Raw genomic sequence first — 72,089 nt, 5'->3', positions numbered from 1 at the left:
TTACTTATCTGCGATTTATAAAGAAACGACTTGGCCGATCGTTGCACAATCTGACAAACAATAGTCCTCATCGAGATACATTGAATGGCTTTTAAATTTTTGAAATCGGTTCAGCCGTTTTTGAGAAAACGTCGATTTACGGCAAAAAATCTGTTCACACACACACACATACTTTTTTCCAAATTTGGTCTCATTCGATTCAGAATGGCTTGAAACGTCGAGAAAACATAAAATTAGCGATTCGGATTTTTTGATGAAAAGATAAACTTCTCCTTCGGGAAGTTAACAAAGGTTTTTGTTACGGAAAGTTACAGCACTTAGATTTAAGGCACATTGCCATGCACCACTAGTTTTTTTTTGATAATAATTACTATTGTCATCTTTTTAAAATATTGAAAATAATGTTGATTTAAAATACAGACACATGGAATAAATTTTATTAAAATACACCTATTACCAGCTTTACACGGAAGATAGTTTTGACAGAAAAACATGTAATTCGAAATAAACGAAAATTTCTATTAAAACCGTTTTATGCCAGTTTTTAATATGACAAACGCATTGAACAAAAAATAAATATTAATATATTTAATTTGAAACAGATTTATTAAATTACAAGAATATTAATTTCAATAATAAACTAATGGGGTGCATGGCATCGTGCCTGGAGGCAAATTGCTAGAACTTCCCGTACCGTAATGAAAAATCTTGGTACTGAACCCAAAAAAAGTTACACAAAATATGTACACATTATATGTACACATTATATGTACATATGTCCAATAAACATTTATGACCGCCAAATGACGTTTTTTTAACTTATTTTTATTGAGAGTCCATAACCACTGGACCTGCTTTTCCAAAAATTTAATCAGTTCTTTCTCTTGTCAATACAAGTAAAATGTTTTTTGAATTATTGAAATTCGATGCTCCGTTCTCTTAAAAACTGAGTAACCGTTTTTGTCATTTTTTGTCCGGTATTTTCGGAACGGCTAGACCTGCCTTCGCCAAAAACTGATCAGCACGTCTCCTTATCAATACGAGTTGAATGTTTTTTAATTATTCAAATCGGTTGATCGGTGTTCTTAAAATCGTCGACGAAAATTTGTATCCGTACACACACACACAATAAACAATGAAGATGTTATTGCAGATATAAGCAATTTATAGTTTAGTCTTTGTAATTTTTTGTAAATGCAAAATTGATAAACTTCGCTTAAAAAAATATTTTCAAAAACCGCGTAATATCGAAAACGTGTAGAACGAATACCGTGTAGGTACGCGGTTCCCACACTATGTGGAGCTAAAAATCCAACATCTCTCCGATTACACGGACTTCCTATTACACGGTTTTTGTTCAACAACCCATAAGTTGTTGTGATTATAGAAACTTGATATCAAAAGGGTATTAATATTAGTTTTGTTATCGACTTTTGTCTTTTAGACATGCCAGATTTTATAATAGCTGCCTAGGAACACGTTTGAGCTGACTACTGCGTCGCGTCAATTTTTGAATAAAGTGCCAATGTCCTACATGTCATTGCGTCCGTATTAATCCTACTACAAGTTGTATTTTTTGGTTCCAATATAGCACTAGAAAAATGGAGCGATTTGTACCAATTCTGAGTCACTCACAGGACGGTATGATACTGCACTATGTGAGGTTCCATAGAACGCACTACGAATTAGCCTGAATTGTATGTTAAATACGAGTTTTTTATACCACGGTCCCCATACTGCACGGTACGCACTTGCCGCTTAAAGCGAGGATTTACTGTATTGTAATTGATCTTTAATATTTTGGTTTTCCTTGCGCCTACGTTTGGTTACGTTAAATGTACAGTTAAAACCTCGGTTAACGCGTCAAGTCCGTACCGTACAGTATGGGGGCGTGCTATAAAAAACTTGTATTTAACATACAATTCAGACTAATTCGTAGTGGGTTCTATGGAAACTTATATAGTTTATATACTATGACAGACTCAGAGTTGGTACAAATCGCACAATTTTTATCGTGCTGTATAATCATGTCTAAAACATAAAAGTCGATAAAAAAACTTACATTAATACCCTTTTGATATCAAGTTCCTAGAATCACTCATATGTTGCGCAAGGAACTGATGGGCTGTTGAACAAAAACCGTGTAATAGAAAGTCCGTGTAGTCAGAAGGATGTCGGATTTTTAGCTTCGCGTAGTATGGGAACCGTGTACCCAGAGTGCCGTGTTAACCGAGGGTTTACTGCACCCAGTATTCAATACTGAGTACTGTCAATATTTTTTTAGAATCGATACTTTGCTTTGATTCTTTTTTGAACCTTTGCCAAAAACTAATCAGCACATCTTCTTCTTACCAATAGAAATCGAATATTTTTTTGAACCATTCAAATTGGTTGATCCATGCGCCTGAAAACTTGGACAACCAATTTTTTCCATACACACATACATACACATACACATCCATTTTTTCTGAGGTATACCAAAATATTCAGAAACCTTCAAAACGTGAAGAAATGTACAAATTTTCAATTTTGATTTTTGAATGATTACAATAGCTTACTCTACGGGAAGTTAAACATATACATTAAAATAATATTATGACTATAAATAATACGTCATCCTAATTTAATAATTTTTATTAACTTTCCGAAGGAGAAGTTTGTTTTTGCCCAAAAATCCGATTTGCTAATTTTATAATATGTTTTTCGACATTTCAAGCCATTCTGAATCAAAACATTTTCTGCTGGTGCTGATAACACGATTTCTTTTGGAAATTATTTTCAATTTTTTTTTTTTTAATTTCAAAAAAAAAATTTTTTTGAATATCGAAAATAATTCAAATTTTGATATTTTTTCTAGCTGAAGTTTTAATGCTCACTTATATACTTTAAATAAATAATTTTAACAAGTTTTGTTTATTCACTTGCAAACATATATAAGCTGACAGTATTTATAATAATCTATTTGAAAACCTTTAATATATCTCGATAACGATACGAGAAGTTTCACATAAATCAAAAACTCAGTGCTGGTATCGTTGGTACTATTTAACTTCCCGAAAAAAAAGTTTATGTTATCATAAAAAAATCCGACTTGCTAATTTTATGTTTTCTCAACGTTTCAAGGCAAACTGAATCGAATGAGACCAAATTTGGAAAAAATATATGTGTGTGTGTGTCAGATTTTTTGCCGTAAATCGACGTTTTCTCCAAAACGGATGGACCGATTTCAAAAATTTAAAAGCCGATCGATGTATCTCGATGAGGACTACCGTTTCTGAATTTTGTGCGACGATCGGCCAGGCCGTTTCTTTGTAAATTGCAAAAAAGTGAAAAAAATTTCGTCTACGTTTTAGCCCGCAATTCTGAATCGATTTTGAAAATTCGATAGATATTGGTTGGGAATCGTGCTGATTAGTTTTTGGTAAAGATCGGCCGGACCGTTTTCTTATAATATAGTTTAAAAAAAAAATCGACGATTGCAATTATTACTTTTTGACGGTAGATACCATATAGTCCTGTAGATCATACTAAAAACTACGACCCTACGACAAGCCATTTAATTTTGAAAATTCTTTAAAGTTTGCAAAAATTAGTATCGTTTTTTTGGCATTTGTCAAAATTAGACATTTGATCAACGTTTTCTCAAAAACGCCTGAACCGATTTCAGAAATTTGTAAGCCATTTGATGTATCTCAATGAGGACTATCGTTTGTCAGTTTTGTGAGACGATCTGCCAAACCGTTTCTTTGTAATTTGAAAAAAAGTGTTAAACTTTTCGTCCATATTTAACCTCAAACTACCGAACCGATTTTAAAAAATTAAAAACGGTTCGAAAGATATTAGTTGGGAATGATACTGATTAGTTTTAGGTAAAAATCTACCGAGCCATTTTCTTGTAATTAACTGTTGAAAAAAAAATTAAGCCGATATTTATGAAACTTTTTTTTGGCGATATATATTATGGTCTATAGAACTTACTAAAATATTACGGCCTTACGACAAGTAGTTTAATTTTAAAAATTCATCAAAGTTTGAGAAAATGAGTAGTTTTTTTGACGTTTGTTAAAATTAAAATTAGACAATTTACTTGGTATAACAATACAGAACTTGGTCTTAATAAAAAAAGTAAATCATTAAAGTCCTATGGAAACTGGTTCAATTATAAAAATCATTGATTTTTGAAAATTTGCTTTTAGAAAATACTCCAAGTTAACGAGTTTGTTCGTTTTCAATTATGTGTTATAAATCCACTCGGAATACTTTTAATCACTCATAAATTAATTGTTTTTTATTAAGTCGATTATTTACACATATCGGGAAGTTCATGTAACTTGTTATATTTCCGTTTTTTATGAATCATATACTAGTAAGTTTCGTTCTATTGTTTCTTCGACATGCTAACCAACCGATTTCTACAAACATTATTTTCACGCTGGAATACAATGAACTTCTACACAATAATATAATACTTAATACACACATGGTCTGGTATGTTGTTTGTGTATGGGTTTGTATATGATTCAACGTGAAATTGCAAAAAAACAGAGTAAATTAATATTACTGCGAATAAATTTCTCTTCGAAACTTATATTGTTTAAGAAAGCGTTTACCGTTGTAGTTTCTAATACTAGCTTGCATACATTATTATATATGTTTATCTAGCAAATTTAGAAGACAGTTGAGCAATCAGAAGTTAAAAGGAAAAAAAGCTATGAATGTTCATTTATGAACACTGTCGTTGAAACCATTCATTTGTTCCTTTATTTAGCAAATTTCAAGTTTATAAGTATCAAATGACTAAACTTTGATGGGTAGTTTCTTATACAGGTAAATAAGTAGGCTGTTAAACAAGCCGATCGATTATTCACGCATATAGAAAGTTTATGCAATTTGCCCTAATGCAAAATGTCCCTTAAACCCAGTTATTCGTAAGATCATTAGATTATCACAATACCTATGGACTTACAGCAACATGTTCTTATAAATCGAGTATCTTATAATTCTTATAATTCGACGATACTAAAGAAAAAACAAGTGGGGCGCATGGCATCGTGCCTTAAGGCAAATTGCTGGAACTTCCCGTACCAAAAATTATTATTTTTTTAAAAACAATGAAATGTAAACAAAATTTATACTTATTGTTAAAATCTCTATAAAATATCTGATAATTTGATATGTATATGTCTAATGATCATGGCCAAATGGCATTTTTTTTTACTTTTTTTATTAGATCTCCGAAACCGATAGACCTGCCTTCGCGATCAATTCTTCATCTTGTCAATACAAGTAAAATGTTTCTTGAATTATTAAAATCGGACGCTCCGTTCTCTTAAAAATTGAATTACCGTTTTTGGCACTTTTTCCCCGTATCTTTGGAACGGCTAGACTTGCTTTCGCAAAAAACTAATCAGCAAGTCTCCTTATCAATACGAATCGAATGTATTTTGAATTATTCAAATCGGTTGATCGGTGTTCCCGAAATCGTCGACGAAAATTTGTATCCGCACACACACACACACACACATACATCCATTTTTTCACAACTTCCCGTAGGGTGAGTTATAGTAATCGCAAAAAAATCGAAAATGAAAATTTGTAGTTATCTTTCCGTTTCAGAGGTTTCTGATCATTTTGGCATACCTTAGAAAAAATGGATGTATGTGTGTGTGTGTGTGTGTGCGGATACAAATTTTCGTCGACGATTTCGGGAGAAAGGTTCAACCGATTTCGATTATTCAAAAACCATTCGATTGCTGTTGATAAAGTAACGTGCTTATTAGTTTTTGGCATAAGCAGGTCTAGCCGTTTCGAAGATACGGGGAAAAAGGTGCCACAAACGGTAACTTAGTTTTTAAAAGAACGGAGTGTCTGATTTTAATCATTCAAAAAACATTTAACTTGTATTGACAAGATGAAGAACTAATTCAATTTTCATGAAAGCAGGTTTAGTGGTTTCGGAGATCTAGCGAAAAAGTAAAAAAAATGCCTTCTGGCGGTCAAAAATGATAATTAGACATATGCACATCAAATTATCAGATATTTTATAGACATTTTAACAATAAGTATAATTTTTTTTTGCATTCCTATAGGTTTTGTACCAATTTTTATCCGTTTGACGGCGACGCGGCGCTTACGCGCTTCGACAATTCGTCTCTCTGCAGTTAAAGTAATACGATTGCTTTAAAATAAAATTCAGAATTCACAAAACATTTCAAAATAAAGATAATATTTTTTTTCAAAGTTTTTTTTTTTAAAAAAGTAAATTTTTGTCAAAAATTTATAGTTTCTCAAAAATCTAATATTTTCAAAGTAAATATTTTCAAAAATGATTATCTTTTAAAAAAAATAATTTTTTGGTACAGGAAGTTCCAGCAATTTGCCTTAAGGCACGATGCCATGCGCCACACTAGTTGATAAATCAATTCCATCACGAAGTCTCATCTGTGATTTTTAACGTGTGTTCTCCGGCTGAATCAGCCCGAGCGTATGACGCTAATCGTCATACCATTGTTCTTTATATGATTATTATTATTTTTAAATTACTTTTATTGTTTTATTACATTTTATGTTTGTGATTTTATGTTCTGTTTGTTGTATTTTTAATTAATTTTCTCTTTTGCTTTCACTGCTCTATTATATATAATAGGACTATTTCAGTTTCGACGAATAAAAATAATTTTGTAATTGTCAAGCAAGCAATTATGATTAGAAGAATGAGTGAATATTTTTCTGTTGTATAAATTTCGTGAATTATGTATCATATTCATCTAATAACCTAAAAATATTAAAAAACAGTTAATTGATTTTTAACTTCCCGTAGTGTAAGTTATTGTAATCGTCCAAAAATCGAAATTGAAAATTTTTGCATTTCTTCACGTTTTGAAGATTTCTCAACATTTTGGCATACCTCACAAAAAGTAGATGTGTGTGTGCGTGTAAGTATGCATGGATATAGTTATTCGTCTACGTTTTCGGGCGCACGGATCAACCAATTTGAGTGGTTATAAATCATTCGATTCTTATTGATAGGGAAATGTGATGATTAGTTTTTAGCAAAGGTAGGTTTAGCTATTTTAGTCATACGGAAGAAAAAATGCACATAGTAGAGAACGTTTGATAGTTTTTGATAGAACAGAGCATCCGATTTGAATGATTCAAAAAACATTCAATTCGTAATGACAGGGAAAAATGGTGATTGGTTTTTGGCGAAGGCAGGTTCAGCCGTTTCGGAGATTCAGCAGTTTTTGACAGAACTAAGCATCCGATTTGAATGGTTCAAACATCTTTCTGCTTGTGTTAACGAAGCGACGAATTGCTTTTGGATTTTTTTTTTAAATATTACTTTTTTGTTTTTAATTTTTGAATGATTTTTTTTTTAATATAAAAAAAAATCGAATTTTAATTTTAATTTTAGCTAAAGTTATAAAGCTCACTTAAATAGTTCCAATAAATAATTTCAACCATGCTATTCAGTTTATATAATTCTTATAAATATTAGACAATGTCCTTCATTGTAAACTCGATTGATTAAATTTTGTTTATTTACATTTCTGTAAAGATATATAAGTTATAGTATTTATATAATATATTTTTTAGTCATCACTATTACAACAATTGTAATAATAAAAATTCAGCACATAGAGATGAGACAACTGTTTGGGTTGCCATCTATAATAAAAACAAACGTAGTTTGTAAGAGATTCATCACAACAGCTCATAGAACCCATAAGTTCCGATCGCTGTTCATATAAATTTTATATATATATATATATATATATATATATATATATTCATTTTTAATTATTTTTGAACAGCAATCAGAACCTTACGTCCTATGAGCTGTTGGGCTGAAACTTCTCCTTCCTTATATTTTTTTAGATGGTAACCCAATGGTTAATACATCCATATTTGATGATTTTGTTATTAGAATTAATCTAATAGGGATCACATTTTATTGGTGCAGCAATGCCCGGCAAGGGCTATTTTCACTTGCAAACATATTGCTATCTATATTTTCAAGTGAAAATCGTTGTCACTGCTGCCTGACAACAGGCTGCTCGAAGTGGGTATCGAACCCGGGACTTCTGAAACATGTCCCGTCGCTCTTAACCGCTTACCTACGGACGAGCCCTAATAATATATTTGAAAACATTTAATGTTCCTCGCATATTTCGAAAAATTAGGTAAAGTTCCAGCAATTTACCTTAAGGCAAGATGCCATACACCACTAGTTAACTTCCCGTAGAGTATATTATAGTAATGGGCCGAAAATCGAAAATGAAAATTTTTGCATATCTTCACCTTCGAACATTTTGGCATACTTCAGAAAAAATGGATGGATGTGTGTATGTTTTGTTTGTCCCCAATTTTTCGTCCACATTTTCGGGCGCACGGATCAACCAATTTGAATGGTTCAATAAATATTCGATTCCTTTTTATAGGGAGATGTGCTGATCAGTTTTTGGCAAAGGCAGGTCCAGCCGTTACGGAAATACGGAGCAAAGGGTGTAGAAAATAGAAATCGAGTTTTTAAGAGAACGGAATATCCGATTTGAATGATCCGAAAAACACTCAATTTTTAATGATTGCGAGAAGTGGTGATTATTTTTGGCGGTTTCGGAGATACAGAGCTAAATATGCAAAAAAATGGTAGTTTTTGAGAAAACTAAGCGTCCGATTTAGATGATTTAAAGAACTTTCTGCTTATTTTAACAAAATAATTGTTTTTCGAAAACAAAATCTGTTTTAATTTTTTTTGTTTTAATTTTATTTAGGCCTATCGAAAATAATTCAGATTTTAATTGTAATTCTAACTAAAGTTCTAATATACTTTTTTCAACATATTTTTTACAAATAATTTCAACTTTGCAATTCAGTAAATATGTTTCTTACAAATATAAGACAATGTTACAGTATTTATTCATAATAATCTATTTGTGAACATTTAATATTAAAGTGGATGTATATGTGTGTGTGTGTGTTTGGATAAATTTTTATCAACCGATTTGAATGATTCAAAAAACACTTGATTCCTATTGATAAAAAGCCGTGTTGATTAGTATTTGCAAATTTTCGAAGATACGGGGTAAAAAATATAAAAAATGGTAGAACAGTTTTTGAGAGAACGGAGCGTCTGATTTAATTAATTCGGAAAACATTTTACACGTATTGACAGAATTAAGAACTTATTAGATTTTTGGGAAGCCAGGACTAGCGGTTTCGGAGATCGACTGAGAGAAGTAACAAAATGCTACTTGGTAGTCACAAATTATCATTAGACATGTGCACATAAATTTATGAGATATTTAATACAATTTCAATGATGAAGATAAATTTTGTTCACATTTCTATGGATTCGGTGCCATAATGTCGTCTATAAAACAGCCGCGTAGCGCGTTTGCTTTCAAAAAATTTCAAAATTAAAAAAAAAAATCTTTTAAAAAAGATTATTTTTTGGATAAATTTCAAAAGTCTAATTTGTAACGTTTTCAAAAAATAAAAGGTTTTCAGAATATTTATTTTTCTCTCTTGGAAGTTTCAGCAATTTGCCTTAAAGCACGATGCCATGCACCTCTAGTTGAATCATTAAAATCGACCGTTCCGTTCTAATACTTTAAAATGATTACTGAAAAAAATGAAAGTACACTTAGGCTTGTAGTAAACATGTTTGAGACCAAATAATAAACGTTCACGAAGACTCTCTAGAACTTCCCGTACAAGAATTAAATATTCGAGGAACAAATCAGTAACTAGTGGGCCGCATGGCATCGTGCCTTAAGGCAAATTGCTGGAACTTCCCGTACCAAGAACTTTTTTTTTTTAAAGATTAACACTTTTGAAGAAATTTTACTTTGAAAAAATTAGATTTTTAAGAAACTATAAACTTTCGACAAAAAAATACTTTTTTTGAAAAAAAAAAGACTGAAAAAATTCGGACGGAACCCATAGTAATGTAAACAAAATTTATACTTATTGTTAAAATCTCAGTAAAATATCGGATAGTTTGATGTGCATATGTCTAAAGATAATTTTTGACCGCCAATTGGCTTTTTTTTACTTTTTTCACTAGATCTCCGAAACCGCTAGACCTGCCTCATAAAAATTTGATCAATTTTTCATCTTCTAGAACAATGTTTTTTGAGTTATTAAAATTGAACGCTCTGTTCTCTTAAAAACTTAGTTACCGTTTGTGGCACTTTTTGCCCTGTATTTCGAAACGGCTAGACCTGCTTATGCCAAAATCTAATCAGCACGTCTCCTTGTCAACGGCAATCGAATGTTTTTTGAATAATTAAAATCGTGTTCCCGAAATCGTCGACGAAAATTTGTATCAGCATACACATACATAAACAAACACACACACATACGTCAGTTTTTTTCTAAGTTATGCCAAAATGGTCAGAAACTCTGATATATAAAATTTTCATTTTCGATTTTTTGCGATTACTATAGCATACCATACGGGAAGTTAATCAATAAATATTTATCAATGATTAATTACAGTTGTTTTAAATATTTTCAAAAAGGTAATTATAAATACTATATATTTTATAGTTCATATTTTATATAGTTACGACCTTATCGCACAAAACAATTATATATAAGAACACTCAAGATTAGAATAACGCATATATATATATGAAATGTATACATTTTTGAACTGAATTGTAAATTTAAAATTTATATTTGAAATATATGTTTCAAAATTTTGAAAAAAAAACTTTTTTCTGAAAATTTAGAAATTTGTGTGAACCGTATAAGTGAACATTGAAAATTAAAATTATTGGTGACGAAAAATAATGTAACAAAATTTTCACTCATTTTCAAAATCTCTATGAAATATCTGGTATTTTGCGAACAAATGAATAAGTTTTATTGAAAATTCGACGCTCTACAAAACAAATTATAAACTAGTGGGGCGTATGGCATTGTGCCTTAAGGCAAATTGCTGAAACTTCCCGTACCGTAACGAAATGTTCAAGGAATACTGAATGTTTTCAAATAGATTATTATAAATATTGTAACATTGTCTAATATTTATAAGAATTATATAAACTGAATTGCAAAGTTGAAATTATTTTTTTAAAGTATACTAGAACTTTAGTCAGAATTAAAAATAAAATCTGAATTATTTTCGATATACAAAAAAAACTAAAAAAAAAAAAATGATACAATTTTTTTCCAAAATCAATTATTTTGTTAAAACAAGCTGAAAGTTCTTTGAATCATTTAAATTAGACGCTTAGTTCTCTCAAAAACTGCCATTTTTTGCACATTTAGCTCTGTATCTCCGAAATGGCTAGCCATTGCCAAAAACTAATAATCACTTCTCCCAATCATTACTAATTGAATGTTTTTTAGATCATTCAAATCGGATGCTCCGTTCACTGAAAAACTCGATTTCTATTGTCTGCACTCTTTGCGCCGTATCTCTGTAACGGCTGGACCTGCCTTTGCCAAAAACTAATCAGCACGTCTCCCTATCAATAGGAATCGAATGTTTTTTTAACCATTCAAATCGGTTGATCCGTGCGCCCGAAAACGTGGACGAAAAATTGTTTCCATTTTATTTCCATACGGATTTTTATTGAAATGCGCGCTATGTAAAAGTTAATATTAAGACCTAAAACTTTTAGAGATTTTTTTTATCGAAGCGTTTGAGCAAAGAAATTCAAATATATTCATATTAAGGACTTAATTAATATATATGTATATATATATATATATATATATATATATATATATATAATGCTTTCAGTTGAGATCCGATCGGTTGTTAATAAAACGAAATTATGTACATTCCTCGCACTACATATAAATATATTAAATGCTTACATACCTGACTAGAATACATCTTCCTTGAATTAATATGCACCACAATAAGTTTAATTAATGTATGTCATTAATAAAACACGCATATTATTCAATTATTAGAAGAATAATTATATTTTAATGTTATTATTTTAATATTAAATACCATAGCATTATTGGAAAATATAGATATTCACAATATTTTTTTTCATTACTGATAGAATAGTTTTAATAATATTTAGTATTTTGTATTAATTAGTGTTGGATTTTTATCAATATTTAAAGTTACAACTTATTCTTGATTTCAAATATTTGAAAAACTTCTAATGATTTTATGAATGATATCCGTCTCTAAAGAATTCGTTGCCCATGTGCTCTCATGCAGACGTTCGAAAGTAAACTGTGGAATCAAGACTCTCTTCACCTGAGAAGAAAGTTTTACACTTTTTATTCGCAGATAATAGTGTTTGTAGATGCCTGTTTATGTGTATTATTGAATACACATACGTACATCTACATTATATTTGATTAATAAATTTGTGTGTAGTATTTAAAACATTTTATAATAAATATATTACTTTTTTCAGGTAATTTAAGACTTTAATAGAACCAATTTGGCTAACTAGTGGGGCTCATGGCATCGTGCCTTAAGGCAAATTGCTGAAATTTCCCGTACTAATTTTTTTTTAAAGATAAACATTTTTGAAAAAAAAAAATACTTTAAAAAAATTAGATTTTTGAGAAACAATACATTTTTGACAGAAATTCACTTTTTCAGAAAAAAGACTTTTTGAAAATGAAATATTTTGGAAATTCTGAACATTTTTTTGAAGCAGTCATACTGCTTTAACTGCATTGAACGTCGCCGTCTAACACATAAACATTGGTACGGAACTCATAGGAATGTAAACAAAATTTATACTAATTATTAAAATTTCTATAAAATATCTGATTATTTGATATGCATATGTCTAATGATCTTTTTTGACCGCCAAAGGCCTATGCCTAATTGAATTTTTTTTAGATCATTCAAATCGGATTCTCCGTTCACTCAAAAACTCGATTTCTATTTTTTGCACTCTTTGCTCCGTATCTCCGTAACGGCTGGACCTGCCTATGCCAAAAACTAATCAGCACGTCTCCTTATCAACAGCAATCGAATGTTTTTTGAATAATTGAAATCGGTTGAACCGTGTTCCCGAAATCGTCGACGAAAATTTGTATCCGCACACACACATACATCCATTAATTCTAATTTATGCCAAAATGTTCAGAAACCCTTGAAACGTAAAGATATATAAAAAATTTTGTTTTCGATTTTTTTGCGATTACTATAACTTGCCCTACGGAAAGTTAATAACATTAATTTGTGGTCAAATTGCTGAAACGTCCCGTACCGTTATTTGGAATGCTTAAAAATTAAATTTTTGGAAAATTTGAAAAATAGATTTTTGACTATTTTGAATTTTTTGAAAATCTTGACTTGTTTAACATTTTTTAAAAAGTATAAAAACATTTGTATTTTTTGTAACTTCCTGCAGGGCAAGTTATTGTAACCGATTCGAATGATCTAAAAAACATTCGATTTATAATGATGAATATCGAAAAATCTCAGATTTTAATTTTATTTCTAGCCTAAATTCTAAAGCTCCCTTATATATTTAAAATATTACTCATAATAATATATTTGAAAACCTTCAATACTCTTCGAATACACCACTAATTTAACAGTTTTTTATTGGTTTTTTATATAACTGAATTGACATTCTTTACTCACATTCATTCATTGATTTGTGCGCCCGAAATGGTGGACCAAAAATTGTATCCAAACATAAACACACGCAATTATGAATTTTCAAAATGGATTCAGAATTATTGTGATTTTAACTTACCCTATGAAAAGTTAAAAGTTTTTTATATAGATTTCATAAAATTTTTTCTGAGTTATGTCAAAATGTTCAGAAATCTCTGAATCGTGAAGATATATAAAAAAAAAATTCGATTTTTGAGCCATTACCATAACTTACCCTTCCGCGTTTTATCTCACAATCCTGAATCTATTTTGAAAATTCATAAACCATATTTTGATAAAGATTCGCTGGCACAATTTCTTGAAATTAACTGTTCCTGAATCAATTTAAAAAAATCGAAAATATTAAAAAAATATTGGTAGTTAATGATACTGTTTATTATAATGAAAGTAGATCTTTCGTCGATGTTTACTCAAACAGTCCAGAACTGAATAGAAAATTAAAAACCATTCTAAGTAACTTGATTAGGACTATCGTTTTTCGCTTTTGAGCGACTATTGACCAAACCGTTTTTCGTAATTAGCTGAAAAGTGGAAAATTTTCCGTCCACGTTATAACCAATAATTCTAAATTGTTTAAAAATTCAAAAACTATTTGATAGACTTTATTTGGGAGTTGTGCTGATTAATTGCGGACAAAGTCATAGGCCGAAAAATGTTCAGAAACCTTTCGATTTTTCGCGATTACTATGACTTACTCTACTTTTGCATCCTGTTTTATACCCTCACAGATATCACATTTTAAGAAAATAGCAAAAAAAACTAGTGATGCATGGCATCGTATCTTAAGGCAAATTGCTAGAACTTCCCGTACCAGAATTAAATATTCGAGGGAAAAAATCCGTGATTAATAAATAAAATATTGATCAATGATTAATAATAATGGTTTTGAATATTTTCAAATAGATAACTATAAATACCTGCTATATATTTCATTGCTTTTTGCTTTTATATTATAGCGACAGTCTTATCGCATAAAACACTTAAGAATGTTTACATTAACAAGAGATGCCGAACGAAATTATCTGAAAAAAATATATATTTTTTACGATTAGAACAACGCATATGTAATAAATACATTTTCAAACTGAATTTTATCCAAAATTTATATTTATAAGCATTTATAGTCTTTCGAACAGTTTTTGATTTTTTAAAATCGATTCGATAGTATGAGCTTAAATGTGGACGAAAAGTTTAACACTTTTTCCCAAATTACAAGGAAATTGCTCGGCAGATCGTCGCACAAAACAGACAAACAAAAGTCCTCATTGAGATACATCAAATGGCTTTTAAATTTCTGAAATCGGTTCAGATATTTTTGAGCAAACGTCGATAAAAGTTATAATTTTGACAAACGCCAAAAAAACGATACTAATTTTTGCAAACTTTGACGAATATTTAAAATTAAACAACTTGTCGAAGGGCTGTAATATTTTAGTATGATCTATAAGACTATGGTATCTACCGTCAAAAATCGTAGGATTTTTTTTAACACTTTATTACAAGAAAACGGCCCGGTTGATTCAACCAATATCTATCAAAAGGTTTTTGAATTTGCAAAATCGATTCAGAATTGCAGGCTAAAACGTGGACGAAAAATTTTTCACTTTTCTGCGATTTACAAAGAAACGGCTCGGCCGATCGTAGCACTAAACTGAGAAAAGCTAGTCCTCATAAAGCATCGAATGGCTTTCAAAATTTGGAAATCGATCCAGCCATTATTTAGAAAACGTCGATTTACGGCAAAAAATCTGTTCACATACACAAACATACTTCTTTCAAATTTAGTATCATTCGAATGGCTTGAAATGTCGTGAAAACATCAAATTAGCAAATTGAGTTTTTTGATGAAAAGATAAACTTCTTCTTTGAGAAGTTAATAAATAAATTCATTTTTATCGAGGGTTGTACACCTCTTTCGTTTTCCCATTGTACAAGTATTTCCCGATTCTCACAAACAGTAGGTGAATAGTTGATAAATAGTTTACATAAAGAGTCATTGCAAAGAAATAGAGAAATTCAATATTAAAATCTGAAGATCGAAAGTTTTTAACAGGGAACTAGCTAACAAATTTGCGGCAGAACTAACAAGTTTTCTAGTCTCTCATACTGGGCATGCCAAATAACAATAATGAATTATGGGATTTTGCTTCATAATTCAAAATTTATTGAATTAATAAAAAAGCGCAGTAATAATATATAAAACCTTAAAACTTTAAATGTGCCAATTCAATTTAAATATAATCAGTTTCAGATAAGGTTCGCATTTGTAACGACAATTAAGGGGCATTTATATGTGGCATGCTTTGCAGTATGTAAACTGTTCATATAGTTTTTCGTTAGCTGCTGCTATCAACACATTTGCAATGAGATTGTTATATTTATTCTAAACATTCTATATAAGAAAATTTTGTTATGGCCAAACAACGTTTGTCGGGTCATCTAGAATATACATATCAAGTTATATTGAGAATATTTATTGAATTGTCCTGGCTGGTGGTTGATATATTGGGAGGTAGGTTCTTGAATAGTTGTTAAACTATTATATTTGTAATGTGGACTCTCCAGAGTCCACTGGTAGTGTGAAAGGCCTTTAGTACGAACAGCGATTTGATAGTAATTTGTAAACACACTTCTTTCTTTGAATGATACTTTATTATTCACTATTTTTACAATTAATATTTGTTGATAACCTTTTGGTTATCATATCAGCAAAGACTACATTTTACTGAATACTATGTCTGGCTCCAAGCTTGACTCCAAGCTTCTCTCCAGGTTTGACTGTGAGCTTGACTGACTCCAGGTTTGACTGCCTGTCTAACTTTTGTCTAACTCTTATATACTAATTTATTGTTTACAACCTATTTACAAAATCCAACAGTAAGCACTTCCGATATCCGCGTAACCTACATATAACTAGCAACGCGTTTTGTAATTATTAAACAAATAATGATTTGAATTGTTATTACAGTTCATTATATATAGATATATATGTAAGTATATATATATATATATATATATATATATATGATACAGTTTTGCAGCCACAAGTCGAAAAATAAAACCAGAAAGTAAATATAAATCTTTTGAGTACGTTTCGAGCTATTCTGCTAATTCAGAATAGCTCGAAACGTACTAAAAAGATTTATTTTTACTTTCTGGTTTTATTTTTCGACTTGTGGCTGCAAAACTGTATCATATAATGTTTTAAAGTCGAAACAAACAATATCAATGTATATATATATATATATATATATATATATATATATATTAAATTTTTTATATAATTTTGATGTTGAAATATGTGATATTCAGTTTGCAGGGCAATACATCAATTAAAAAAATTTGTATGACTTTAAAACATTTTTATTTATTCCATACGTTTCGACACATTGTTTTGTGTCATCTTCAGTGGACTATGTAATTGAATTAATCCTAATTATTTCATATTATAAATGTTCACAATGCACTGAATGTCGTCACCCGCACATCGGAGCACATAAATGTACGGCGTGATGTACTTTACAAATTCATAAAAATCTCAGTCAAAAATTTATATATTGTTCAACTTAAAATGACAAGGATTGGTTTTTTAGTGCATTGTAAACATTTATAATATGAAATAATTAGGATTGTGCATTGTGAACATTTATAATATGAAATAATTAGGATTAATTCAATTACATAGTCCACTGAAGATGACACAAAACAATGTGTCGAAACGTATGGAATAAATAAAAATGTTTTAAAGTCATACAAATTTTTTTAATTGATGTATTGCCCTGAAAACTGAATATCATATATATATATATATATATATATATATATATATATATATATATATATATATATATAAAGGCAAGCTTTATAGCGCGAATAAAGATGTATGTGTCTCTGGAATCATTGTTTTATTTTATATTAGAAAATGGCACATATTTATTTGCAGTATTCAATATTGGAACAATGATCATAATTAAACCGTGTTTAGATAGAAAAAAATTTGTGCCGCATATGAAAATATATTTATTTAAATATGATTACGTCTTTGTTCGTTGGGTGATAAAATCTGGCCAGTTGAAATTTCAAAATGTAAATAACCGTAAAAAATTAAATGATACTTTTTTCGGTACTTGGTATCGTTGCTTTGTTTCGGAACTTCTAACACTAGACTCCGAACGATGATTGCATATCTTATTTATAAAATTCTTCTGTAATGGGGTCTCTCCATCTCTTAACCGCATTTTCTAACTTCAAAGAAGAGTTTTGAGAATTATTTTTTCTATTAGTTCTTTATCTTCTTGTAAAAACATTTTTCGTGAAAATAGTATACTTACCGTTCCCAGTATATTTTTGCTCATTACTTTATCGTTTATAAAAAATAATCCCGAACGTTTCAATTTGTCTTCAATGTCAAATTCTCATTACAAGACAAGAAACTTAACTATTAAAGCACCAGTAATTAAAATTGCAACGTCTTTTAACTCAATTGACGGATTTGGAATTCAACTTTTTAACTTACTACCACTTCACATACGAAAACTGAATAATCATAAATTCCACAATACTATAGTAAAATTCTTAAAAGCTCAATGTTTTTATGATATTTCAGAATTTGTTAATTTTGATATTAAACAATACTTTGCTAACCAATGATAATTTAGTAATCATCTGCCACTCATTCATGTCATCTTTTCCCTAAATTTTATTATTTAATAAATTTTACTAACCCTTTCTATATAAAATATCTTTTATTCGAATTCATTTATTAGTATATTTCTTCTTTGATACTGCGGTTCCTTCTTTTTTGCAGATCCACATTAGAATTTGACGCACATTGACGGACAGGATTGATTCAAGTCTTTTTTCTATCAGCAACTGTCGACATTGCATTTATTATTCTTGATCTTCCAACGGTGCCCAAAACGAAAATATTAAATTGTGCATAATATTCTGAAAACATGCATTGATTATCTAAAATGTTTCAGTTGGTCTCAACTGAACATATCTAATTTTTCTTTTCATTCCAGACTTGGGATGAACTCGGATCGCGTCACTTGCGGTTCCATGATCTCCGATATATATTTTTAACTTCCCGTAGGGTAAGTTATTGTAATGGGCCGAAAATCGGAATTGAAAATTTTTACATTTCTCGACGTTTTGAAGGTTTCTGAACGTTTTGGCATACCTCAGAAAAAATGGATGTGTGTGTGTGTGTATGTATGTATGGATACAAATTTTCGCCCACGTTTTCGGGCGTACGGATCAACCGATTTGAATGGTTTAAAAAACATTCGATTCCTATTGATAGGGAGAAGAGCTGATTAGTTTTTCGCAAAGGCAGGTCCAACCGTTTCGGAGATACGGAGCAAAGAGTGCAGAAAATAAAAATCGAATTTTTGAGAGAACGGAGTATCCGATTTGAATGATCTAAAAAACATTCAATTAGTAATGATTGGGAGAAGTGTTTATTGGTTTTTGGCAAAGGCAGGCCCAGCCATTTTGAAGATACGGAGCTAAATATGTAAAAAATGGCAATTTTTGAGAGAACAAAGCGTCCAATTTAAATGATTCAAAGAACTTTCTGCTTGTCTTAACAAAATAAATGTTTTGGAAAAAAAATTTGTTCCATTTTTTTTTTTTTTTTTTTGTATATCGAAAATATTTCAGATTTTATTTTTAATTCTGACTATAATTCTAATATACTTTACAAATAATTTCAACTCTGCAATTCAGTTTATATAATTCTCATCAATATTAGACAATGTTACAATATTTATAATAATCTATTTGAAAACATTCAGTATTCCACGAACATTTCGTTACGGTACGGGAAGTTCGAGCAATTTGCCTTAAGGCACGATGCCATAATTGCCTCAAGACAGAATTCCACTTACAGCTAGTTAATTTTTTGTTTTGTTTGTTCATATTTTAGCTTAAATACGCGTTACCCATGTTCAAAGTCACTCAGAAGTTGAGTGGTAATGTTCATGATTATGTAACGCACAATAAAGCGTTTAGAGGTGAAATTTCTTTATGTCTGAGACTTTTCACCAAACTATAAACTAAACTAAACTATAAAAGGTTAATCCTCTTAAACGATTATTCGGATTTTCATAAATCTTCCTGAAGATTGTTAAGGGAATTAACTATGATTTTTTGATTCATAGAAATATAGTTTGATTGTAGAAAAAATTGAAAAAAATTACAAAAAACCGCTTATCATTGATTGATATTGAAAATATTTGAGGCATTGTTTGACATTAAAAACAAATGAGACTGTCATTTGCCAAACATTTCTATTATTTTATAAGCTAAAACAATATCAAAATATAATATATTTAATATTATGAATAAGAAAAGTGTAATGTCTACATTATTACTGCCGAAAAGCAGCTGAGATGTGCCAAAAATTAAAATAAAATAATAAAATGCAGTCTGCGCATGCGTCTGACGCTTGTGGAGGTTCAGTGATTACACATATGATTCTATTTGACAAATTATTATTTTTTAACTAATCCAGTCGTGTTTTGCCTTACTTAACTAAATCACAATACAGAAAATAATTTCTCATTCAAAAAATTATTTAGAAGTTTCGTTGTGTGAAAAATTCATATGTTTGACATTGAATTCGAAATATTTTTGACTAAATAAATAATAAATAAATAATGAATAAATTTTGAATTTTGAATGATCTGAATTTTTTTACTGTGCTCCACTTTGTATGAACTTTTGGAATTAGGTTCATCTTACTATCAAGTTCAATAGTGAAAATAATTTAGACTCCTTTGCCACTTCCCAGGTGGATGACATCAAGTTACTGGCTACTGAAAATTTGTTTCTTTTTGGCGCTTTTTATTTTTTTTTTGCAAATATCTCCAAAAATACACATTTTAACGAAAATCATGCCACGAACAAAATTATTTCAATTAAAATTTTAATAAATCGGTGTTTTATGTGTCCTAGGAACAATATTGATAGATTTAAGCAAAGTCGTTTTTATTTCGTTCGAAATTTAATTGTTGCATTTGAAGCCGTCTAGCAGCGAGGTGTTACATTTTATATATTTCATGGCGTTTTATAGTGCTCAAAATAAGCTTTCAAACGAGTACTGTTAAGAGTGTCTTGCGCATAAAATGTGTGAGCTATCATATAAATAAAAGGCGCATACAATGCTTTTTTCATTTTGAAAATTAATCGTTTTCCATCTAGAGTTAACTTGGTTCAAGAGATTCCAAAATATCATGCACATGAGTAATAATGTACGAGTATAGCAAATTATTATTAAAAAAATGTAATTTAGATATTATTACTGAAAACAATTAATATATAGTACGAGATTATAAAAATTATGGGCAACATTATTGAAGCAATTATTTTGGGTGAAAAAAATCATTGAAAGGTGTTATTGTACCTTTACCACGGATATTAATTTTTTTTTTCTGAATTTGTTATACGGTTTAAAAGACTGCAATTTCTAACACGTATATCTTATGCTATAAATCACAAAGGTAGACGATGAATTTTTGTGTGATAAATTTAGAAAATCAATGTTTTAGTCGTGAATAAATAAAAAAAACATTTATACTTCTACATCTACAGGTATGACTAAAAATATTGGATAACCCTTGGCATTAAAATAAATTGAGCTATCGGAAATAAATTTGTTCAATCATTTTATTTAAAGTAGTTGTGGATTTAAGATTACCCATATGGATATATGTACATTTTGGTACAGACTGTAGTCTAAAAAACATAATAATTTTTAAATACTTGGTAAATCGTATCGGTTATTAAAAAAATGGAACTTTTGAATTGTAATCATGGGTACAGAACAACGTTTATCGGGTCATCTAGTATATATATATATATAGTATTGAATTTGATGTTGATATAATATATTTAATTCGAGTTAAAAAGTCAGGTTGATATAATATATTTAATTCGAGTTAAAAAGTCGGGCGTTACATCAATAAAAATATTATGAAATTATTTAAAATCCATACGTTTCGGCTAGCATCTTAGTCTGCATTCAGTTATTTGTTAACAAACAAATTCTATCAGAAAATATTACAATATTCGCTGTAATGCATCAGGTTACATGTTACATGTATTTTAGGTGAGTTTATATGATTAACATTTTATGATTTTTTTTTATATATATTTTGGATATAATTTACATCTGTCCAATGGACATTAGGTAAATTTTATGAATAACATTTTATGATAATAACAATTTTCGATGACTTGTTAATTTTTATTTTATTTTTTATCACAATATGTTGGATGTGAAAACGATTTGATTCCATTCGAAAACAAAGTGATCTCAAGTCGTGAACTCGATTCAGGTCAAACGTATTAAAATAATTATTTTTTTGTGCCACTGTGTTTCTCTGTCTGTATCGAAGCGGAATGGAAGACAAAAGTGAGTTCTTGAATGTCTGGAATTTTGTAGCTTTTACTTTCGCTCGAATTTTGCCAATAACAATTAACTGAAAGATTAATCATTTTGCTCACAAACAATATATAGCTACAAATAACTTATTTTTACTAGGAAATGAATAAGGAAAGCTAGTTGGTATTGGTATTATGCCTTGAGGCAAGTTACATAAACTTCCCGAAATTTGTAAATAATCGACTTAATCAATACAAAATAAATTAATTTATGAATGATTAAAAGTATTCCGAGTGCATTTATTTTCTAAAAGCAAGTTTTCAAAAATCAACAATTTTTATAATTGAACCAGTTTCTGTAGAACTTTAATTATTTAGTATGTTCAGTGAGACCGAGTGCTCTATCGTTAAACCAAGTAAATTGTCTAATTTTAATTTAAAAAAATGTCAAAAAAAACTACTCATTTTCTTAAACTTTGAATTTTTTAAATTAAACTACTTGTAAGGCCGTAATATTTCAGTAAGTTCTATTTGACCATAATATATATATAACCAAAAAAAGTTCCATAAAAATCAGCTTAATTTTTTTTCAACAGTTAATTACGAGAAAACGGCTCCGTAGATTTTCGCCTAAAACTAAACTGTATCATTCCCAACTAATATCTTTCGAAAAGTTTTTGATTTTTTCGATTCAATAGTATGAGCTTAAATGTGGACGAAAACTTTAACTCTTTTTTTTTCAAATTACAAAAAAACGTCTAGGCAAATCGTCGCACAATACTGACAAACGATAGTCCTCATTGAGATACATCAAATGGCTTTTAAATTTCTGAAATCGGTTCAAGCGTTTTTGACAAAACGTCGATCAAATGTCTAATTTTGACAAATGCCAAAAAACGATACTAATTTTTGCAAACTGTGAAGAATTTTTAAAGTTAAACGACAAGTCGTAGGGCCGTAATATTTTAGTATGATCTACAAGCCTAAGGTATCTATCGTAAAAAAAAATCATAAAAATTATAGATTTTTTTTTAAACTTTATTACAAGGAAACGGCTCGGCCAAACTTTACCAAAGACTAATCAGCACGATTCTTAACCAATATCTTTCGAACGGTTTTTGAATTTTCAGAATCGATTCAGAATTGCGGGCTAAAGCGTGGAAGAAAAAATTTTCACTTTTCCGCTATATACAAAGAAACGGCCTGGCCGATCGTCGCATAACACTCAGAAACGCTAGTCATCATCGAGATACATAAAATCGGTCCAGCCGTTTTTGGAGAAAACGTCGATTTACGGCAAAAAATCTGTTCACACACACACACACACACATACTTTTTTCATATCTGGTCTCATTCAGTTTTTGTGTTTAATGTGATATTTATTAAAAATTCATATAACTTCATATAACTTGATGTTATATCAATTCGTGTTCATATCTTTTCGTGTAATTTTTAATTTATTTGAATGCACTGAAGATGAGTCCAATCAAGACCGGAAACGTATAATATTTTAATAACATTTTTCTTCAATAAAATTGTCTTAATTATTGGATGGATGTCCAAGACAACTTTCAATATATATATTAAAGAGGTATTAATTAATTCTTCTTGATATGTAAAAACAAACACATTTGAATATCGAAAGTATTTCGAATTTTAATTTTTTCTAGCTAAATTTATAAAGCTCACTTATATACTTCAAATAAATAATTTTAACTTTGCATTTCAATTTATATAATTCTTACAATTGTTTGACAATGTTACAGTATTTATAATAATCTATTTGGAAAGATTTAATTCCTCGAATATTTCATTACGGCAATTCGTTCCGGCAATTTGCCGTAAGGCACGATGCCACACACCACTACTTTCAATCATATTTAGCATTATTAGTAGTGTTATTAATATACAATTTGCATAATTTTTTTAACAAGATATGATTTCAATATGATTTTGTTCTGGATATTTGTATATGATTATGAATTTTCGAAGTGCTAATGATGTATATAAAGGGGACTCGATGTTTTGGCTATATTCATAATTGATGTATATGAATTCTCTTTTATTTGGAGTTTTTCCAACAAATATATAAGTGCGGTAAAATGTTATTCTATACACTTGATGCATCCGTCTAGCAAAGAATTTATCAAGAGAAAGTTAAATGAGTAAATGTGAACTCAACAGACACTCAAGCGAAGAAAGCTTTCTCTTTCATAACAAGACGAATAAAACGAAACAACAGATGATAAGTTTAACTTAAACTGTTTCAGTATATATATATATATATATATATATATATATATATATTTATATATATACTAGATGACCCGACAGACTTTGTCCTGCGTTTCTTGATAAGTATAATGTTTATGAATTATAACATTGATTATAACAAGTTAAGAATTTATATCATTCTAGATCCTCCCCTCACGAAGTAATGCCTAACGGCGGTTTCCGTGGGGACCAGAGGCAAGAGCAAAGCGGAGGTTTTAGTCGGTATTATACCAGGGCGGTATCGAGTCCGACATACTCAGACAAAACATCACTCTGGGATGCTTAAAGGCATTTCCTTCGCTATACAAAAAAAAACATCTACGTTTCTTTAATATCCTATACTAATGTTTACCATTCAGTTAAAAATAATCATTAATGTTTTTCGAGTTACTATTTACACCAATATATGAGTCATGTTAAATGTAGAACTGTTTCAATTAAAATGATTATTCTCAATTCTCACAGTTAACACTTTAATTATCCCTTTAGCAAATATTAAAATATGTTCAATAAAATTGTATATTAAAAATTATACACTGCTATTTATAGAACAAGAATTTATATATAGAATGTGCGGTAAAGGTACAATATCACTTTGGATTTTCTTACCCAAAATAATTGCTTCACTAAAGTTGCCAAAAATTTTCATGATTTCGTACTTTTAACTGGCTTTTAATATTCTCAATATCTAAATTACATTTTTCTCACTAATAGTTCAATATACATTAAGTTCATATTTGAGGTGAATTAATTTGTCAAATCCTGTTCACATGTGCTTTATTCAACCAGCGATCAACAAAATTATTGCAGTAAATGCAGGGGAAAAAAGCGTGTGCCCTGTGAATTTTTTTACTGTGCTCCAATTTGCTTGATATTTTGGAAATATGCTAATCTTAATCTTAAGTTCAGAAGTGAAAACAATTTGCACTCCGTCACCACCCCCAGCATTAATTGGATTATAACTCTTTTAATTCTGATTTTATCATAACTTGTAATATACTATTTTAAAGGTGAATAAATGAGCTACAAATTTCTCTATCATAAATTTTACCGTAACTTCTCTTATTTTGAAACGACGAAGGGTTAAACGAGTGAGTTCATTAAAAATCGTTTGTACTAAAGTTGTGGAAAAAATCTATCAAGATCTCTTAAACCAAGTTAATTCTAGATGGAATACGATTATTTTTAATTTTGATGGAAATGGGACTCATAAACTATTTGATTTAAATGGAATAAACATTGTATGCGTCTTTTATTTGCATGATAGATCACTCATTTTACACGCAGAAGTACTCATTTTAAAGCTTATTTTGAGCACTATAAAAACCCATTTTCATATCTAGCTTAATATTGTTCCTAGAACGCTATAATATAGCTATATATTAAGACTTTAATTGATACAATTTTGTTCATTACATGATTTTAGTTAAAAGGTATTTTTTTGAAGATATTAGCAATAAACAATAAAAAACGCAAAAAAGAAACAAATTTCCAGTAGTCAGTAACTTGAAAAGTATTTGCTTTTTTGAAAAATATTATTAAACATTATTCTTTTATAATTAGTTCTTATATTGATACCCGACGTTATTTTGAAAAAAGTAAAATTACACCACTGAAAAGAAATGTCATCCCCCCGGGAAGTGGCAAAGGAGTCTAAATTATTTTCACTTTTGAACTTGAGAGTAAGATAAACCTAATTCCAAAACTTCATACGATTTGGAGCAAAGTAAAAAAATTCAGATCCAAAACGCTCCATTGACTTGAGTAAATATTCCGTACCCAATGCCAAACATATGAATTTTTGACACAATGAAACTTCTAAATAATTTTTTGAATAATTGTATTGTGACTTAAGTAAAGTAAGGCAAAACGACTGCATCAGTTAAAAAATAATAATCTATCAAATTGAATATGTTTGAGCGCAATCACTTACAGTTAACAACCGTCAGGCGCATGCGCATGTTGCATCACCTGTCAGACGCATGTTATATTATTTGAAGTTTGTTAAGGAAAAAAAATTCAAAAAACCGCTTATCATTGATTGACATATTATTTTAATTTTTTGCACATCTCAGCTGCTTTTTGGCAATAATAATGTAAACATTACATTTTTCTTATTCATGATCATAAATATATTATATTTTAATATTGTCTTAGCCTATAAGTGAATGGAAATGTTTGGCAAATGACAGTCTTCATTTGTTTTTAATGTCAAACAATGCCCCAAATGTTTTCATTGTCAATCAATGATAAGCGGGTTTTTGTATTTTTTTCCATTTATTTCTACCATCTAACTATATTTCTATGAATCAAAAAATCTTAGAAAATTCCCTTAATAAACTTCACGAGGATTTATGAAAATCCGAATAATCGTTTAGGAGGATTTAGCTTTCATACCTCATTACAGAAGAATTTTATATATAAGATATATCTTATATATAAAATTCATAATTATGAATGAGAAAAATGTAATGTTATTGCCGAAAAGCAGCTGAAATGTGCCAAAAATTGAAATAATGTGTTTAATTGCACCCTAGACAATATAATATTACACATATAATTAAATTTGACAGATTATTATTTTTTAACTGCAGTAGTATTTTGCCTTACTGTACTTAATCACAATACAAAAAAAATACTTATTCAAAAAATTATTTAGAAGTTTCATTGTGTCAAAAAATCATTTGTTAGGATACGGAATATTTACTCAAGTCCATGGAGCGTTTTGGATCTGAATCTTTTTACTGTGCTCCAATTCGTATGAAATTTTGCAAATAGGTTCTTACTCTTAAGTTCAAAAGTGAAAATAATTTAGACCTCACGGGTGGATGACACCCATTCTGAGTAATGTAACAAATATCTTATACTATAAATCACAAGGACAAACAATGAATTTTTGTGCGATAATTTTGGAAAATCGATGTTTTAGTCATGAATGAACAAATAATCATTTATTTATACATGTACATCTACAGGAATGACTCAAAATATTGGATAACCCTTGGCAATAAAATAAATTGAGCTATTGGAAATAAATGTGTTCAATAAATTATAGTGAATATTACTAATATACTATTTCAATATTTGTTTGTTTGATGGTCTTACGTGGCTGATATGAGTTTCACAGTATAACTAAAGAGTTACGTGTGGGTTCTGAGACTCATCATTTTATAAAGCAGTTGAACATTTAAAATCACCCATATGGTTGTATATACATTTCGGTATAGACTGTAGTGTAAAAACATAATATGTTTTAACTGATCGGTAGATATGAGTATAAGTTATAAAAAAAATGGAACTTTTGAATTACAGACATGGGTACAGGACAACGTCTGTCGGGTTATCTAGTATATATATATATATATATATATATATATATATATGTTTATATATTTATATATAATCTCTTAGAAAGTATAATTAAATGTCAAAAAACAATGCAATATTGTTTTTATGACTCGAAGCGTGCTATTATGGTCTCTTAAAAGACAAATTTTCTACTATTATTTGATTATTTCAAGAAAAGCGTGCAAACAGTTCACTTCTTTTAAATTTATCAAACTAATAAAAAATGTTTGAAGTACGTTGCTAAAATAATTTAGTTCATTCATATGTTTGTATTTTCTATAATATTTAATACCCTAATATATTGGAATATGGAAAACATAAAGTTTGGAGAGGTAATTTTTTAAATCATTTTAATTTGCATTAATTTAGCAGCTGATTTATTATTTAATTATTTTGATTAAATTTAAATTCATGCCAAAAATTTAAGATTTTTTTATAATTTTAATAAATCTAAATATGATGTCAGAAATGGGATAAACTAAAGTGATTTGTTTAATTTATCTAGAATTTCTCTTATTGTTAGTAAATTGAAGTTGTTAGTAAATTGAAGTTGAAATTGAAAAGCGGGAAGTGCTGTTTATTAAAACATACATAGTAATTGAACTCAATAGGTATTATCAAAGTTTGATTTTTGCAAATTAGTTCGAAATTTTATTATTATTTTTATTTATTTTATATTCGAAACAAACTGAATTTAACGATTTTGAAAAAAAAACGTAATTCAATTTAAATTATGCTGTTTTTACAAATAAAAGTTCAAATTTAAAAAAACGGATAAAAAAGTTGTACAGTTGATATTATTTTAATTAAATTTATTTCAATTCTGCCGATATTCATAAGATTAAAATTAATGAATGATTGAAAATAATTGCAAATTATCTATATTTTTTTCATTTAATTTGAACTCTTCATTCATTTTTTAACATTATGAAACATTTCGAAATTAAAATGATGTGTTTGATAGAGAGACACTACTTTATTAGGATTTAAGTACATATAAAAACTTATTATTTATTCATTATTTAATTGTTTTCGAATACTTATATATTTTATAATTGCTATTTGGTTAAATGTATGTATTAATAGATCTTTTGTTCATTGTTTTCAGGTATTATTATATAATAAGGTTAATTTTGTAATAATAGCAGTGTTATTAGTCAACAACAACCTTATGAATTGCGAACATTTGACAACAATAATCCCATATGTTAATGAAACCAATAAAACTTTTACCAAAGATTCTACTAGAGATTTCATAATTTCGAAACAATTAGATTTTGAGCATAAATCAGAATTAAATGCGAATGCAGCAGGTTTATTAGAAAACAGAGTACAATCAGCAATTAATAGTACTGCAAGTGACAAAAAAGGTCTTTGGGTTCCTTCAATTACGGTAGTTGATATCAATGGCGCCAGAAGTAAAGATGGGAATCAGTATTCAATTACTGCCAAAAACAATACCAAGCCATTTAAGCCATCAGAAAGAGTTGGTGAGTAAGATTTTTATTTAATATTCCAATAATTCAAATTATTTTACCGTAGTCAAAATAATAGATGTTTATATATATATATATATATATATATATATATATATATATATATATATATTCCCGTAGAGTGACGTAAAATTTTTGAATATCTTTATAATTTTGCATGGAATGAAAATAATGAATAAATGTTTTGAGTTCAAATAGATTATTTATTACATACTGTAAACTTATAAGTGCTTTTTAAATTGGGCGACGAGCGTATTTTATGAACAACTTATGAGTACGTTTACAAGTCCTTTTTTTTGAATTTGGTTATTTTTAATAATTTAGAATTTTTTCAAAATTTTGAAATTCTTTTAGAAGTTTGAATTTTTTGGAATTTAGAGGAAACATTTTTTCTAAATATTTTGAGAATTTGGAAATTTTACAAAATGTTCGATTTTTTTTAATTTTCGAAATACTCTCAAATTTTTGTAAAAAATATTTTTTTTAGTTTTTCAAAATTTAGTTTTTTTTGAAAATGATGAAAAATGTCAAAAATTTGAATTTTTTGAAACTTTGAATTTGTTTGAAAAATTAGATTTTTTTTTTGAAAATTTTCAAAATTACTAAATTTTCTGTGAATGCATTTTTTGCACACCGTCTACTCATGCAAAATGGTTTTTGAATTAAGCTAATCGGATGATCCGTTCTCAAAAACTGCATAACCGTTTTTACACATTTTGCGCTCCATATTTTTTTAACTTATTTTTATTGAGAGTCCACAACGGCAAAATTGCTTTTTTCAAAAACACCTCGTGATTGAGTACGAACCAAATGATTTTTCAATCTTATAAACATATTATTCCATACTGTTGAAAATGTCGAGAACATTTGTTTGAACCATATAAATAAACTTCAAAATTAAAAACCTTGGTACGGAATCCGAAAAAATTTATACAAAGTGTGTTCACAATATTAAAATCTCTATAAAATATCTGATAATTTGTTCAATAAACATTTTTGATCGCCAAATGATATTTTTTTAACTTATTTTTATTGAGAGTCCATAACCGAGTATTGAGAGTTGTTCATTTCGTCAATACAAGTAAAATGCTTTTTGAATTTTGAAATCGGACGCTCCGTTCTCTTTTAAACTGAGTTACCGTTTTTGGCACTTTTTGCCCCGTACGTCTCCTTATCAATACGAATCGAATGTTTTTCACATTTGAATGTTGAATTATTCAAATCGGTTGATCAGTGTTCCCGAAATCGCCGACGAAATTTTGTATCCGCACACACACACACAAACATACATCCATTTTTTTCTAAGGTATGCCAAAATATTCAGAAAACTTTGAAACGTAAGGATATATAAAAATTATCATTTTCGATTTTTTTGCGATTACTATAACTTGCCCTACAGGAAGTTAAAAACATTGATAGATTTTCGTTTTTGATTTAATTTCGGAAAGTTATAGTAGCACATAAAATATAACATTCGTTTATTAAACTGTGGATGTTAATACACAGTTTTTATATTGTTATCTATATTATTATATGTACCAAATTTATGGCCTTAATGGGTATTTGAAATCAGCCTTACATTTTAACATTTTCAGGTTTTACGCGATATTTTCACAATTTTCCGCATTATCCCGAACCTAAATTTCCCAGCGCCACTAACGGCGCCTCAAATGACACAACTATTTCTAAAAGTAGTGAAATAAACCAAGCATTCAGTCTGAATTCTTCAAATACTAAATTTGATGATGAATTCACGCACAGTCGAGTAATTTTTCAAGACAATGAAAAAAGAGGGTATAAAATTAAGGAAGAAGAACAAGGCGAGGAAATGAATTTGGAATATGCTCTGCTGCAGAAAGCTATTAAATTACAGGTAATATCAAACATTAAAAATATTTTGAACAAAACTTCGAAACGAAATTGAACTGAAATACGGCTTAGTACAGAAATATTTAATTTTTTATTTATATTTGCTATTTTATGCGCTAATTAAAAAAAGAGTGCGCGTAAGGTTCACACGATTGATGTAAAACTTATTTGCTAGTGTACAAGATGGCATTTAAGTAAAAATAAATATAACAATTATCTAATTATGTAATTAAAATTAACTTACATTCATTGACTGATTATATTTTTTTACTTTTTCGCTGGCGATATAATCTCATTTCTTGAACAGCTGTAATATCTGTTGTGTCTAAAAAATATTTTCCATTTCAGTAACTTCAAAGATTTATAGAAACTACAAATAATATAGAAATTTTTTAAATAAACTTAAGTTTAATACGCGGCGCAAATGCTGCATTTGTTTTATTATTTTCATTATCATTATTTACGGCGGACAGGATAAAATATTCTTCTGTTTCAGACATTTTTCATTAAATCAAGATTTGTACTACGATGTAACTTTAAAATGTTTATTTATCTATGCCGATTTCCTTTTGATATTGGTACGCATACAACGTTGATGCCGGTACGCATACAACGACAGATCTCTATTCACATACGCGACGACTAATCACAATCGACCCGTATAGAAATGATATCATCGAGAGCGAATGACGAATCATCGGCGCTCGACTCTTATCTTATCTTATCTGCCGTAACCCACTTCCGTTGCATTTGTACGGATTTACACCGTAATTGCGCCTAAAGAAGTTTTACTTAAAAAACTATGCTAATAATAAATATAAATATATTATAAGCAAAATACTATTACTATTTCTAATAATTACATGTAAAAATCTTTATCATATACTGATCTATATTGTTGGTTCAAATATACTTATGTAATGTAAACTCCTAATTTCTAGGAAAAGGAAGTTCTGTTGAAAAATAAAGAAAAAATGATGGAAAAATGGATACGGGATAACTTTCCAAAACGATCGATAAATTATTCCAAATATGATAACAATGACAGAAATAACATCAAGAATTCTAGAATTCCTAGTCCTACCACAGTGTATGAGGTAATATTAGTTTGACATCTTACTCAGAACAATGCATGATTCATGAAAAATAAATAATAAATGCAACTAGTGGTGTATGGCATCGTGCCTTAAGGCAAACTACTGGAACTTCCCGTATCGTAAAGAAATATTCGAGAAATTTTAAACGTTTTCAAACATATTATTTCAAATACTATAACTTTCATTATTTTTGCTATCTTGTTATATCTAAGCAAATCAAATGTAAATAATTAATCAGTTTATCCCCAGAACATTAACAATCGTCATTTCATTTCGAATTCAATTTCAAAAAAATAGTTGCCTAATTAATTTACACATAATTGAAAAAGTGCACCCGTATAGTCACAGTCTAAACGCATTTGCAAACTAGCTGTAAGTGGAATTCTGTCTTAAGGCAATCAAGGCATCGTGTCTTAAGGCAAATTGCTGAAACTTCCCGTACCAAAAATTATTATTTTTTTTAAAAACGATTAACATTTTTGAAAAAAAATTACTCAAAAAAATAGACTTTTGAGAAACTATTAACTAGGCAGAAAATTAGATTTTTTTTAAAAAAAATGTTTTTATTGAAAAAAAAATGTTGTCTTTATTCTGACCTGATTGGAAATTCTGAACTTTTTTTCAAAGCAATCGTACTGCTTCAACTGCATGGAGACGAAATGTCAAAGCGCGTAAGCGCCGCGTCGCCGTCTAACGGATAAACATTGGTACGGAACCCATAGGAATGTAAACAAAATTTATACTTATTGTTAAAATCTCTATAAAATATCTGATAATTTGATGTGCATATTTCTAATGATCATTTTTGACCGCTAAATGGCTTTTTTTTACTTTTTTTATTAGATCTCCGAAACCGCCAGACCTGCCTTCATGACCAATTCTTCATTCTCATTCTTTTTTATTTTTATTTTATGCTTTCTTTTAAGACAATACCGAGCTGCTACAATATACAGGGAATAAAAACATAAAAAGGCCAGAAAACTAAGTAACAGAAGAAAAGATGTTGTTTTAAGGCCCATTCTGATTGATGAATAATTTATTTCGATAATTATTGTATTGTTTTTGTGATTATTCATTACCGATAATTAACTTCCCGTAGGGTGGTTATATTAATGGGCCGAAAATCTAAAATGAAAATTTTTGCATTTCTCGACGTTTTGAAGGTTTCTGAACATTTTGGTAAACCACAAAAAAAAATGGATGTGTGTGTGTGTTTTGTATGTCCGCATTCGTTTGTCCACGTTTTCGGGCGCACGGATCAACCGATTTGAATTGTTCAAAAAACATTCGATTCCTATTGATAGGGAAAAGAGCTGATTCGTTTTTGGCAAAGGCAGGTCCAGCCGTTTCGAAAATACGGAGATAAATATGTAAAAAATGGCAGTTTTTGAGAGAACTAAGCGTCCGATTTAGATGATTCAAATAACTTTCTGCTTGTCTTAACAAAATAATTGATTTTAGAAGAAAAATTTTTGTTCCAACTTTTTTTTTTTTTTTTAGTTTTTTGTATATCGAAAATAATTCAGATTTTATTTTTAATTCTGACTATAGTTCTAATATACTTTACAAATAATTTCAACTTTGCAATTCAGTTTATATAATTCTTATAAATATTAGACAATGTTACAATATTTATAATAATCTATTTGAAAACATTCAGTATTCCTCGAACATTTCGTTACGGTACGGGAAGTTCCAGCAATTTGTCTTAAGGCACGATGCCATAATTGCCTCAAGACAGAATTCCACTTACAGCTAGTTTTATTTAAAATCTATTAAATAATAAAGTAATATATAACTTATACAATTTTAGAAAAATTAATTTTATTTTGAACATATTGGAATTTTACGGAGCATATCTAATTTTTGTTAAATATACAGTATATTAGAGTCTAGTTACACATTTGAAATACCTCAATATCAATCACAGCAAAATATTATTTATATAGACAAATAATTCTCCATGCCAAAATATTTTGTTGCATTGCAATCATTTGTTTTTTTTTTACTTTAGGTAAAGAATGAACCCCCTTATCCATTCATTCTTCCTACAAGAGAATTATTCCACAGCCCTAACATAGATAAGAAAGGTGGTGGATTAGGAGACTACAAACATTTTACTGCAGAACTCTATCAGCAGCATGATATTGCCTTTAATAACAACAATGAAGAAAACTTGAAAAAATTGGAAGATTATCATAAATATTTGGACAGTTTGACTCATCAACAAGGGGAAGAAGTATACATAACTGGTAAGCTGTTAATAATTAGTATTTTACTGAAGAAACAATAATATATATATATATATTTTTAAATAAGTTCAATAGCATTCAAATCTGATAAATATATCTATGTATTACGTGTTTGATCTATATATGATATAATTTGTTCATATCTAAGTATTACGTGTTTGATCCAAATATGATATCTACTTCCAACTGTCAACTGATGTTTTTAAGCCAGTGATATTTGGGCATGAATAAACCAAATACAAGTCATTTAAAAAAATGACTATAACTCGGTTATAAATTATATCAGTTGTACATTTTATTTAATTATTTTTCACATCTAGTGTTTATGCGTATTGTTAACTTTCCGAAGAAGTTTGTTTTCATCAAAAAATTCGATTTGCTAATTTTGTTTTTGCGACGTTTTAAGCCATTCTGAATCGAATGAGACCAAATTTGGAAAAAGTATGTGTGTGCTTTTTTTTTGTATAGTTTATCAGCATCACTTCTCAGAGCTTATTCGCCTCAATGTCTCTTCCACGTCGTCCCGTAGAGCACCAAATCGCGGGCACACGAAGAAAACATGCTTAGCATCTTCGATTTCGCCCAAACAATATGGGCAATCCGGCGAGCTATCGTGTTTGAAGCGGTGTAGGTAGGCTCGAAAACAGCCGTGACTAGATAGCATTTGCTTAGTGTAATAATTTACTTCTTCATGCTTGCGACTTAGCCAAACTTTGATACTTGGAATGAGACGATGCGTTCATCTGTTCTTCACTGCGACATCCCACAGTTGCTGCCATTGGTCAATGCTGTTCTGCCGTTTTTCTAATCTCAACTTTTCAGGACTCAATTGTTGATGTCTTCTATGGTAAATTGTCCGTCTTTCCTGTGCTAAGACTAAGAGAGGTAGAGTTCCTGAAATAACGCACACTGCTTCCTCCGATATTGTGCGAAATGCGCAAGCAATTCTTAAAGCACTCAGACGATATATAGGTCCTGCCATTCTCCTTGATTTTTGAGTTTTGTGAGCATCAACCCATGTGTAGATACCATATGTCTGCACCGAAGTAACCACTGACGATAGTAATATCCTTCTGGTTTGTTTAGGGCCTCTGCAATTAGGCATCAGTCGTCCTAACTATTGACGCCTTAGCACTAACGTGTTCCACCTGTTGATTAAAATTCAAACGAGCATCAAGCATTACGCCAAAGTAACAGATGTGAGGCCTAGAACAGAGCCCTGCGGCACACCTCCTGTTGTATTATATTCTTCTGTACCATCGCGTGAATCGTACATTGGAATTCTGTCTGTAAAGTAGCTTGCGACTATATTTCAGAGGTATACTGGCACGTTCTTGTTACGGAGTGCATTCATAATGCAATCCGAGTTTGCAGAATTGAAAGCATTTTTTATATCCAAAGTAGCTACAAGACAGTACTTCTTCGCACCCCCCTTTCATCGGGTTCCAGCAATTGCTTCCTTGGCGGTATTAACTACCGAGTTTATAGCATCAATAGTTGATCGCCCTTTGCGAAAACCGTACTGATTGTCAGCTAGGATTGGGTCAACTACTGTATCTATTCTTTGGTGAATTATTCTTTCAAAAATTTTACCCGCTGTATCCAGCATGCATATCGGACGGTAAGCTGATGGTTTATCTTGTTTTACTTGTTTATCTATGGTTTATCTGGTGGTTTTTTTCCTTTGGAAAGAAGCACTAATCTTTGCTGTTTCCATTTTCGTTAAAAAACCTCATCTTTCAGACATGTATGGTACGGTGCCTCACTATTTCCAACCCGATGACAAGCTTCCATCAGTTCTTGCAGTGTTATAGGTGGAATATTATTCAGTTCTACATGTGTTACCTGGTAGTTTAAATTAGGTTGTCGTGGAAAAAAGTAGTTACTATTTTATTCAATAGTCGTGGGCAAGCTGGTGAAGGTATTGGCTGGCTTTTGAGGCGAGACATTACAATCTTATAAGGCCTTTTCCATGGGTTTTCCTCGACTTCATCCAAAAGTTCTTTCCCTAACTTTACTATCTTTGATAGCTTATTTAGTTGCCGACGTGCCTGTTTATATTCCAATACCAGTTGTGCAGAATTTATGAGACTATATCCCCGCTGAGAGATTCTTCTTTTCTTTATACACTCTTTACGAAAACAGCTGATTTCTTTAGCCCACCAGTGCACAGATTATCTTTGATTTATGCCATGCTTACGAGTCATACTGATATCACAGGCTTCGGTTATTTTCTTCATCAGCTCTCAAGTATGCTCATATGCGCATTCTGAAATTATAGGTTTGCAATTTAAGGCAACTCTCATGGCGCTTTTATAAAATGATTTTATTTTCCACCCAATGGCTTTAGATATCTTCACATGTCTTCTAATGTTTTTATTCGTTGGTATTTCCCAGGTGATTTCATTGTGGTCACTAGCAGTATAGATATCTAATACCCCCAATTGCAATTTCCTCTGACGAGGCTATTGCTAACAAAAGTAAGATCTATTATTTAGCTTGCACTGCCCTTGACAAAGGTTCGCTCATCACCGCTATTTAGTAAAACAACATCAAGTGCATTAAAGGCTTTTAAATGTGCTCTTGCATTAGTCTTCCTACTTTCCCAGTCTATCGCCCATGCGTTAAAGTCACCGGATATCGCTACGGGGTGGCGTCGTTTTGCATCCTCTACAAGACGATCTAAAAAATCAACAAAATCTGGCGAAGAAAGACTAGGTGGAGCGTAACTGCTGTATAAATGTATGCCATCTAATGATGCTGCTACAAATCCAGCGTTACTATTGTTAACAACATTCTGGAAACAAAATTTGCCACAGGACCAAATAGCAGCTTTGGTGGTACTGTCCGTTTCCCATGGCCAAGCAGTTAGTTGTTTGTAAGGTTAAAGTATGTGTGTGTATGCGTGTGTGTGAGCCATTGAGAAATACGGACATACAGTGAAAACATTACAAATTTGAAACAACGCATCATAAAAAAGCCGTTAAAGGACGAATTAAGGACGTTATCCAGAGCCATAGATGTCAGCTCTGCATGCATGTTTAAAATGTGGTGATGCTCATCCTACTTCTGCGTGTGAAAAACCAAAGAACACTCCAGCCTGCTGCTTCCTTTGCGACGGCGAACATTCCGCCAGCTATAAGGGTTGCCCGTTTTTTCCGAAATACAACAAAAACTCAACCAATTCGACTTCCCAACAACAGAATCCTTCGCTGCCAAACGTTACTAAAAACCATAAACGAATTTCCTACACCAATAAAACATCAGATCATTTGAGCTACTCACAAGTTCTAAAAACACAAAATCATGTAAATCAAGAAGTTTCCGTAATCACATCTGTAATCAACGACCTAAATTACGTAATGAAACAAATAATGCAACAAAATACAATGATTGTGGATATGCTATCGCTTGTAGTAAGTAAACTAAAATAATGGATAATTTATTAAAAATTGCTATTTGGAATGCCAATGGCATCTGCCAACACAGACGCGAAATTACTCACTTTCTTACTGAGCATAAAATTGACATACTGTTAATAAGCGAATCGCACTTGCCATATTGTGCTACATTCAACGTTCCTGAATGGTTTTTCCTATTTTTAACTTCGAGTAGAGAAAGTTATAGTAATCGCAAAAAACTAAAATGAAATTTTATATGAATCTTTATGTTTCAGGATCTTCTGAATATTTTGGCATAATTTAGAAAAAATGAAATATGTCTGTTTTTAACTTCCCGTAGGGCAAGTTATAGTAATCGCAAAAAAATCGAAAATGAAAATTTTTATATATCTTTACGTTTCAAAGGTTTCTGAACATTTTGGCATACCTTAGAAAAAATGGATGTATGTGTGTGTGTGTGTGTGTCTGTATGTACGTGTGTGTATGTATGTGCGGATACAAATTTTTGTCGACGATTTCGGGAACACGGATCAACCGATTTAAATAATTCAAAAAACATTCGATTCGTATTGATAAGGAGACGTGCTGACTAGTTTTTGGCAAAGGCAGGTTCCGAAGATACGGGGCAAAAAGTGCCAAAAACGTTTTTAAGAGAACGGAGCATCCGATTTGAATAATTCAAAAAAACATTTTACTTGTATTGACAAGATTAAGAATTGATCAAATTTTCATGAAGGCAGGTCTAGCGGTTTCGGAGATCTAATGATAAAAGTAAAAAAAATGCCATTTGGCGGTCAAAAATGATCGTTAGACATATGCACATCAAATTATCAGATATTTTATAAAGATTTTAACAATAAATATAATTTTTTTTATATTTCTATGGGTTCCGTACCAATGCTTATCCGTTAGTCGGCAGCGCGGCACTTGCGCGCTTTGACATTTCGTCTCTATGCAGATAAAGCAGTACGATTGCTTTGAAAAAAAGTTCAGAATTTCCAAAATATGTCAAAATGAAGAAAACATTTTTCTTTTCAAAAAAATTTTGTTCTCAAAAAAAAAATTTTTTTTTTCAAAAAAAGTAATTTTTTGTCAAATTTATAGTTTTTCAAAAATCTAATTTTTTCAAAGTAAATTTTTTTCAAAAATGTTAATTGTTTTTAAAAAAATAATGTTTGGTACGGGAAGTTCCAGCAATTTGCCTTAAGGCACGATGCCTTAATTGCCTTAAGACAGAATTCCACTTACAGCTAGTTTTTATTCTTATTCTTTTATAGAAGTGCGAAAAAAAATTTTTATAAGACACCACCATCGTTGATACTCTGAAGTTCATCATCCTACAGTAGATAACAATGGACGGTGGTGTGGAGATTTTTCTCACTAAAAATTACTTTTTTACCCTCTCCCCGAAGATGGTACAGAGAGGACTGGATTGGAACAGCGTTAGCATTACATCACCCAGTTCGTGCTTATTATAAACTTATTCCCGGCTACTGGTTTCATTCACTGATTTTATCTCTTAAAAAGTGCTGTGCATAAGCTGCTACATCTGATAAGTTTTCTTCTTGTTTCATCTTGTAGATCACAAGGCTTGAGGGGATTAACCTGGTGCCTATAAAGTCCTCGGTGTTGCTCCGATAGTCCTTCCACCGAGCACACTCAAAGAACGTGTGTTCAGCGTCGTCGATTTTGTTTGAATAGTATTTACACGTTGGTGTGCTATGCAAGCCTATCTTAATGTCCGAAATCCGTTCATCTGCCCGTCTCCCTGACTGTAATGGTTTCCTTTTTATTTTCCATTTTGCCTCCTTGGATTGTCGCCATTTCTTTTAGGATTGTAATGTTTCACTTCGCGTTGAAATCACCAGCTACGATGACTTCTCCGTCAAACCTGTCGATAGTGTCCTCTATGTTTGCCATTTTCTGGTGAAACACGCTAATCCCTTTATTGGGTAAAAGGTAGACGCTCACATAGTAGGTCGTATGGGTCTTAATCCTGACGAAGCCCACTCCGCTTTCGTTGTTATTGACAGTGATATCCTTCAAATTTATGTTTCAGATTGCTGCCGAGCCAGATTTATCAACAAACTATGTTTTATTCTGGATATTCAGATATTGTTTACATAGGAGACAGATGTCGATCTTGTCTTCAAAGATACGTTGACGCAGTTGAAAGTTATTCAAGTAACCTTGTAAAATGTTGTAAATACGTTGACTCATGATTACTCCCGTCACATTTGTAGCAACACTTGTTTCTGTCTGGTCTCGCACATTTATGCGGTTTATGTCCAAAAACAAAGCATCTAAAACAGTGGGCCACTTAGACAACTGGGCGACAGTTAATTCACTCAATTTTTATGTGAGCCTTATTTAGAGCCTTGATTGCTCTGGCCTCGTCTATCTCACAAAAGACCGCTCGTTGTGTTCTTGATGTGACTTTGGTCAGGTTCATTCGTCTAATTTCCAGTTTTGTCGTGAAGTCCCGGTTGAGTACTTTTCGAACATCATTTTCGGTATAGACTCCATCAAGGTCAATATGCTCTATCATCGACAGTGGTATCGGTGTTTTCATTGTTTCTATGTTTTCAGTTGCTGCCCTTATCGCGACTGCAAAGGCTGCACTGTCTTTGGACTTCGGACTCATTTCAAGTAATACTCCTCCACATCTTGTCTGTTTGATAAACTTTATGTCCATTTTATGTCCGTTGAGGTTTACCTTGAACTCCATAAGAAGATCAGCGTAGTTCGTCCTTCAGCTGGTTGAACCAGAACATGGTTCTACGTTTCCTCCGGGCAGTCTTACAATGGCTGTTTGTGTGCTTACTACTGTCATTAGATTCGGCTTTACCGGTTTCCGGTTTCTCAGTTTTCTTCGTGATTGTTCCTGGATCCCGCGCCCCTTTCTTCTTCGATTTTCGTCGAGCCACTTCCGTCCAGTGGTTATCTTCAGCCTGGGACTTCGGGATTGGTGTCTGAGTTACAGAATAGTCATCCCGGGCTAGGTCTGTGTTATTTGCACTGTGATTGCGACAGCTTTGGGGGCTGCCGTACTTTTTTTTAGCCAGGCTATATGCTGTGTCAATCGACCTGATTAGCTCCTTTATTATACTGTAAACATTGTTCCTATCTCTGACATAATAGTATGAAATCGGATGCTATATTCTATCGAAAACTCGATTTTTATTTTCTGCACTCTTTGCTTCGTATCTCCGAAATGGCTGGACCTGCCTTTTCCATAAACTAATCAGCACATCTTCCTATCAATAAGAATCGAATGCTATTTAAACCATTCAAATCGGTTGATCCGCGCGCTTGGAAACGTGAACGAAAAATTGTATCCATACATACATACAGGCACACTCACATCATTTTTTTTTCTAAAGTATGCCAAAATGTTCAGAAACCTTCAAAACGTGAAGAAATGTAAAAAATTTCAATTTTTATTTGTGGGCGATTACAATAACTTACCCTACGCAAAGTTAAAAAAAGATTCAGTTCAAAATCAAGTTAAAAATTAAAACATTCTAGATCCTTTCCCCATGAAGCAATGCCTAACGGCGGTTTCCGTGGGGACCAGAGGCAAGGACAAAACGGAGCTTTCAGTCGGTATTATACCAGAGCGGTATTGAGTCCGACATACCCAGACAAAAGACCAGTCTGGGATGCAAAAAGGCATTTCCTTCGCTATACAAAAAAAAACACATGCACACAACACATACGCACACACGCAACACATAGGCCACACTAGATGTCAGAAACGCTTTCAACTGCGAAAACTGAGACTGCATTATGCAAGCTCTTCAACCTACTAGGTTTCATGTGTAGAGTAGTGGCAAGTAAATCGCTGGATGGTTACTGTTAAATTTCAACTAGCTAAACAGAAGACGGAAGCAGTACTCAACACCAGCAGAAAAATCATAGAGACTATAAAGTTGAAAGTCGGTGAACAAGAAATCATATCACAACCTTATAATGGATACTTGGGAGTGATGCTTGACGCACATCTAAATTTTAAAGAGCTAGTACTACAAGTAAGTGACAAAGCATCAGTAGTGAGTTCCTTGCACGATTGATGCCTTATAGCGGTGCACCAAATCAGAGCAGAAAACTTATACTTTCATCAGTGGTTGCCTCGGTGCTCACTATGGAGTACCAATTTGGGAAGACGCACTAGAGTTCTAAGAAGCATGGAGAAAAGTTGGTCTTGTATGCCGTCTGAGTGCCTTACGAGTGATATGCGGCTTCCGCACAATATCTTAGAAAGCGGTGTGTGTCATTGCTGGGACTTTGTCTCTTAGAGTCCTAGCTGAGGAAAAACGAAACCTTTATCATTGCAGGTCATTGGCACTAAGCGCTGAGGATCAAACCAAAAAACGTTGAAACAGCATAACTACAGTGGGATGTCGCCGAAAAGGGTAGATGGACCACGAATGGACCAATTCGATCAGAAACATTAATGGAAGCAATGCTTACATCAGAAGTAGCCTGGAGCGCCAGTAGTACTAGTAGTAAAATAGCGAGTGAAAGATGTATGACATCTTAGGTATCAGAAGAAAAAGCAATTGCTAGATCTTCCCTCCACGAAGTAATGGTTAACGGCGGTTTCCGTGGGGTTACAAGGCATATATTAACAATGTTGAGTCCGACATATCCAGACAACTTGCGTCTATTGAATATGTAAACGCATTGCCTTTGCAATATAAAACCAAAAACACACATACAACACATACGCATACACACGTCAAATTTTTCTGAGGTATGTGAAAATGTTCAGAAACCTTTGAACGGTGTAACTCTACTACTCTATGGGAAGTTAAAAATACAGAAAGTTACAAAACATCATTTTTTGTTTATTTTGTATTTCAAAACGAGCAAAGAAAAAAAATGCTTGAAAAATGGAAAGAAGAATGTTATAACTAATCTACGTTATAGTTGTATTTTAAATATCTATGTTATTTTTCAGAAGTAAATAAGCCGAATCACAACAACTATCCTATATTCTCATCGTATTATGACAGTAAGCCATCAGTTGACAATAGTAAAAACTATTTCCATAAGGCACATACATCGCATATTCAGGAGCCATTTAAGCATGGGGACATTGATATAAAAGAAAAACACAAGTAAGTGATTAACTAAAGTGATATATATATATATATATATATATATATATATATCGACATGAGAAAACCGCGAAAATTTTGAAGACTTTCGAAAATAACTACTTTATTTAGTACAATGTTATTGATATTGAAGGAAAAACTATATTAAACATCATCTGGCTGGAAACCTTTTCTAGCTATTGTTTCTTCAGTAAAATTTATTGAAATGATGCAGAATTGCAATACGCACGAATAACCAAAATAAAAAATCCACAATATATATTGTAATATTTTTTTACAGGGCTGCAATATGGAAAGATATTAGTCATATTTTAACGGCTTTAGTGCCCATAGGAATATTAATTTCAGCGCTGAAACCAAACGTACTACGGGTTGACTCAAATTCGACTAATATGAGGTAACATTAGATTTTATATTTAACATGGAAATTTGTTTATTTCAGTGTTTACGAAAAAACATATGATGTAAGTAAAATTTTAATCTTTGTGTTTTAAGAGAATTTTAACAATCCATGAATAGTTAAAATTTTTCAATTGTTATAATTCTGAAAAAAGTTAATTTGTAGAGAAAAATGTTTGAGAATTTATTAATATAATCAAAATATTTGGACAATTGAAAGCAACAATTAAAATCTTCTTTTAACAAATAATTTCATAGACTAGATAATATTTAATACGCCACATGAAACCATAGATTCTCTATGTAATTATTTATTTCGTATCTCCGAAACTGAAGGGCATATTTTTACCAAAAACTAATAAGTAGGTTTCCTCAACAATACGAATTAACTGTTTTTCAAACAGAGCGGTCGATCCGTGTTCTGAAAATCGTCTACGAACATTAGTATCTGAGTCAAAGAGAAATATTTAATGCTTGAGATTTTAGTCAAATAAGCCTGTTACAGTATCAGTGTTACTACTTGGCCGTCTTTGCCTTAATATGAATTTATTATGTATATAACCAGATACTAAATTAAAAAAATTGTTGTATTAAAAATTGTACTATTGTAAAGATGCTCATCACTATTTTACGAAATATGATCCTCAAAAAACCAATTATAATATTACCATAAATTTTGCAGAATATTAATTATGTTAGTATTGTAATAAATTTATATACCAACTATTTCTCAGCTTGAACAACGAATTTTTAATCTCAAGTAATTGTATTGTTTATATCGCTGTTTTTTCAATCACAATTAGTAACAAATGCAGAGAAATTCGAAAATAAAGATTTATTGGATTTGTGTTTAGTATAAATATGTTTTTGCAGACCTACTATAATGCCCACAATGATGCCACTGCGATACAGATATATTGAACAGTTCGTCAATAGTTTCAAAAATGAAAATTTCGAAAAAGATTTTACAAAATCTTTCAAAAATAAATCTGCGTGCGAGTTGTATGAGCTCTGTATCTTGGCCACAAGCGATTCTGATACCAAATTTGATGACGGCCAAAAAATAATTTACAGACAATTGCTCAGGGCTGTGAAAAGGTAAAAAGAAATTTAAGAGCTTTATATATTATGAATAATTGCAGACTATTGTGAAAACTATATATATATATATATATATAGAGAGAGAGAGAGAGAGAGAGAGAGTCGACAAAGGAAATTGGAGGTTATTTATGTGTTCTGTGAGCATTGTTTTATTCTGATTCTTATTTTTTAATTATTTCTGTGTGTATTTTTCTTAAGATTTGTGATACTAATAAGAGGGTGTTCTTTAAAAATTCCTTATGAGACAATAGAATAGCATGATCTATTAAGTTAATAATGGTAGTGGATCACAATACACCACATTAATATCTTTAACGAAAAAAGTTTGGGAACCTCTTTGAATGGTATAATGCAAATATTAGATTGTCAAATTTTAGTATTGAAATATGACTTCAAAAAACCATTAAATTCAAATAAATTTGAATTCATTTCAAATTATCCGTTACAACTTGTTCTTACTGATCAATTAGTAAGAACAAGTTGTAATGGATAACACATAATGCACGTATTTTAGATTTGCATACTTATATATGAGTATAAATACTATAATTTTTTTAGTACTCCTGTACAGACTTTAGAGATGTTGGGTCTAAAAGAACTTTTCGATAACATCAAAAACAACAGTTGTAATAGGTACCAGTGCAATCAGTATCAGATAAATAAGAATTAAAATAAAAGATGGCAAGGTAAGGTAAACACTATTGACAATTTAAATTTTATATATATAATATTAAAATAAATGTAAAAAAATTTATGAACTGTTTGTTGTAATGATATTTAATATTAAATTATCTAAATACTTGTACATTAATATTAATTTATTATTGAACTAATAAATAATTATTATTAAATATTTTAATTATTCATTATTTATTTGCTGTCCATGCCCTAACTAACAATTGATATCAATAGTTTCAAAATTAAATGTATTTAGTTGGGCATATTGAATATATTTAGTGGTGCCTTAAGACAAATTGCTGGAACTTCCACCAAAAAATTAACAATTTTAAATAAGTTTATTTTTGTAAACTTGATTTTTGAGGAATTTGAAATTTTGCCAATGATTCGTCATTCGCTCTCAAATATTTCAAGTATTATAAATATTTTCAATGCTATTATAAATATATAATTTGTAATTTATCATTATATAAATGTGTATAATGGTTGACACGGGGTATTCTAATATTGTCTAGGGTTGACACCAAGAAATGTGTGCATCACCATATTACTAATAAGCATTATTCAAAATTGTTATATGATGTATTTATTAACAATTGAACTTATGGGTTCTATGAGCTGTTGTGATTAATATCTTACAAACTACGTTTGTTTTTTATTACAGATGGCAACCCAAACAGTTGTCACATCTCTGTATGATAAATTTTTTTTACAATCTCTGTAATAGGGCAAGTATGGTGCAACAATGCCGGGTGAGGGCTATTTTCACTTGGAAACATATTGCTATTTATATTTCCACGTGAAAATCGTTGTCACTGTTGCCTGACAACAGGCTGCTCGAAGTGGGTATCGAACCCGGGACCTCTGAAACAAGTCCCATCGCTCTCAACCGCTTACCTACGGGCGAGCCCACCATCCTGTCATAATACAAAAGTTTTACTTCAATCGCGTGAGAACCTTAGGCGTACTCTTTTTATATTTATAAACATTTCATTATTAATTATGCCATATTACTAATAAACATTATTCAAAATTGTTATATGATGTATTTATTTACAATTAAAATGGCATCCTGTGATAACAAAAAAGTTTTACTATTTACTTCAATCGCGTGTGAACCTTACGCGCACTCTTTTTATATTTATGAACATTTTATTATTAATTATACAATTTTACTAATAAACTGTTGAAGTTTGATACTAAACGCTCTGTGTCTACTATGTATATGTTTATGTATATATGTTTGTCTTTTGTTTTATGTCAAACAAGTGATTGTTAATAATATTTGTAATGCATTTTTTTTTTCAATTCAAAGACTATATATTTCAATATATAAAAGTATATACATTGCATATTATAACATGGGTTTATTACCCGTAGGTATTGTATCCTTCATTGGATTTGGTTTTTCAAACAATAATTAAAGTATATGTAAAACTTTTTGACAAATCGTGTGGCAAAAAAGGGGAAAGAAACTTTTTCTCCCAAAAAAAAAACCACAAAGCAATATTTATAATAATAGTTAATTATACAAATAAAAAGAAAAACAAAAATAAAAGATTTATTCTCATCCAAGTATCAATTACCGCTATGGGTCGATCAGTATATATTTTGGCATGGCGTGATTGCCATACCAAATATCGTCTCTTGTGTATTGGCCGAGGCCCGCGATGTTAACATTAGGATGATCCCCACATTTTAGATAAAAATTCTCAGTGAGCTTTTTTATAAAGTCTAGTATGGTTGGTAAGTCAGTCTGTTTGTGTATGTATTTTGAAGAGTAGTAATGTCTAGTCAGTGGGTTCCTTATTTTGTTGAGTACGAGTCGTAGTGTCTTATTTTGTAATGTCTGTAGTTTTCGTAAGTTAGTCTTAGTCGTCGCGTTCCATGCCGTATGCGTATGTCAGTATCGGTCTTATTAGTGTCAAGTAAAGTGTTCGCTTGTTCTTCACGCTTAGCGGGCTGTTCTGGTTCAAGAGAGGTCTCAGTAGATTCAACATCCCGTAAGCCTGTCCAATTTTTGTATTAATATGTTTTGTGAAGCTGAGTCTATGGTCCAGGGTCACACCAAGATATTTGACATCCTTCGACCACTCAACTTCACAGTCCAATACTTTAATTTTGTCCAAGTCAGTCAGTCTAGTCATGGCATTTTGGCTCTTTGTAAATAAAATTGCCTCCGTCTTTTGCGGATTGATTTTAATCTGCCATTTGTCAGTATATTTCATCAGCTTGTCTATGTGTGTCTGTATCTTTGTAGTCAGTAGCGTCGGTGATCGTGATGATTTGTATATGGCAGTGTCATCAGCAAACGTCAGTAACGTTGTGTCGGCGTCAGTGGGTATGTCGTGAATGTAGACGTTAAACAAGGATGGTCCCAGGATCGAGCCCTGCGGTACTCCCGCCGTCACTTGTTTAACCGTCGAAAGTCCGTTGTCTACTTGTACAGTGAAGTTACGGTCTGAAAGGTATGAGTGTAAAGTTCTCGTTATGTACGGTGGAAAGTTGAGTTGGATAAGTTTATGTACAAGTCCGTCCATCCAGATGGTGTCAAATGCCTTCTCAAAGTCGAGTAACACCAATCCGGTATGGTTTCGTCTGTTGAAGTTGAGTACTGTATTTTCTATGAGTTTTGTCAGTGGGTGTAGTGTAGAGTGTCGTTTTTTGAATCCGTATTGTGTGTCAGGTATAATTTTGTTGTGTCTTATGTGTTTGTTAAGTCTTTTGAGTAGTACCTTTTCGGCTACCTTACTCATTGTGTTGAGGAGGCTGATCGGTCTGTAGTTCTGTGGTATGTCTGGCTGTTTCCTTGGCTTCACTATTGGAAATATGATGGAGGTTTTCCAAGAAGCGGGAAAGCAACCTTTTGTCATTAGTCTATTTATTATGCGCGTAAGTAAAATGTAGGCGTTTGTCGGCAGTTGTTTAAGTATTATGTTTTGTAGTCCGTCCGGTCCTGGTGCTTTTCTGTTCGGTAATTTTTTAACTATTGTCTTTATTTCGGAAACTGTGGCAGGGTCTATTCGTAAGTCTTTGTCCCTGTGGAGGTCAGTGAAGTCTTGAATTGTCTCGTGTACGTCTTGTTTCAGGTCTGCGTTTGACATATTGGCATTTTGTTTATGTATGTTTTCAAAGTTTTTTGCCAATATTTCCGCCTTGTCTGCTGGTGTCGTTGCGTAATTATTGTCAGTTAATTTGAGTGGAGGTATGGATGTTGGTTTTTGCGTCAGTCTTTTTGCTGTCTGCCAAATTTTGTGTGGGTCAGTATTTATGTTCTCGAGTCTTTTGGTCCAAGTGCTGTTTCGGTGGTCACGTATTTCGTTGGAAATAATTTTTGTCAGTCTGTTAACATGTTCCTTGAGTAGTCTGTCACCGGTACGTTGCCACAGTTTCTTTGTATGATTTTTAAGTTGTATTTTCAATAAAATGTGTTCTGGCAAGTCGTTAGCTGGTGTTGTTCTTGAGTCTAGTGTCGGTATAGTCTGTTGTACGGCGTCTGTGATTGTCAGTGTAAGGTGTGTTACAGCCTCCTCAATGTCAGTGTTGGTATCGATTGGCATAGTGTGTCGTGTGTTGTATGTGATGATGTCTCTGAAAATTGGCCAGTTGGCTCTGGTGTAATCTAAAAATTTGCGTTTGGGAGTCTGGTCGACGTCTAGTCTGTCTGAAATGGTCATGAAAACTGGATTATGGTCGGAGTTGAAAAGTGTTCTTGTTATGGGTTCGGATGTTACGTGTAGATTTTTTGTCAATGCCAAATCGATCGTACTGCGGTGGTGCGTCTGTACGGTGGCGTATCTGGTCGGCGTGTCAGGATAATGTAGTTGTGCGTCTGTGGTGTTGTGTTCGGTCAGGTATTCGTAAAGTCTGTTTCCGTTCGCGTTGTTGAAGTTACAGTTCCAAGATGTGTGTTGTGTCTCGTTAATCAGTACTATGTCCAGATCGTATTTTGTTATCGTCTGTCTCAGTTCGTCAATGTTGTTTTTAAGTCCATTAGAATTGAAATGCATTATTTGTAAGTCTTGCGATTGGTTTATGGTGATGATGTAAGAAAGTTCAAAATTGTTGTGTATTTGTCGTTATAAGTCATGTTTGTGTTTAGTGTTTTTGTCAGTTTGTATAGCTCACTGAAAAAAGCTTTACCTGGGGATCCGCAAATAGCTTCCTGATCTCGCCCATAGCAGTAAAGAGTCCTTCCGGAGTGTTGAGATCTGGATCTGGCTGGTTGGTTGTAAACTCGACCGTTGATGGTGTTGGCCGGATCGGTGCTGGTCTTGGTGATGGTGAAGGCCAGGCCGGTGATAGTGTGGACTGGAGCGGAGGTCGGTATGATGTCCGTGGGACAGGGAGTTGAGGGTAATCAGGTTTGAAGTTAGGGCCGGTGTTTGTCGGATTTAGAGCTGACGAGAAACTTCTTGTCAGTGGCATTGGTGTTGGAGCTGGCGCATATACTTTTCTTCTCTTGAGAGTATCGTTTTCCTTCATCTCAATGAAATTAAGGAGTGCGGAGCACTGAGAATAGTTCGCCGGGTGTTCTTTCTTACAATTGACACACATCGGTGCCTCGGTTAGTAGTTTCTTGCACGCACCTGGCGCGTGCATCTCGAGGCACTTTATACACCTGTACTTCATATCGCAGGTGTACGATGTGTGTCCAAAATTCAAACAGTTGTGACACTGTAGAGCCCTATTTTGTGACTTGTATGTCTCCCAAGAGAAGATGTGCCCTCCAATGTTACTAATTTGCTTCAGCTCCGACATGTCTTGATCTTTCTCCAGAGAGACAATGTATATGGGCAGCTTATGTTGGCTGCCATCCGATAACTTTCGTTTGATCTGTATCACTTGTCTGACTTTAATTCCTTTCAATAAGAGGTCTTCGCAAACTTCAGCTTCGGGTATCGAAGGATGAAGTCCAGTCATTGTAATTTTCTTCGGCAAATCTTTTCTCATCGAGTATGTGTAGAATTGGTAATGGCATTCTCTCAATACCTTTTTAACTTGCTCGTGTTCCTGGATTGTATCTGTAAAAATTTTGTGTAATTGCGTGTTGAAAAACTGATATCTAAATTGGATCTTAGTTGTGTCTCTGATGTACTTTATTGTTTTCAATTCTAAGTTTGCCTTGATGATGATGGGTGGTATTTTCTCAGGTGTTTTGCTTAACTTGTTCGGTGATTCTCGATTGCCAGACTCGGATGGCTGCTGTCCAACATTTCCCTCTGGTTCCTTCTTCTTAGCTCTCTTTCTCCGTGACACTTTTCTATATTCGTTCAACTCCCTGTCTGTATCCATGTCCGATCGGTCCGATAGTGCATTGAATTTGTTTTTGAGGGCACCGCTGGTCTGCACCTCCATGCTCATTTTGATCTTCTTCCCAGGCTTCTGCCTGGGAATATCCTTGGGCTCTTCAATATACTCGGCACTGATTTTAAGAAAATAAATAAAAAGTACTTAAACCAAATAAATTTAGAAAAATCACTTTCTAAAATGCGCTTATACTCTAACCATTACCAACACCGACCCAGTGTTTGGAAAGAGGAGTCAGCAAAAGGCACGTTCACCTTTAAAATTTAGAACACTGAACAAGGTGTATATTACCTTGTAAGTATTAAGCCCGGTGCCTTTAAAAAGGCAAGATTTAGAATCAATTCCGGACTTATTACTTATTTCACAAAATCTATTGACACTTCACTGAAAAACAAATGACAATCTCTGATAACTAGGTATCAAGTCCTTTTTTTTCGTGAACCTATTTGTAATGCATGTGATTAGTTAAAGAATATATAATCAGTCAGTCTGTTTTTATCCTTCTGCATAAACGATTGTATTATTATTCACATAAACTTTTAACATAAATTCTACAGGTTATGGGCCCAGATCCCATGTTTTTAAAGTTTATTGAATAACAATTTAGTGCTTTTTTAATCATTATGTCGTCGGGATACTTGGTGAATGTACCGAAGTTAAAAGGACGTGAAACATATGACCCTTGGGCGTTTGCAGCAGAAAATTTTCTAATCTTAGAAGATTTAGCAGAATGCATTGTAGAGCCAAAGCACGGGGCAGCACGGGAAATTGATGTGATCAAGGATAAAAAGGCGAGAGCAAAATTGATATTAACATTAGATACAAGTTTATATGTACATGTAAAAGAAACAAAAACCTCAACCCAGCTATGGTCAAAATTAAAGGCAATGTATAGTGATTCAGGTTTCACTCGGAGAATTAATCTCTTAAGGACATTAATTTCTACTAGAATAATTAATTGTGAATCAATGAGCTCATATGTCAATCAAATAATAGAAACAGGGCAGAGATTGAGGGGAAATGGATTTAATATTGATGATGAGTGGATAGGCTCTTTGCTCTTGGCAGGATTGCCGGAAAAGTTTTCGCCGATGATTATGGCGATTGAGCATTCCGGTATAGCCATTGCAACGGACGCAATAAAAACGAAGCTGCTGGACATAGGAAGCGATGTTGCGGTTAATAATGATGAGAGCGCCTTTGTAGCAAAACAAAATGGCAGGTACAAGCAGCGCCAAGATTCAAACTCCAATAATTTTGATACTAAAAAGGAAGTTAGGTGTTTTTAATGCAAACGACTTGGCCATTATAAAAATAAATGTCGTTTCAATACTGTGAATAATGAGCCTGATAAAAATGCATTTAACAGAGTTTTTTCAACTGGTAGTTACAATAAAACAGATTGGTATGTTGATTCTGGAGCCAGTATTCATCTTGTGAATGACAGTAAGACTTTAAGAGAATACTACAAGAAACCTGATGTGCAGGAAATAAGGACAGCTAACAATATGCAAATGAAGGTAGTGTCTTGTGGCAGCGTTTCTCTTAGGACAGAGATTTATGGTCAAGTTTATGATGTTGAAGTACAGGATGCTCAATATTTACCACAATTGTCAGCTAATTTATTATCTTATCTGTTAGCGCTCATACCAGAAAGGGTAACAGGGTTGTATTCAATGATAATAAATGCAAAATTCATAGCAAAGATAACACTTTGGTTGCAGTGGCGGAACTTACAGGTGGAGTATATAAACTCATAACAAAAAATATTAATTGTTTGTTAGTTACAGATCCTAAGTCAGGAAATATATGGCATAGACGGTTAGGACATATAAATAAAACAGATTTGTGTAAATCGAGTAAAGGCTTAGCGAAAGGACTCACCATATCCGAGAAGGCAACATCAGACATAAATAATTGTATAGTTGGTTGTAAAGGAAAGCAAACTAGATTGCCATTTAAACACAAAGGATCAAGAGCAGTAAAAGTACTGGAAAATATTGAATATGTGCCTAGCAAGAACCCAATAGAATCAGTAGTGAACAATGTTTCAGTGTGGGTTAATGAAATGCAGCATGTAACGGAAGAAAAGAATCAAAATGCTGGCAGTGATCATGAACAAAATGTTATAGAAACAAGAAAGTCTAAAAGAAAAAGAAAGTATGCGTGTAACAATTTTCAGAGACCGAGTGCATGGCAGTGACAGGTGCTTCCAAAGAAGCGATATACTTAAAAGGTTTGTTAATGGAATTAACCGAAATAGATGAGAATGTATGTTTTTGCATTGATAACGAGTCCGCGTGAAAACTCTCAAACAATCCAGTTTTTTAACAAAAGGTCAAAACACATTGATGTAAGACATCATTTCATCAGGAAGCAATTGCAGATGGTGTAATCGATCTGAAGTATGTGCAGACAATAGATATGCCTGCTGATATATTCACGAGGTGTTTAAGTGTACATAAACATTTGAAGTTTTTAAAGCTGTTAGGTATGAGTACACAAGTTGTTTAGTATTCGCTCCGAGCGTGACTGCAGCGCCGTATTAAATATGAACTAATTGGGGGTATCAGTGTGTGGTTTTCATGGGTTTTACATGTTTGTTAAAGAAAAAAGATATTAAATAATTGTTATAAATAATAATAAACAAGATACAGTAATAATGTGAACGCTGAATGTTTATTGAAATTATTAAATTTACTTCAACGTACTTAAAACATAGTTAAGTATAATGATTAATTAAATAAAGAAATGCAGTAAATAATTTTAAGGTTAAGTGCCTCAAAGCTTATGTCATAATCTCGGAATAGTTCTTAATAAAAACAATATAATAATGATAAATAGTATTTTATCAATAGAATAAGTAAATAATAAATTAATTTACTCATTTTTTTGGTCAAACTAAAGACTTAGACACTATTATAAAGACATAATTTAGACATTATTATAAAGACAAGACCAAGTTGACAAGTAGGTAGGACTCAATACCTCGACCGATTCACTGCAAATGCGATCATAGGGCTTGGGAACCCACGGTGATCCATCAACACTACAAATATATATTTCGCATTATTTCAGCATTGTATTAATTAAACTGTTTGCAAAATAAACATTTTTTCGCTATGTGATAACTTTTATTTTTCTTTTAATCATAAAATTACAATTATTATATAATAAAATGTAATTAATATATAGATAATAGTTATACATAATCAATATACAATATATAAATATGTATTTTTCATTATTTCAGGCTTGTATTAATTACATTGTTTTACAAAACATTTTTTTAGTAAGCATTAAATTTTGATAATACAACAATTTATTGACTTATAATTTTTCTTTTTCTAAACATAACAATTTTACAACTATTCATAATACTCCAAATTGTATTTTTATAACAATAAGGTTATGATACTTACTTTATTCTTCTAACCGCTGCGATCCACTTTTCCCGTTGATTTTCTTTCCACTTAGCTGTAGAAAATGTATAGAATTTGCAGTCACTTTTTCTGCTGGTATTTCTACAACCCACTACACAACAGACATGGTGGTTTATTTTTAATTATCTTATTTAAATTTGAAATAAATAAATATTTTATGTGTTTTTGTTTAAAATTTTGTTTATAATAGCCCCTTTTAGTGCTCCAAGTTAGCCACTACGAACGCTTCGGTCGATTTGACTTCCCCTTCCATGCCTTCGCACATAGCCTATAGTGGGGGTGTTGAAGTTTGATACTAAACGCTCTGTGTCTACTATGTTTATGTATATATGTTTGTCTTTTGTTTTATGTAAAACAAGTGATTTTTAATAATATTTGTAATGCATGTGATTAGTTAAAGAATATATAATCAGTCAGTCTGTTTTTATCCTTCTGCATAAACGGTTGTATTATTATTCACATAAACTTTTAACATAAATTCTACATAAACATTATTCAAAATTGTTATATGATGTATTTATTAATAATTGAAATGAAAACCTGTGAAAACAAAAAAGCTTTATTTCAATCGCGTGTGAACCTTACGCGCACTCATTTTATATTTATGAACATTTCATTACTAATTTTAAATGCTATGTAAAAATATGTTTGTGTTATATCTGAAAACATATTTTGTGCTTTGTATGTTTTATTCTCATTTCCAATATAAGAAATTATTCAGATTTTCTTATTTTAAATTACGTATACGAACCATATCTAGGAATAATACCAGCGGTTAATTTATATACTGTACAAGTGCTGTCATCTTCAGATCGCTGCATAAATTAAATGGAGGTAACGTCAAATGGCCTGAGGTAGCGATCTATTTATGTTTATTTATCTATGCTGTGGACAATCTTTGCCTGCACTGACAGATTGACAGTCTCTCTGCTCACTCACTCTATGGGCGTTCTGAAACATATATACTGTCAATAGAGCGATTGCATCTGTCATTGGTTGCTTCATAAGTCACATAGTCTAGGAAAGTCAGAACATCGTAATTTTATAGTTGTATAGTTCTGAAAATAAATTAATTTTGCAAGTTGAAAATGGCACATTCAGCTATAAAAGGAAAACTGATTTCTGTTATTGGAGATGAAGTAAGTTCATACACAATTATATTATTTTTCACTATAGCTTCATATCATATGATAATGTCATGTGATTTTTCTTAAAAGGACACTTGCGTAGGCTTTCTACTGGGAGGAGTTGGCGAAATCAATAAAAATCGACACCCAAATTTCATGGTAGTTGATAAAAGCAAGTATATGATTTAATTAAATACCTCATATCACAATAGTTTTAAATTGTTTGCAAATCTAATCAAGTATATTGTTTTTATAGCTCGGTGGTTATTATTTTATTATGACTAAATACAACTTGTTTCTAAAATAGATACTCCTGTCAGTGAAATAGAAGAATGCTTCAAGAGATTTTTGAAGCGTGATGATATTGACATAATACTGATTAACCAAAATGTTGCTGAATTAATTCGTCATGTAATTGATAATCACACATCTCCAGTGCCTGCAGTGTTGGAGATTCCTTCTAAGGATCATCCCTATGATGCATCTAAAGACTCAATTCTAAGACGAGCTAAAGTAAGTTTTGTTTTGTTCTTACAACTTTCTATTATCTACTTTAATTATACTCATTAAAATTGTATTTTTAATAGGGGATGTTTAGTGCTGATGACATGGTTGCTTAAATGTTTCTGCCAACTAAAGCAGATGGTACCTCTTATGTTAAAACAACTAAAGATTGTATTGTTCTAGGCATGTTATTCAATTGTTATTATTTCTAGAGCATTTTATGTCATTCCAGATGTAATATATTTAAAATAAATGTATTTGTTGAAAAGAAATTAGTAAGTTAAAGATAATTATTTGTCATTATTGCATGTATGGATATAAATAAGTTAGTTTGTATTGTAATTATAAGTGGACAGAGAATATTTATTCTTTTCATAGAAGCTTATCGATTATATATAATTAAAAATTACACCAGGGCCTATTATCTCAGAATAAAATTCGTGTTCAGAAGAGTTACTTCGGGGTCCTATGGTAGTTGCAAATTTAGTGCTAGTGAATTGATGAAAAAGTATTGTCAAATGTTTTGTGTTGGTTACTAAGAAACGCCAGTGTTTATTTTGTGTCAGTTGACAAAACGTTTTTCTTCTGTTCCTTTATGTTTGTACATTTGTTAATAAAGACTTCATTATCAATTGCTCTCAAATATAGCACTTTGACAATATGAATAGAACAGCTTCGAACTCAGATACAGGATATAATTATGTACTACCTAGGGCATTGACAGATTGGTCTAATCATATTAAACTTTAAGGAAAGTGACCAGTTCTAGGAAATTATGTAAGTAATCAAGTAAGAGCTTCTACAAGAAAGACATAATATTTAGAAATCTTCCAGCTGTTTGAAATTGAATTACCACTTTACACAGATCTGAATATACTTAGAAAAAAATGATTGCTTAAGAATGTCAAATTTTGCACAGGATAATTATGAGTTAATGAGAGTTAAGAATGACAGACGATGTAATGAACTAACACTATTATGCATTATTCACTAAATTTTACTAAATGTTTATATTAGGAAGTTAAAAAACTGTGAAGTTATACCAGTATATTATGTATCATGCATGTTTTTGTTGATTTATATTTCGATTTAATTGTATATCTATTATAATATATAACACTGGATGTATTATGTGGGTGTTTCACATACCCGATTACTAAAGTTTATTAATTTTCATTTCAAATTTTGCGCCATTATTTAAATGCCAAAAGCAGCGCCTTCGCGTTTGAGCGGAGGACCCTCTAAGTATCTCTTCTGAACGTAAAAATCGGGAGAGAGAAACGTCTTTATGAATATACCATATTCTAATATTGTCTAATTACCCTATTCTAATATTATAACTCTGAGTCTTTCATATGACGGTTCACACACATGGCTCTAAACACCGGTTAAAATAGTGCTGAAACGAAGAAAATCACTGTACCAACATTAAAAAAATCAGATATTCTTCTGAGCAGGCATACCAATAGCAGAGCATTTAAAACCCTAGCTACCCTAGACAATATACTAATATAGACGTTTCTCTCTCGCGGTATTTGCGTTCAGAGAGCTAGGGAAAGTCACGACCGCAATATTGGGTGATGGCGCTTTAATCGCATGTCGCTCGGCAGCCTCGTGCTCCAAAATGCATTCAAATTAAAGCGCCAAAATTAGAAATAAAAGAAAATTGTCAATTTTAAAAATAATTTATTTGTATTTAAATTTTGCATTACAATAGTCTTATATTGACATTGTTATACAATAACAAAACATACCAAACAATAATACATATATTAAAATTGATATCAAAGTAAATAGCAATATGTTGCAACAAACATATTTATTTAAAAAAAAGGAAAAATAAAAAGATTAACGAATTACAGGATTCCTGCCTTCAAGTGGATAATCATTCATTATTCACTACCAATAATGTTGTGAACACAAAACATCATGTTTAAATTATAGTGTCTGTGCATTACTTTATTAACTAATAATCATTCCAAGTAAGATTTGTCACTTTTCAGCACATTCTTTGCGATAAATCCAGTCATGCTAAATGGCTCTTGATTTTATCTTGAATATTCAAAAAACTGCTGCATTAAATTAACTTATTTTATCATCTTGCACGGCAATTGGATTTCGTTCATTAACTCAGTGGCGTTCCTAAAAAATGTAAAGTCTAGTCTATTTATGCTTTTCCATATATATTTAAGAGCCTCCAAAGTTTAATACAATTCTGAAAAGTTAGAAGAGCCTTGCTTTTCTTATAAAAGAGCCCCTAGCTTGCTCCCAAAATGTATTGTGATTAAATTTTTATTATATACACTGCTTTAACAATTGCTTTATATCCTCTTCATTTAAGAGTTATAGATTTTGTTTGAATCACAAATAAAACCGTATAAACAATTATAAAACACTTGTAAACACAACAATCACAATAAGAATCAAAACAAAATTTTGACATTTCTGGTACATATTGCTCGTGAATTACTAACCTGTCAAACTTGTCATCGGCTCACTAGCGCCAAATTTGCGCCTAGCGGTCGTGACTGGAACTATGCGTTGTGAACGCGGATTTTGTACTGAGATAATAGGGCCTGCTAGCTACTGTCAAAACAAGTGTCGCAACTGTCGAAACTTAACTTGAAAACCTTATTCCTAGACAATATTAGAATTTAATGAATTTTATTTTAATGACCTTATTTTGGCATTGTTGTCAAAGTTTTAGAAGAAGACAAAAATTGAATAATATATTTAAATGGCAATAAATTTATGGTTACCTAATTTTTGTTTCCGATTCTTTATCTTTTATATTTAGTAATTGTTTTGTACTAATTTTTTATTTACTCAGTAATTTGTTATTTGCAATATTGGATTTTTGTTATGATATAGTAGGATTCTTCGAAAGGTTTGTCCTGTTAAGATCGGAATTCAATGTTATTCAACATTCGTTTAATGGTTTAATATGAACTGAAGAATATACTGGCAAACATGAATATTGTGCGCACAAGTTTGGTTGATTAGGTATAATTATTTAAGAAGCCAAATACTGCTACATTTAAAATCTTTGACATTAAAGTCTTGATTAACAAAAATAAATTGTAACAAAAAATAATAATAATAATAATTAAAATCTTTCATATTTATTATATCAAGACTAAGTATGATGTACAATATATAACGAAGATAATTTTTTTTGACATTTTTTATATCTGTTCCATACTATTATGCAATATAATTGTAGAAAACTTCAAATGTTGTTGATGACAAATGATTGAATGTCAAAACACAATGTTTGCTGTCAGAATAGGTGCATTATTAAAATTCAGTACTTGGTGACGCCACAATGAATATTCACATGTTTTGATGATAATTATCACCACAATATAGTCGCCATCTCGAGTTTGCAATATGCCAACCGAATTACCGAATTATTCCATTCTAATCCAGACTACCTGTCTCTTTCCTTCCAAAACTTTTGACTTCTGCTTCCAATATGAGGTCAGTTCGTTCTAGTTCGTTTCCAGTTCGGGTTCTATCCAGTTTGGGTATTGTGCATTTTCAGTTCCGTGTTCAATTCGCTTCCAGTGCGTTATCACTATGCTTTCAGTTTGCTCTCCTTCTTTGATTCAGTTTAGAAGTTTTTTTGTTAAGTTTTCTTTTATCATTTAAGGTGAAGTCATTTTTTAGTTTGTTATTATAAGAAAAAAAAAACGTTTTTAGTTTTCATACAGTCTATATTCAGAAATACCAGCGATTCCGTGGGGTCTGATTATCTAATCAAGGCGACACCACATTTTGGTCCTTTCGAGCCGGATATCAATTAAAATTGAGAGTTTCTACAAGTTGCCGATTCTGGAACAAAGTACCAATTTTCGAGTATATAAAATTGCATTTACCGGACATCAAGGTAAAGTCATTATATTTCTAAGTTTATTACATAATCGTAACCTTTCCTGAATATGCCGCCCAAGAGTGTATCTGCCAGTGTTGAAGTCGCACGACTAATTTCAAAACGAAAAAAGTATTTTTCGATTGTACAAAAGACGTACGACTTGAGCAGAAATGTGGAAAATGCGTCAAGCAAGCAACAATTCTGTACGAACCTGATGATGTTAGATAACGTTTGAGATCAATTTATAAAACTTACAGACGATATTAATAAATTAAATTCATTGGAAAATTTCAGTTTCGTACCGCCGGATTATGCTGCCCTCCTATCCGTGGAACAATTATACGCGGAGATAAAGTACATTGAAAAACCTATTTCTGTTGTAAATACTACTTTCTCTATTTCTAAAAGTAAAGATTTCCCATCTGAATTCATTTCAAAATCCCGTCTGGCAACAATCGAAATACCCAAATTTGCGGGTGATTTTAAAAAATGGCCGCTGTTTTACGAAATATTATTCGAAAAACACTTATTCACGAGAATCCCGAGATCGATTCGATATCTTAATTTCATTATAATGGGCGCATTAGAAGGCTCTGTACTGAAAATTTTCAATACAATACTATATCTTCTTCAATCTTCTTTCAATACAATACTTCCAATAATTATTCAATTTTATGGGTTTTTTTATCTTTACAACTGGCGGATAATAAATTTTTCATTCCTCAAACTGTCGATGGAATCTTTCGACTTTATGCACGATTGAACATGATTTCTTATCTAAACAAATAAAAACATTTTTTGAGTTAGAAGATGTACCTGATATGATTGTTTCGGAAAACGATTATTGCGAACAGTGCTATACGTCCATCACAATACGCGGAATTTCGATGAACGTTACGTGGTCGCATTACCATAAATATAAACTCGCGTATAAACGTTATTGTATTTTAGAACGAAAATTTCGGAAATCTTTTCAATTCCATAAACAATATTCGGAGGTAATTCAAGATGATTTACAACAAAAACACATGTCATTTTTAGGCCATGTAATTACTGCGGCGATCATTTAAATCATTTAAATGATTTCGCCGCCAATGAGGGGTACTATATTCCACATTTCGCCGTTATTAAAGACAGATCCTCCACACCGTTATGAATTGTATTTGATGCAAGCAAAAGAATACTGAATTACCTTTCCTGAATGCCAACCTATATTTCGGGTCAAAGCTACAGTCTAACATTATCACAATTCTTCTTATCTTTCGTTTTGGCGAAATTGCGTTAACGGCCGACATTAAACAAATGTATAGAAATATATTAATTAGTGATCAAGATAGATAAAAGATCATAGATAGGTTAGCGTACCCTTTGGAGATTTTCTCCGGAAGATCCCCTCGGCATTTATGAATTCAACACTTTTACTTTTGATATTGCATCATTTCCTTTTCATGCGTTACGCACTATTAAACAAGTGGCTAAAGATGAGGGCAAAAATTATTCCTTAGCCACTGATATAATTCAAAATGATATTTATATCGACGATGTGGTTACTAGTGCAGACACATTCTAAATAGCAAAAAAAAATTACGTTCCGCGCGTTTTGGGCTTCGAATGATCGACTAATGTATAAACAATTTGAATCACACCATAAAACACAAATTAATTTTTCACAAACAATTTCTGAATTCGATACGTTTGTTAAAGTACTGGGATTGAGATGGGATCCAATTCAAGATTGTTTTAAATTTAATATCAACCTTCTTTATCAAAATTGGACAAAATGGCATATATTATCCACCATTGCTCGTATTTGGGATCCTCTAGGTTTAATTCAAATATTTTTTAAATAATAGGTTGTCAAATATCTCCCTTCCGCCTTTTTGTATTATAAACCAAGAGGAAAAAAGCGGAAGGGAGATATTTGACAACCTAATATATTATGCATGAAATCATTTGACACATATTTCAGAAATTTACTAAAAAGAAAAATTTATGTAAATATTAACGATTGAAATATGGATGTGTGTTCAATTTCTATGAACATCCTTTATAACGCCACGAACAACGAACAACATTTATAACGCCAAAAAAGTTTTGTATTGGATTAGGTCATGATTCCGTTACGAAGTGGGTAAATTAGCAAAAGATGGTCAAACGAATACTGATAATATAAACTATACTATACAATTATTACAATAAGAATATGGGCAAAGACGGCGGTGGCAATATCGGTTAGAGCGTGGGCTAGGAGCAACTAGTTTCGGGTTCGCTGGTTCGATTCCCGCTACCGCCGTAGCCTAACATCAGACAGCTTTGATGTCAAATTTCCACTTGGGGTTATATATCACAATATAATTCGAAGTGGAAATCGTCCTTCGTGGACATAGCTGCAACATCCAATCATACGTTAACTATTAGTCTTAAGAGCTAACATCAAAAATATTTCGCATATAAGAGAATGGTTAATAGATGGATTGCCTCTCATGAAATATATAAGTAGTCATAAGTCCTTAATAAACAAACATATAAAATTTCTGATAGCTGTTCAATCAATAAAAAAAGAATATGGGGTTTTGTTGTTTTAATATTAACTCATTACCTCATTGTCTATATACCACTCATACAACACATCCTTACACACTTACAATAATTTAGTATTTTTTGGGTATACTAAAAATTATTTACAAAATACCTTACATGCTAGTATATATATTATAGCTCATGATGTAAACATGTAGAAAAGCAATACAACCAAAAAGTAAATTTTCAAATTATAATAGTAAAAAGTTACTAATAGCCATCTATCATTATAATTTCTTCCTGATATATTGATTCTTGCATTAATGATTTTGGTCGTTTTCCAACCAATCTTCTTTGACCATATCGGCTGCTTTTTCGGCGATCATGTAAACAACAGCGTTGGTATGAGCAGCCGGAATTGTTGGCATAATTGATGCATCCACAACTCGTAGAGCATGCAAACCATGTACCCTAAGTCTAGGGTCCACTACGGCTGTTGGGTCGCTTGCTGGACCCATCTTACATGTACCAACCTGTAAGAATTTTTCTCCTTGTTTAAATTTGGATAACAAATTTGTCAAAGTTTGGTAATTCGTTATTTTACCTGGTGATGCAAGGTGCTCCCGACTTGCCGAATGGCGCATTCCCAGTACTCATCAGATTCGATGGTCATATTTTCACAACCGGGATACGGTGTAGGATTTAGGGTGGTGTTATATTTAGAAAATGCTGTAGTTCTCGCTACTTTTACAGCCTGCAAAAAGATATTTGATGTAGAGCAAATTTTTTGAAATGTTTTGTGAAAAAAATGTTGAGTGCTTCTTATAATATGATAATAATTTTCAATATTTTAAGGAAATACATACGATTTTGGAGTTTTTTAATACTTAGGTAATTTAATTTAGGATTTTAGATAAATACAAAGAATAATTTTGCCAGAAAATCCGACTTGCTAATTTTATATTTTCTCGAAGTTTCATGCTATTGTTAGAACTTCCCGTACCGTAATTAAACATTAGAAGAATAAAAATAATCAGTCAACGAAAATGTCTATGAATAAATATTATAAAAACTAGAATTTTCATTATTTGTTCCTTGTAGACAAAATGTGAAAACATATTATATTAGACGACGATGTTTATATATGTTTCAATGAAATATATAGAAACAAAATCCAATTAAACAGACTTATTGTTAGAATAAAGAATGAAGATATTTTATTTCAATCGCATCAATATTTCATTCGCGAATTATATGAACTGAGTTAACAATTTGAAATAGTTCATGTAGTATCAACTATATAAACATAAGAAGTATTAAAAATAATTTTAAAAAATATTACAGGCGTGGGATTCGAGTTTTGATTTAATCTACGAAAATTGCAGTGACTCTCCAGCCCATACCAAAAACTGATCAGTCTCCACATCAATACGAATCGAATGTTTTTTAAATCATTCAAATCAGCCGATTTGTTCTTCAGAACCTGTCATTTTTTGCACTTTTTGCTCCGTATCTTCGAAACGCCAAAAACTAATCAGCACGTCTCCTTATCAATACGAATCGAATGTTCTTTGAATTATTCAAATCGGTTGATCGGTGTTCCCGAAATAGTAGAAAAAAATTTGTATCCACACACACACATACACATACACACCCATACATCTGTTTTTTCTAAGGTATGCCAAAATATTCAGAAAACTTTGTAATGTAAAGATATATAAAAATGTTCATCTTTAATTTTTTTGCGATTACTATAACTAACCCTACGTGAAGTTGAAAAAATATTACTGGGTTTTTTCATCAAATTTTCTCTCCAAATCTATGCTCTCGTGTTCAAATGAAAGACCGTTAGAATAAATGATTCTTTATTTCTATATTATTGTTTTGATTAGCAAACAATATATAATTAGTGAGAAAACAGAACAGCATGTACACAATCATAGTGTTTGTAAAAGTGAATTACATTTTATGTACACTGAAAGCGTTATAGGTTCAAATTGTAACATATGTATTTATAACTAACTTTTTTAACTTCCCGAATGAGAAGTTTATGTTTTCATCAAAAAATCCGATTCGCTAATTTTATGTTTTCTCGACGTTTCAAGCCATTCTGAATCGAATGAGACCAAATTTGTAAAAATTATGTGTGTGTGTGTGTGTGTGTGTGTGTGTGAACATATTTTTCGCCGTAAATCTCCGTTTTCTCAAAAACGGATGGACCGATTTCAAAAATTTAAAAGCCATTTGATGTATCTCGATGTGGACTATTGTTTGTCCTTATTGTTTTGTGCGACGACCGGCCAAGCCGTTTCTTTATAAATAAAAGAAGTAGAAAAAAAAGTTCATTCACGTTTTAGTCCGCAATTCTGCATCGATTTTGAAAATTCGATTCAGAATTAATTAATAACGATTGCTTCAAATATTTTCAAATAGACAATTATAAATACTATATATTCTATCGCCCGTATATTATATAGCGACAATCTTATTATCACATTAAACATTTAAGATTTAAGATTAGCATTTAAACATGTTTATATTAATAAGAGATGCCGAATGAATCCATCTGAGGATATATTTTTTACGATAAGAATAATATATGAATACCATATGAAATATATACACTTTTTAATTCAATTGTAAATTTAAAATTTTGCAAAAAAAAATCTGAAAATTTAGAAATTTGTTTGAACCGTATACATGAACAAAAAGAGTAACAGAATTAGTATACATTTTCAAAATATTTATAAACTATCTGATAATTGAATGAGCATATTTATAACTATAATCTATAGATGGCATTGTTTACAATTTGTTCCTGTAATTTCCAAACCACTGGGCCTGCCTTCCCTAAATTTCAATCACTTCTTCATTTATCAATACAAGTAAAATGTTTCTTCAATCATTCAAATCGGGCGCTCCGTTCTCTCAAAAACTGAATTAGCGTTTCTGGAACTTTTAGTCCTGCATTTTCGACAATCTTTTTCGCCAAAAGCTATATAACACGACTTCCCATCAATATTTATTGAATTGATTTATTAAAGAATTGATATTGAAAACAGGTCTAGCCATTTTGGAGATACGGAGCTAAATGTGCGAAATCGTCCACAAAAAATATTTTCATAATTTGTCAAGAGTCTTGTATGAGTAAGTACTGTCAGATGTTTTAAACAGATCGCAAAATATTGTTGCACTTCAAGGAGTATACATCATTGCTAGTTAATATAATAATAATACCTCACCATTTTAATTCCTTCTCTCAATGCATTTAAATCCCGCGTGTCGTTGAAATAATTTGGTTGTATAATAGGCCAGTGAAACGGGTTACGACTTTTCAGCAAAACACGACCTTTACTTCTTGGCAACAGCAGTACAGGCACGATGCTAAATGCATCTTGGTCCATCATACCTAAAATATAATAAATGAATTAATATGTAAATGATAATAATGGATATTTTATATCGTACCTTTGTAAAGTTTTCTATAAAATGCATCAGTAATACCAAGAAGGTTTCTCAGAGTCCCTGAAAAATCACCACTTATTGCTCCACCACCCAACACAAGTTCCATGTCAGGCCTATCATCAATTAAGTTTTCTGCGAATTTCGTTTTATGAAAAGCAAGGCCTAATGCACCTCCTGGAACTGTAAAAGGGCCTCTACCGCGTATTAAATAGTCAAACATAGCTGGTAGGTTGAATTGAAGGCGACGTTCTACAATACTGATAGTATCATTGACGCGAAAAGCCAAACCTGAATAAAATTTAAAAAAATAAATAAGACAGTAATGTTTGTTGATGATAGTGACTTGCTTATTAACCAGGAAAAGACATGTGATCCTGCATATTGTAACCAACCCTCAAATTTTGTATTACTTGAATTCCAAGTTCTTCCAAATGCTCCTTAGGTCCAATTCCAGCCAACATAAGTAAGTGCGGCGAGTTTATAGAACCAGCGGCCAATACTACTTCTTTGGTTGCTAAGACTTTATGTTTTTGCCCATCTTTATAGAACTCGACGCCTCGTGCTTGGCGTCCCTCTATAATTATTCTGGTAACTCTAGCTTTTAGAGCTATGTTTAAATTCTTACGGTGTTTTATTGAACGTAAAAAAGCTTTGGCTGCACTGCAGCGTCTACCAGAACGCAGATTTGCTTGCGCTGGTGCAAATCCTATGACATGATTGGTATTGTAATCCAAATTTTTATAACCTAACTCAAGACCTTTAAACGAAATAGTTTATTAGACTTTAGTTAATACAAAACTGATACCGCCAACTTACCAGCTTTCAAAAAACAATCCACAAGTCTACGATCGTGTGGAACATTGGTCACAGTCAAAGGGCCTTGTTTTCTGTGATACTTCTGGTCAATCCAGATAGGATTTACCTGGTTGTCTTCAGATTTCATAAAATACGGCAACACCTCGGTAAAATTCCAACCAGGATTATCGGACCTAGACCAGTCGTTGTAATCTTTAGGATGTCCACGCTGGTAAATCATAAAATTTATTACACTGGATCCTCCTAAAACTTTTCCACGTGGTTGATTACAAACACCACCTATAATAATATAATGATGTTATAAAGCGGTGGTTAAAATTAAATTTTGAACGAAAGTTACAAGTAAATATAAATTTTGTATTTTATTTTGATACCTTCCAGTCCTAAACAAGCTCCATCCATCTTCTCCGCTTTATATCCCCAATTCAAACTCCCCACTTGACTCAAGGCTGCCAAAAGTGGCACATCGGTCAAAAAAGTTTCGTCGCCACCAGCTTCCAATAATAAAACCTTACAAAAATTCTTATTGTAAATACTTTAGTAGCATATTATTTATATTCTTATGCTAACCTTCCATTGGCTAACTTCGGATAAGCGGTTGGCCATAACAGAACCTCCGGAACCGCCACCAATTATTATAAAATCATATTCTTGGTCAAATTCTTTTGTATCCCTTATACGTTCTTCAGGATTATCAAATAAATTTTGAAACGCAGCCCATTGTGCTTCCACCAAATTGTTGTATTGCAACACAAACAAAAATATTGCAACTAAGAACATTTTAAGTAACTTTATTTTATAAATTTAGGGATAAGAACTGCGTTATCTACTAATATTGGATGGAATTTTTGAATAAAATTGTTCGACGACTCGAAACTATTGAATTATTATTCATATCAACAAGATTTCGAACAGTTTTGTGAAATGTCCTGATGAATTTATTGAACATACCTGAAACATAATTATATTTAAATCAATAATTATTTTGTTTCAATTTTTAATGCGCCTATCGAAAAAAGAACATAATATAAATATAAGGAGATATTTATTAACATACGAGTACAGCAGAAGAGCGATCAGGTTTAGCATAATTTTTCAATAAATTAATTGTATAGGCTATTTTATGGAAGCGTACAATTAACTTTGACACCATACAATGCACGTGATTAATAAAGCAAGTGAAACAATTAGCAATTCTTCGAATATTCGCAATTAATAAGTCGCTAATAAAGCAAGATGAATATATAGATTGGATTTAGAAATGTATGTTTTTTGCTAGGCCAAACGTATTGGTGGTAAATAAGTAAACGTTCAATTCTGGCAAAACAATTCCTTCGTCTACTTGATATTAAACTGTATTAGGGGTGTGGACAGCTGTGACACTCGCGTCTTTCTGGTATGATTAGATTTTATGACTAAAAAAGACAGGTTTTCAGTATTTTTACACACACGAGTGTCCAAACTGCCATTTAATAAAAGTGGCACATAGGTAGCCAGCCTACCCTTTTGTAATTGAATGTTTAATTTAATTTTTAATTAATATGTTATATGAAAAAATTTAAAAATTCCATAACCGTATAAACAGATGTCTATTTAGGTCGTTCTATTGCATAAACAATAAACGATCAACTCGGCATTGAACTGTATATATATTGCTTTCCCAAGAGCTTCATATCAGGTCTCAACCAGTTGAAAGTGGCATTTAGCCCTAAGGCAAGTTGCATAGGAAGCATTAACGAGTGCAATACCAACTAGTGAGGGGTATGGCATCGTCCCTTAAGGCAAATTGCTCGAACTTCCCGTACTTTAACGAAATGTTCGAGAAATACAAATGTTTTCAGATTATTATGAATATTGTATGCAATATTTAATTATAAATACTGAATTGCAAAGTTGAAATTATTTGTTTAAAGTATATTAGAACTATAGTTAGAATTAAAAAGAAAATCTGTTTTATTTTCGATATACAAAAAAATTTTTTTTTGAAAAAAAAAGTTGAAACAAAATTTTTTTTCCAAAATCAATTATTTTGTTAAGACAAGCAAAAACGCTTAGTTCTCTTAAAAACTGCCATTTTTTGCACATTTAGCTCCATATCTTTGAAATGGCTGGGCCTGCCATTGCCAAAAACTAATAAACACTTCTCCCAATCATTACTAATTGAATGCTTTTTAAATCATTCAATCAATCGGATGCTCCGTTCTTTCAAAAACTCGATTTCTATTTTTTGCGCTCTTTGCTCTTTATCTCCGTAACTGCTGGACCTGCCTTTGCCACAAACTCTTCAGCACATCTCCCTATCAGTAGGAATCAAATGTTTTTTTAACCATTTAAATCGGTTGATCCGTGCGCCCGAAAACGTAACGGAAAAAATGTATCCATACATACATACACACACACACATCCATTTTTTCTGTGGTATGCAAAATGTTCAGAAACCTTCAAAACGTCGAGAAATGTACGGAAAGTTAAAAAACAAATACCAGGCATTATCGGATCGCAGCGAGATGGATACAGACTGTGAGTTTGATGAGTACCGGGCAGTTAAAAGAAAGAAGCAGTCACGGCAAAATAATAATGAAAATAAAAACAAAAATTTGAAATTGAAACTGAATGTAGTTGACGTCCAAAAGCCATTTACATCCAAAATAGAGAAGTTAGCAGCCAAGAAAACCACCGTACCAGAGCCAAGAATTCCACCCACAATTGTCAAAGACCAGCTAGAACTGAAAACAAATAAATAAATAAAAATACCACAAAAATTAATTTTAGAACGCAATACCCCAAACCGCAACTTTATAAAATATTCGCCAACACTCTAGATGAACTTGAAACAATAAAGAAAATATTGCGGGAATGCGATTTTCAGCTTTACACGTATTCAAGACAGCAAGACATTTCCAATAAAATGACATTAACTGGCTTGAATCCTAGCATCACAGAGACGGAGGTATTTGACTAGCTGAAAATAAAAGGCGTTAAAGTAAAATAGGTGATGCAAATCAAGAAAAAAGCGTCCGACGGCAGTCAACAAAAATAACCCATTTACTTTGTGCTTCTCGAAAAAGAACAAAAAATAGCAAAATTGAAAGAAGTGGGAAAATTATAGGCCATACAATAAGAACATCCAGTGCCATAAGTGCCTAACTTTGGTCTTTGGCCACACTTCATACACGTGGGACATGCGCTACAGGTGCGTAAAATGCACAAATGAGCACCCACCGGGAGAATGCACAAAACTGTTCACTGAGGAGCCCATAGATAAACAAGTAGAAGAGGAGTCTAAGTGCGTAAACTGCCAGAGCAACCATCCTGCTAACTACTCTAAAGGCAAAGCTCTGATCAACTATAGAGTTAAAAGAGAGAATGATGCGCAAAAGTAAAAATAATACTTTTTAGGCAGAAGTGTGAAATAATGATCAATGTGTAAGTGTCAAAAATAAAATATTTCTGGACAATTAAAAAAAAATATTGTGATAAGTTTTTTCTTGATAATAAATACGGAGAGATCACAAAAAACTTTTTAACAGGCATCCATCTAGATAATAAATGGAAAGAAAACTGAAATATATGTTTCTTAATATAAATTTAATAGATCCATACATATCGATTTCCAATATGACTCTTCTTCAGTGGAAACAAGACACACAAGTAATCAATGCACTAAACACAAACAAAAACATGTAAAGAAATTATGACTTTGCAAACAAGCATGTTGGTGAAAAATAAATAAATAAAAATTATTCTTCGAAAAAGAATTGAACAAAAAAATAATAAATTCAAACATAATATCTTAAAGAATGAAATAGGATATATATATATATAATTATAAATTAATAGATATAATTATATGATTGGTTGTATTTATATAATATTTCAATTTTGATCGGCATACAGTTTTTGATGATTATGTCTATATAATTTTTATATGCTACTCAGAAAAATATATAATTTGGTCTACTTCATTTAAAAATGGCACAATTATGGGCAGTTGTTATAACAATTTTACGGCTCTTCATTTTTTACACCTCACTTCAATTTACTTGCAATCTCTGTATTAATTCAATTTTACAATTTACAATCACTTGTATTAATTCAATTTTGTTTGAAATTTAATTTTATTTTCTATTATTTCTATCTATTTAAAAATACTGTGAAGAGTTAAATGGTTGATCGCGAAATGAAAATTAATAAACAACATGACACTGCTTTTGGAGCGCGAAGAGAAGAGGAAGGTCGCGGTTCAAAAATTTCGTAATTTGAGTAAATGTTGATCTCTTCATACCAGATTAGTTTTATAATACAAAGTTGAATATAAATTTAAATTATGTGTGGAAATAATATTATTAAATAATTTGTTGCACGTTTTCAAAGAAATTTTGCAATAAAACAAACGGGTCGAACTATATAATAATGTAATATACTTTTAAAATTTGTTTCTTGACAAATCAAAATTTTCCATTATAGTTTATTATTATAATATTTCTATTATAACGTTACTTTATATGAATAGTTATGTGCCTACGTTATTTGTAAAAACATGCATGATTTTTTTCCCAGTAAGATTAAACAATTTTTAACTTTCCGTAGGGTAGTTTTAGTAATGGGCCAAAAATCGAAAATGAACATTTTTGCATTTCGCCACGTTTTAAAGATTTCTGAACTTTTTGGCATACTTCAGAAAAAATGGATATAATGTGTGTGTGTGTTTTATATGTCTGCATTTTTTTGCCAACGTTTTCGGGCGCCCGGACCAACCAATTTTAATAGTTCAGAAAACATTCCTATTGATAAGGAGATGTGCTGATTAGTTTTTGGCAAAGGCGGGTCTAGCAGTTACGGAGTTACAGAGCAAAGATTGCAGAAAATAGAAATAGAGTTTTTGAGAGAAAGGAGCATCCGATTTGAATGATCTAAAAAAACATTAAATTCGTAATGATGGTAAGAAGTGGTAATTAGTTTTTAGTAAAGGCATGTCCAGCCGTTTCAAAGATACGGAGCTAAATGTACAAAAAATTGCTTGAAATTGAATGCTTCAAGAAACTTTCTGCTGGTTTTAACAACATAATTGCTTAAAAAAATTGTTTCAATTTTTTTAATTTTTTTTATTTTTTTTTATAATTCAGAAAATAAGTCAGATTTTAATTTTAATTCTGACTAAGGTTCTGAAACTTATATACTTTAAATAAATAGTTTTAACTTCGAAATTCAGTTTACATATTTCTTATAAATATTAGACAATATTATAGTATTTATAATAATCTATTTGAAAACACTTAATATTCCTCGATCATTTTGTTTTGGTACGGGAAGTTCCAGCAACTTGCCTTAAGGCACGATGCCATACACCCCTAGTTTTTCTAATTTTATTGTCCGTATTTTACGTTTTTTTCAACAGTTCTAAACTGATCTTTAACATTCTAAAACTGCTTAAAAGATTTCATTTGGAAACAAACATTATTATCATATGGAAAAAGAAAAGCAAAATGAAAGGGATAGGTGAAAACTAAGATTTATTAACAAAAAATACTAAAGTACGCCCAAATTTACACCCAAAAGAGTGTGGTGAAGCTTACAAAGATCCAAAAAAAAAAGATTCTGCGCTGTGTTTAATTCACATGTGGATAAATTCGGGAGTTACAGAAGAAATTATTTGCATACACTTAAGGAACGTCTTAATTTTGTTAAAAATAGATGTAAATTAAACATTTAAAAGCTTTTTTTTGTTTAGCCTCCGCAGAATAATTGACTGTAAAATAATGACCTAAATCTGAGGCATCAGTCGCATACCGATGTCCGTTGTGAAATGCAACGTTCTACTTCAACATCATTCGCAAACGCAAAGCTTAAGGTATACACACACACATACAAGGTCAGTCCTGCCTTGCATGCGATGCATGCAAAAAATGCGGGCGCACGCCTTAGGGGGCGCCAAAACGAGTTTTGGTAATAAAATTTATAATATATATATATTTTATTA

At 31.5% G+C, this 72,089-nt stretch overlaps 3 protein-coding genes across 3 annotated transcripts; 2 read left to right on the top strand and 1 right to left on the bottom strand.

Moving 5' to 3' along the window:
* The first annotated feature begins 30,948 nt into the window (after window positions 1-30,948).
* Window positions 30,949-45,042, top strand: LOC113383680. The gene is made up of 7 exons (XM_026621930.1): window positions 30,949-31,003; window positions 31,941-32,096; window positions 34,111-34,348; window positions 42,713-42,872; window positions 43,153-43,269; window positions 44,145-44,369; window positions 44,931-45,042. Exons 1-7 carry the CDS (start codon window positions 30,959-30,961, stop codon window positions 45,040-45,042), a joined length of 1,053 nt encoding a protein of 350 aa, XP_026477715.1. The 5' UTR covers window positions 30,949-30,958.
* Window positions 45,043-54,732: 9,690 nt separating this feature from the next.
* Window positions 54,733-55,782, top strand: LOC113382961 (V-type proton ATPase subunit F 1). Its single transcript, XM_026621217.1, has 4 exons — window positions 54,733-54,942; window positions 55,021-55,102; window positions 55,238-55,443; window positions 55,518-55,782. Exons 1-4 carry the CDS (start codon window positions 54,892-54,894, stop codon window positions 55,548-55,550), a joined length of 372 nt encoding a protein of 123 aa, XP_026477002.1. The 5' UTR covers window positions 54,733-54,891; the 3' UTR covers window positions 55,551-55,782.
* A 6,366-nt stretch (window positions 55,783-62,148) lies between these two features.
* Window positions 62,149-66,889, bottom strand: LOC113383679 (glucose dehydrogenase [FAD, quinone]-like). The gene is made up of 8 exons (XM_026621929.1): window positions 66,680-66,889; window positions 66,484-66,619; window positions 66,110-66,388; window positions 65,649-66,050; window positions 65,297-65,581; window positions 65,071-65,237; window positions 62,433-62,582; window positions 62,149-62,361 (listed from the first exon to the last, which is right to left on the bottom strand). Exons 1-8 carry the CDS (start codon window positions 66,887-66,889, stop codon window positions 62,149-62,151), a joined length of 1,842 nt encoding a protein of 613 aa, XP_026477714.1.
* Window positions 66,890-72,089: the final 5,200 nt, after the last annotated feature.

Source organism: Ctenocephalides felis, unplaced genomic scaffold, assembly GCF_003426905.1.
Source record: "Ctenocephalides felis isolate EL2017-DRISC unplaced genomic scaffold, ASM342690v1 CF-g0.4_SCAFFOLD_03570, whole genome shotgun sequence".
NCBI lineage: Eukaryota > Metazoa > Arthropoda > Insecta > Siphonaptera > Pulicidae > Ctenocephalides > Ctenocephalides felis.
The sequence above is the reverse complement of the archived record's forward strand: the minus strand, read 5'-3'. Positions and strand labels throughout refer to the sequence as shown.

Bases quoted from the DNA above. Each gene is read 5' to 3' on its own strand.
- LOC113383680 (XM_026621930.1), top strand. From the start codon at position 30,959: ATGAATTTGGAATATGCTCTGCTGCAGAAAGCTATTAAATTACAG. The intron at 32,097-34,110 runs GTAATATTAGTT...TTTTTACTTTAG, and splicing joins GTCCTACCACAGTGTATGAG to GTAAAGAATGAACCCCCTTA. The intron at 44,370-44,930 runs GTAAAAAGAAAT...TAATTTTTTTAG, and splicing joins TTGCTCAGGGCTGTGAAAAG to TACTCCTGTACAGACTTTAG.
- LOC113382961 (XM_026621217.1), top strand. From the start codon at position 54,892: ATGGCACATTCAGCTATAAAAGGAAAACTGATTTCTGTTATTGGAGAT. The intron at 55,103-55,237 runs GCAAGTATATGA...TTTCTAAAATAG, and splicing joins TTTCATGGTAGTTGATAAAA to ATACTCCTGTCAGTGAAATA. The intron at 55,444-55,517 runs GTAAGTTTTGTT...TATTTTTAATAG, and splicing joins CAATTCTAAGACGAGCTAAA to GGGATGTTTAGTGCTGATGA.
- LOC113383679 (XM_026621929.1), bottom strand. From the start codon at position 66,889: ATGTTCTTAGTTGCAATATTTTTGTTTGTGTTGCAATACAACAATTTG. The intron at 66,389-66,483 runs GTATCAAAATAA...ATATTATTATAG, and splicing joins AGCTTGTTTAGGACTGGAAG to GTGGTGTTTGTAATCAACCA. The intron at 62,362-62,432 runs GTAAAATAACGA...AAATTCTTACAG, and splicing joins GGAGCACCTTGCATCACCAG to GTTGGTACATGTAAGATGGG.